The sequence below is a fragment of the Triturus cristatus genome, chromosome 2_2 (assembly GCF_964204655.1).
Source record: "Triturus cristatus chromosome 2_2, aTriCri1.1, whole genome shotgun sequence".
Taxonomy (NCBI): Eukaryota; Metazoa; Chordata; class Amphibia; order Caudata; family Salamandridae; genus Triturus; species Triturus cristatus.
The window spans coordinates 124,326,778-124,398,866 of NC_140582.1; the positions used below are offsets into that span (position 1 = coordinate 124,326,778).

The window sequence follows — 72,089 nt, forward strand, 5'->3', positions numbered from 1 at the left end:
ACAAGTCCGTTCATTCCTCAACCGCCAGACATCTACCAGTCCCCACTCCCCCATGGCCTCACGAACGCATTGAGCAACTCTAAGCGTGCGAGCACCCGCCGGGTTTGATTTATCAACCTGTGGATTGAGATGTGTGTTGAGGTCTCCCCCCCAGAGTATCGCAGCATCCGGCCAGGAGCGCACCGCAGCGAGCATCTGCGCAAAGGGGGAGGGGTCATCCACCACAGGGCCATACATATTGAGAATCGTAACGTAGGTCATGCCGAGTTTGCCCTGTACCGCCGCCCAGCGCCCCTCTGAGTCAGTAGACGTATGTACGGGTTGGAAAGGAACACCTTTTTTAATCAGTATGATTACCCCGCGCGCATAAGCTGAGTATGATGAAGCGAGCCGAAACCCCGCCCACCTACACGCCACCGCGGTCTCTGTGTGTTTGGTGAGGTGTGTCTCTTGCAGCAGCGCCACCTGAACATTGTGCCTGTCTAAGTAGTGTAGGACTTGCCTGATTTTCTTGGGGGTGTTAAGGCCGCGGACATTCCAGGTTAAACATCTGTAGTCTTCACCCATTGTCACCAAATAGGGGCCCCACTGCAATCTCAGCGACCATCTCCCCCATCACACTACCACTCGCACTGCGCGCCGTCATCCAAGCAAACGCTCCAGGTTCGCACTCCTCTAGCATCCGGAACTGTAGTAGACCCCGCCCTCCACCCACTTCAGCAGCCCAACTTTGCCAAAGATGATCCCTGCCCCTACACAACACAACATAAAAACAAAACCAAAAACAATCCCAATGCACATTGGTGAGATAGAAAAGTGGGGAGCACCCATTGGGGGAACGTAGCGACCGCAAACACCTCCCAGTCTTTTGGGGAGGGGGCCAACGCGTCGTGTCTAGTGCTCCCGGTGATTAGCCCACCACCCGGTGCGCCATGTGTCTGCCCATCGTGCGGCCATAGTCCCAGGTCGCCGTACAACAGTATCTCCACGGGTGCAGCCAACCAGGAGACCCAGCAGCCCACCCCGCACTATGACAGCCAGAGGCTGAAAGTACATGCAGAGGACAACCAGCAAACCCCCGGATCAGCCGCACACCCACGCCCCAGCAAAAGTACATGCATTAGCTAGCAGGGAGTCACAGGAGAGGTAGTGTGATCGCCACATGGCAGCGTAGCAAACAGTAAATAGAGGTCCGCAGACATGCGGCCCATGGCCTCCACAGAGCGTGCAAGTCGAGTGGGTCTCGGCACAGTTCCGGCATCGGAAAGGGGAAACCTAAGTCAATCATCAGTCTCGGGGGTAGGAGCAGAATGTTGGTGCGTTTTCCTCAATGATTTTGCATAGTCCATAGCTGACTTTGGGCTGGTGAATATTTTAGAGGCTTCGTCAGTGCCAATGCGGAGGCGCGCCGGGTACAGCATCACATAGGGGACGTGGTCTTTCATGAGCAGTTTTTTAACCCCTAAGAATTCTTTACGAGCCGACTGGACTGCGGCAGTGAAGTCAGGGAAAAAGGAAAGGACATTGCCTTGGTAGTTGATCGTGCCTTTCTGGCGAGTGATACGGAGCAGTGTGTCTCTGTCCCTGAAATTCAGCAACCTAGCTATGATAGGGCGCGGTGGAGCGCCCGGCGGCGGGCGCGCATTGAGGGATCTGTGAGCGCGTTCAATGGCAAACATGGCTGAAAGGTTCGTGGGCTCGCAGATGTCCCGAATCATGGTTTCTATGTAGTCCTCAAACCTGCCCACATTTGTGGATTCCGGCACACCCAAAATCCGTACGTTGTTGCGCCGAGAACGCGCCTCAATGTCCTCGTTCTTGGCCTGTATCACTGCCAGCAGCTTCGCCATGTCCGTGGTCTTGTCAGAAACCTGCCGGAGGCCATCTTCGTTGTCCGAAATGCGCTGCTCCGCCTCGCCCAAGCGCACCCCCTGCCTGTCCAACTTGGCGGAAATGGAGTCCATGCGACCACTGAGAGCCTCTATCTTGCCATCTATGGACTGCAGGCTGGGCTGAATTGCCGATAGTGTTTTCTCTAAGGCAGTGGGGGGCGGCGCGGCAGCCTCCAACTCCGAGTCCGAAGCCAGCGAGTTCGACGATTTGCCTCCCTTGCGCGTCTCGAACGTGAGGCGCGCCTGAGCCTTGTCCGGCTTGCCCATGATCGCCCCACCAGCCCCCACCGGCCCGGGCACTATGGAGGGCCACTAGGTGAAGGAGGCGCCCCCCAGGCCAGGAAGGAGCAGAACACCAGGTGGCTAAAGGATCCAGTCAGGGGGGGGGAGGAGAGCAGCATCTGCCGACAGTGATCACTCCAGGCGGGGGGGGGCCCACACGGCACACCCCACACAACGCCAGCAGATCCGCACCTCACCAGTTCACAGGAAAAGCACTGCCAGCAACGACCACACCGCCGGAGGTCCCACGACGATCTCGCACCGCTCTCCACCACACAGTCGTCCCGGTAGAAGTCCGCACCACGTGTGAGTGTGGCCAGTCGCCCAAATCTTGGCATCCAGACGCCAGGCAGTCGAAGAGGCACCCAGCGGGGGGGGGGGGAGGGGCTGAGCCGCCGCCGAGTCGACTGCCCGGCAGTCTCACGTCGTGGTACAGGCAGCAAGTCCAGGCCTCAAGCCACCCCTCCCTCGGCAGACCCCCGGGGCCCGCGGTGATCCGCAGCAAGCGTGAGCGTCCAGGCACCCACAGTCCAGCGCAGGGCAGTCCGATCAGACACAGGGGGGGGAGCGCGCCAGCCGGCCACAGGGCCCACTCACCCGTCCGAAGCCGGCGGCTTGCGTGGGCACCGCACCGCTCGCTCCTCGACCCCGCCCGCCGATCCACCACACTTCTCAGCTGGCGCGTGCAGCGACGGGCAGCTCCAGGGTCGGCCTCGCGTCCACCACTCCGCCCTCCGGACCTCCGCTACACAGGCTCCAGGCAAGCGGCTCGGGGGGGCTGTAGCGCGATGTCGCTCCTCGCCGCCTCGCGCACTCCGAACCCCTCAGGCGTCACAAGATGGCGGCTCCGCTCGGCGCCGCACCAAAGGCACGGCTACAGAGCACCGAGCCGCACCAGAATCACAGCCCCAGCGAGCGCCCGATCTGGGGGGGCTCGATCTCCCACTCTGGCGCTCGTGGGCAGGCAGTTAGGGAGCATGATAGTGCAGGATATTGGCGGTGGCCGGCGGAGCTACACTACCGTGCGGCCATCTTGCCTCGCGTCAAGCCACGCCCCCCCGATATTCAATCAGTTATTGAAGAAATCATTGGAGAGTTTGATCATGCCTGAAAGCTCAGTACTAGTGCAGTATATCGATGACCTACTTGTGGCATCGAAGACACGTGAAGCTTGTGAAGTAGATGCCATAGCTTTACTGAATCATCTGGCAGATGGAGGGTTAAAGGTATCTCCAGCCAAATTGCAATTTTGCAAGAAAGAGGTGCATTATCTTGGACAAAATATTGAAAAGGGTCTGAGAAAGGTGACCGATGAAAGGATCAAAATTATCAGAGGAATGAGAGCCCCAAATGACCCAGAGAGAAGTGAGGATGTTTCTGGGGATGATGGGTTATTGTCGTCAGTGGATAAGTAATTTCTCCCTGATAGCAAAGCCACTGATTAAGTTGACTAAAAGTGAGGTGAGGGACCCATTGGAACTGGATGGTGAACAAATGGCAGCATTTGAAGAGCTGAAGAGCAGAATGTGTGAAGCCCCTGCTTTGGGAATGCCAGACTATGAGTACGAGTTTGAGTTGTACTGCAGTGAGAGAAATGGGTGTGCACTTTCAGTGTTAATTCAGAAGCATGGACAACTGAGAAGGCCGATTGCGTACTTCTCATCGACACTTGACCCCGTAGCTGATGGGTTTGCCAGGTTGTCTGAAAGCAGTAGCTGCTACATGCAGAAGTTTGGAACAGAGTGAGGGTATAATAATGGGATATCCTGTAAGGGTATTCGTACCTCATGATGTGGCAATTCTTTTGACAAGAAGCAGGACTCAGTACATGTCACATAGTCGGCTGACTAAATATGAGAAAATCATTTTGGGAGTTTCAAATGTGACTCTTGAGAGATGTGTGAATGTGAATCCAGCGACACTTTTACCAGATGCTGAAAATGTGAATGTTGGGGATGATGTTGATCATGATTGTTTGGATGTGCTTGATTACTGCACAAAACCCAGACCAGACATAAGAGATTTACCATTGCCTGAGAGTGATCATGTGTTGTTTGTGGATGGATCATGTCTAAGGACGGATGATGGTGTGCTGAGTGCAGCATATGCAGTGTGCAAGGTTTCAGAAGTTATGGAAGCTTCGCCTTTGAAAGGAGTGAGATCTGCTCAAGTGGCTGAATTGGTGGCATTGACGAAAGCTTGTAAGATTGGGAGGAGTTTGAGAGTGACTGTGATGACTGATAGTCAGTACGGATTTGGAGTCGTTCATGACTTTGGTCAGCTTTGGCTACAGAGAGGTTTCTTGACGTCGAGTGGGACTCCAATAAAGAATGCTGAGGTGATTGGAAAATTGCTCGAGGCGATACAGCTGCCTAAAGAGTTAGCAGTTGTGAAATGTGCAGCTCATGGACAAGGAGATGATTTTGTTACACTTGGTAATAGATTTGCCAACGACATAGCACAGTATTGTGCGAAAACAAATCAATCGATCAATAGGGCACGAGAAAAGGAAATGTCTTTTTGTTCTGTGATGTTTACTAATGTCCTAGAAACGTGGGATGAAGTGAAACAGTTGCAGGATGAGGCAGGAGATGAATAAATGAGAGATTGGATCAAGGCAGGTTGTGCCCCAAGAGAGACAGATCATGTTTGGATCTATAGAGATGGTAGACCAGTTATGCCTAACTCAATGCTGTCGACAATGGCAAGAATGTATCATGGCCAGGGACATTTGGGAAGGGATGCGATGATAAGGTCTTTTAAACAGACCTGGTACAATGCAAAGTTCAGGTAGATTGCAGAGAGCATCTGTCAAAGATGTTTGATTTGTCAACAGTTCAATACTGGGAAGAAAACAGTGGTGAGTCTGGGAACAATAGGCAGAGAAGGAGGTCCTTTTACCAGAATGCAAATTGATTTCATTGAGATGCCACAAGTGAACAAATTGAGGTATGTTCTAGTGGTAGTCTGTTTGTTCTCAAGATGGGTGGAGGCCTATCCGACTAGGAGAAATGATGGAATAACAGTTGCAAAGTTACTGTTAAGAGAGTTGATTCCTAGGTACGGGTTCCCAGTGACAATTGAGTCTGATAGAGGTGGACACTTCTATAATGAGCTCATGGGTTTGATTTGTGAAGCATTAAGCATACAGCAGAAGCTACATTGTGCATACAGACCAGAGGCTTCTGGAGTCGTTGAACAGATGAACGGCACAATCAAAAACCGAATTGGTAAGATGTGTTTAGCCACTGGAATGAAATGGCCTGATGTCTTGCCTCTAGTGCTAATGACTATTAGGTCTACTCCAGATAGAACCACAGGTTTGAGTCCGCACGAAATCTTAATGGGACGTGCGATGAGACATGCATTTGTGCCTGTCAACAAGTTGATGACAATAACTGATGACATGATTTTGGATTATTGTAAAGGCCTGGCTGACGCAGTTCATTCTGTGTTTCACCAGGTTGGAGGAGACGCTACCACACTTGAGAAGAAGCAAGCCCATGATCTGAGTCCAGGGGACTGGGTGAGGATTAAGGTACACAGAAGAAGAAATTACTTGGTTCCAAGGTGGGGAAGGCCAAGACAAGTCATTCTGACTACGACAACTGCAGTGAAGTGTGCCGGTGTGAAAAACTGGGTGCATGCTAGTCATACTCTGAGAGTTCCTAATCCAAAAGAAGGGACTGGTAAAGAGTATTTTGAAGAGTCAGATTCGAGTGATGATGAAGAGACTGAGCCAGTGAGAAGAAGGAAAAATCCTGAAAGAGCTGAAGGAGAAAGAGAGTCAGGTGATTCTTTCTTTCCAAGAGAGGCTTCAGGGGAAACATTGAGAGTCTCAGAGGAGAGATCAGATTCTGTAAGAGTGCCTGAAGTTCCAAAGAGCAATTTCACAGAGACCACTCCTGAATCAGATGAGGAGGTTGAAATTCCACTTGAGATTACACCTGAAGAAGCAGGGGCAGAAGAAGATAGAGAGGGACAGATTGCGGAAAACCATCGAGGAGGTGTAGGGAACATTCCTGATAAGTTAGGTGAAGGGACAAGTAGACAGCAAGAAGATTGCGTGTTGGAGACCCGAGGAGGGACAGAAATAGGGAAATCTCAATCAGTGGTGGAAGAGACTGTGGAGCGAAAGAAAACTGTTGAGGAACAAGAGGCAAATGAGACAGAATCAGATGAGAGTGAAAATGAGAAATCAGAGGGTCGAGTTCTGAGAAAGAGAACTTGGATCGGAGAAAGGAATAATAAAGAAGTAAGACCGAAGAGAGTTGTAAGAGGAGATCTTTGGCCTAACAACAAGATAAAGAGACTGAGGTACAGACTGACACGAGTAAATTAATCGAAAGCTGAACAGGTGAACGAGGTGTCGAGTCAGAATCAAGCAAAAGGTGAAGAACAAAAGGTCTCAAAAGAACCAGAGGAGATCAAGAGAATCAGAAAACCTAACCAGAAGTATAGGTCACCGGAATGGACGTACGTGTCACTGTCTGAAGGTGAAGAGGCAGAAAGTCAAGGAAATCCAGAGGGGACCATACGTAAAGTGGTTGAGGAGAAAACTGTTGGAATCCTGAAAGTAATCTTGACTGAAATTGGAGAAGAGTCAGATGCACAGGATGTTGTTGATGATCTGATACAGTTCGATGTTGCTGAAGAAGAAGTGAAAAGTGATGAAAATCCAAATTGAGTGAACTAAAGAAGTCACTTGGAGAAGTGAAAGAGACAATCTGAGATTAGCTGTTTGAAATAATCTAGTGGTCTAGTGTTTCAGTAGTGGAGTAGAAGAGGCTAAGTCAAAAGACACTGCCAAAGTAGTAAAATGGCTAACACAGAAAATAATCAAAATAGATGTGCCTTTTTGAAAAGATGGTGTAGAATGTGCTGTTGCTGTACTGGATTATTAATGCTATTATGGGGTGTATTAGCTTTATTAGTTACTTTTAGAGTTACAATAGGTAATGTTATGGTCTCATTGACCTCATTGTAGATGCAGATTGGTTCTCCTATATTCGGTGTGGATAGAGTAATAGTGTGAATTTAGTGTGATGGGCCCTAGCGTATGATGTGTGTTTGTGCGTGTGACTGTAGATTTACTCTGTCCGTGGAAGCAGGGAGATTTTGTATGCGCCGATCTGCAGCAGTTTCCTGGCAGGGGTACCATGGAGCAGTATAGAAGTTTCCGTCTTTCTTTGTTCGTGCTCTGCGGTACATTCTACAGTGGCCAAAATCACGTCCCCAGCCTGGATGGCTACCATAGCCTCTACATCTAAGTTGTCAACCGGCGGTAGTCAATCATTCTGATCCAGGGTACTTAATGCCAGATACCTATTATTTGTATTGATCTGAAATGGTAAACATTGGTTGGAATTTTGGGACGTACTTGGAATATTGGCCTGGGGAACCCCAGCTAGATGGCTGTAGAAATATCCTAAGGGATGCGCACCCACACTATTCTCTCCCAGTACTAACGATGCTGCTCTAAGTAATACAGTCGCAACATGCTGGGGATGTTTAAAATTAACAATTATACAATCGCCTCTACAGGTTTTCCTGGCACTCCCAATCCAGGGAACCCGTCTAGTCGATAGTATCTGGTCTGAATAATTAACTGGGAACCCACAGTTTTTGTTCAGCCAGGACACTGTTTTTCGTTTAAGAGAGTTGTGTGATTCATTTCGTGCACTAGGCTGCGAGGAGTCTATGGGTGGGAGGTTTGAAAGGACAACAACGTATGGCTCACACTGTGGGGGTAGATTAATAGAGCGTGTTTTCCTTACTCGAGCCGACGTCCATACCTGACTGGTTAAAGCCGTTGAAGGTAGAATGGTTTTATCCATCAACCGGCTACCTACACTAGGATTGAGTGGAGGAGCACTCTCCATCGATGAGAACTGCACAATATTTCCATATTGTTCCACTGTCACACCTTGTGAATTATTCTGCGCATCAATTATTTTAGGTAAAGAGCCACCCAATCTATGCACTTCTGCTGATAATAAATCTATTTTTTCAACAAGTGGTTTGACAACAGCTTCCAGTTTATCCTCGAATGCCTTAATAATATGGGACAAACTTGCTGAGCTCATTTCTGTATTGGAACCACAATTACTGGTCATAGTTCCCTTATGGCCAATAGAACTTTTATGAGCTAGATCAGATGGTAACTTGTGCTGTACACCCCCCGCTTAGATAGCGTTTTTCTGCATTTCCTTACCGCTCTCTTTACAGGAGAGCGGACTATTGGAGTGACCCTAGGTTCATCTAGTGAATTCAAAGGTGATACATCTTGGTGTGCAGTCATCAATATAGAAGATCTGGTAGTATAGGGGATTCTGGTAATGAAAGGAACTCTGTTAATAAACAGTCAGTAGCAATAGGTACAACAACGTTTGGAGTGGTATTAACGTCATTATTCAGGGGAATTAATTCCGTGCTACTGTCACGTCCCAATGATTTTCTTCTATCGTTATTAATTTTGCTTACTACCCTTACAAGGTAATTGTCCATGGTTGATTTATTTTTAGCCATGGGTAAGTTTATGAGACACGTATTAACGTATCAACTCAAGGTTAAAATAAGACCAGCAGGGACCAAACTTCACTAAGGCCAATACTTGTTAATTAGTTACCCTATTGTTGTATGTACAATACACGGAAATGTTATTTATGCAATCAAGCACAGTAAAAAGAGAAAAAACACAATAAATCAAAACTTAGCTAACTAAAAATAAGGAGCGTTATCAACCCCAACCTTCTCCTTTCATCTAGCGTAAAGGGCATAAACAAGGCCACAAGGTTTGGTAGAAAGTCAGTCACTCAGTTGCGTGATGGTGCACAGGAGCTTAAAACAGAGCGCCGTCTTCAGATGTCCTCGAAGACTAGTCAAGATAATACAGATCACAGCACAGATAGGGGAATAGAGACCATGATATATAGTATACTTATTGGGCAATATGTCAGTATGCAAACAACATGATGTAAGTGAACATACTCAATCCCCAAAATAACTTACGAAAGGGGGTTGGCCCAGCCCGGCCTCTACCGGCCCCGGACGGCCACAGACGGTCCCGCCCTTGTCCCGGGCTTAACCCGGCGCCACCCGCGTGCGGTCCCGCGACGCAGGGGGAAGGGTCAGTTAAGTAGCGCCTTCGGGCGCGCAAATTGCGTTACTTCCGCTTCTGGTCCGCAAAGTATCCTGGGCTATGCAGTCCCGTCAAGCGCTCCCCCCACACAGCGGTCGCGATGCCAGGTGACGGCGGGAGGGAGACGCGAAAGGCAGCAGGGGAACCAGCAACCACGAAGGTGACAAGAGCAGACAGGTAAGCAGTAAGGAACGGGCAAAACGTGGTCAGAACTCTGCAAACAGCCCCCGCTCTGCCGGGGGCAGGGTCAGTTAAGTAGCGCCTTCGGGTGCGCAAATTGCATTACTTCCGCTTCTGGTCCGCAAAGTAACCTGGGCTATGCAGTCCCGTCAAGCGCTCCCCCCACACAGCGGTCGCGATGCCAGGCGACGGCGGGAGGGGGACGCGAAAGGCAGCAGGGGAACCAGCATCCACGAAGGTGACAAGAGCACACAGGTATGCAGTAAGGAACGGGCAAAACGTGGTCAGAACTCTGCAAACAGCCCCCGATCACAGTGGTCAAGATATGGCTACAGAGGGTGGACAGCGATTATTTGTGGACAAATTTGTATTTAATTTGCTTCCCGAGCTGTCACATAAATTGAAAGATTCTGAAAGTTCATGGGCTGTTTCCTCTTCTGCCCAGATATTGGCTACTGCACAATATTATGAAAACAGAGATAAGGAGCAATAAGAAAAACAAGAGAAAAAGACGAAAGAATTAAAAACGAAGGTTTTCTTGCAACAAGCCTATCCTCCTCGTTATGCTCAGCCTCAATTTCAACAGCCTCCGCCGTTTCAGAGGTTGTATCAAAAGCCTGAGCCATATATTCCGCGACCTTTGTTAGGACCTAATCAATGTGCCTATTGTAGAGAGGAAGGTCATTTTAAGAATAGTTGTCCGGTTTTATTGCAGCGCAATGGAGCATTATCTGCTCCACGAGGTCGTGCTGTCCTCCAGTCAGCAAACAGAGGTAGAGGTCTGGGTGTGTTGACTCAAGAACAGCGTGCCCTTCCTTCTCCCAATTCCACGAACTACTTCGATCAGCAGAATGTCAGGTCTACTCAGTACTACAATGAAGATCATTATATTGAAAACAGAAATGAAAGTCTTCATGCCAACTAGGACAGCCATGGACAAAGTAAGGGAGTTGTGTCGATTCCAGTAGATCAGAATGGACCTTATGTTAACGTCACTACAATGGGTGTTTTAGAGCCATTTCTTCTGGATACTGGGGCGATGAGAAGTTCTATCATTCATTCTAAACTCCCTGGGACACCTTTGTCTGGCTTAACAAATGTTTCTGTAGGATTTTCTGGCGCCCCTGTTCGTAATCCGGTTTCTTGCCCTTTGCCTATTTCAATTGGCCCTTATGATTTGGAAGCTCCACTTCTGTTGATGAATGGTTGTGGTGAGAATCTGTTGGGTTTGGGCCTATTGAAAAGAATGCATGCTATGATACATTGTTCTCCTACTGGTGTACATCTTACTTTAGGACAGAAATTGATTTTTCCAATGTATTTGTCCAAAGATCAGTTTCCACCTGAATTGCTTTCTCTTCCAGCAACGCTTTGGGCCACGGGTCCGAATAATGTGGGCTGTCTTGAGATTCCACCTTATGTTGTCACTCTCAAGCCCAATGTTGAATTGCCTCATATCCCGCAGTATAGAATTTCTACTGAAGGTGAAAAAGCGCTTTTGAAAACCATTCATGATTTAATTCAGAAGGGTGTGGTTGAAGAAACTAGAGGTAACATATGCAATAGTCCTATTCTTCCTGTTCTTAAACGCACTGATTCTTCTCAGCCTCCTGTATATCGTTTCGTAATTGATCTTCGGGAGGTAAACAAAATTGTTGTACCACAATTTCCTGTTGTTCCAGATATCAATGCTCTGTTGACAATGATACCTTCCACAGTGACTTGGTTCTCTGTTATCGATCTAAAGAATGCCTTCTTTAGTATTCCCATTGCAGAAGAGAGTAGGGACATTTTTGGCTTCTCTCTTGGAGGCCGAAGCTAGCGCGCATCTCAAGGCTATTGTGAAAGTCCCTCTATTTACAGCCAAGCTTTAAAATGTCATCTTGATACTTTTAATTTGCCGTCTGGTGCTGCTCTTATACAGTACATGGACGACTTGTTAGTTGCTGCTGATTCAGAAGATATTTGCAAAAATGTGACTGTTGCATTATTACGCTATTTGTTTAATCTGAATCATAAGGTTTCACCTTCCAAATTACAATATGTCTGTCGAGAGGTTACCTACTTGGGTCATCTCCTATCAAAGGAGGGACGACGATTAACACCAGAACGAATTCAGGCGATTACGCAAATGTCTGTGCCATCCACACAAAGGGAGGTACGTGCCTTTCTGGGTATCACCTCTTATTGTAGGCAGTGGATCCCTAACTTCTCTCTGATGGCCAAACCTTTGTTGGCACTCACTTTAAAAGATACGCCTCAGCCCCTTCCTTGGACTGATGAGTGCCAAAAGAGTTTTACTGACTTACGTACTGCTCTGTGTTCTGCTCCTGTATTGGGTACTCCTGATTACAGTAAGCCTTTTACGCTCTATGTTCACGAGAGAGAAGGTTGTGCGTTGTCAGTTTTAACACAGCAATTTGGAGACAAACAGCGGCCATCTGCCTATTTTTCGGCTACGTTAGACCCAGTAGCTAAAGCATTGCCCAGTTGTCTTAAAGCGACAGCAGCAATTTCTATTCGACAGTCTGCTGGAATAGTATTGGATAACAATCTCATTGTCATGGTACCACATGCAGTGGATACCTTACTAAACAGAACGAAAACGCAGCATCTTACGAGTGCTCGTCTAACTGGATACGAGCTGACGCTTTTGTCTAGTCACGTACACATCAAACGATGTAATACCCTAACTCCAGCCACTCTGTTGCCCCTTCCAGATGAGAAAAGTGTTGCGGAGCAACATGATTGTTTCTTTCGTACTGAGGAAGAGACAAAAGGAAGAATTGACTTGAAAGACACACCGCTAGAGAATCCGAATGGAACTCTATGGGTAGATGGTTCTTGCTTTAAAATGCCTAATGGAGATACAGTTTCAGCCTATGCTGTAACTACTTTGCATACAATTGTGGAAACTGCACGTATCAGACACAATTCAGATCAAGCAGCAGAATTGATAGCATTAACGAGAGCATGTGTGTTGTCAAAAGGGAAGAGAGTGAACGTGTACACCGACAGTCAGTATGCCTTCGGTGTAGCGTTTAATTTTGGGCGTATCTGGAAGGAAAGGTTTTTTTTTACTTCACATGGCACCAAAATACAACATGGTCAGTTAGTGACTGATCTTCTTGAATCACTTGCCTTACCCACCCAAATAGCGATTGTGAAGTGTAGTGCACACAAAAAGATTACAGATGATGTTGGCCGAGGAAATGCATTTGCAGATTAAATAGCGAAAAAGACAGCGAAAGATGTTACAAGTCGAATGTATGTGGCGGGTCCTGCGAATTGGGTCAGAAAGAGAGGAATGTATGAGGATACAGTGGAAAGTGTAAGAGCGATTCAGAAGGAGGCTTCAGAGAAACAGTTGAGCAAGTGGAAAGAAAGTACAGGAATGTTGGATGAGATGGGTTGTTGGGTGGAATTATCTGAACATCAACGTTGGCTGTTACCGGATGCTCCCAGTGGTTACTATGGCGCATGGTCCAGCCCACTTAAGTGCAAAAGGTATATGCAAACTTCTGGCACCAGTATGGCAAAATGAACAAATCCCAAAATGTGCAGACAATATAGTGAAACATTGTATTGTTTGTTTAATGTACAACCCAGGAAAGGGAACCCCAACTCCAACAGGCCACTTTGCTCCTCCAACATATCCATTTGAGGTGTTGCAGATCGATTATATTCATATGGAGCCATGCAACAACCTTAAATACGTTCTGGTGGTAGTATGCGCCTTTTCAAGATGGATAGAAGCATACCCTTTAAAAGACAACACAGCCTTATCCACAGCTAAAGCTTTACTAAAAGAATTCTTCCCCAGGTTTGGTTTGCCGCGCATTGTCTGGAGTGACAATGGGAGTGAATTTGTGGGCCAAGTCATGCAAAAAGTTTGTACGGGTCTTGGTATCAAGCAAAAGTTCCATGCGGCAAATCATCCACAGTCAGCGGGTTTAGTAGAATGCTACAACGGAACCTTAAAGTTAAAACTAGCAAAAGTTCAGGTTAGTACAGGACTCTATTGGCCCGATGCTTTACCATTGGCTCTGCTGTCCACCAGAACTGCAGTACACTCTCGTTTGGGACTTAGCCCTTACGAAGTGGTTTTTGGACGCCCGGCTAACGTATGGGGAGTCCCTCGCCCTAAGAAATACTCAGACTTGCCATATCCAATGTTGATTGACTACTTGCATGATCTTACGACTAAATTGCGTGTTCTCCATCAACAGGTTCAGAGTGCTTTACCAGAGGCTTCCACAGACCCAGGTCATTCCATTCGACCAGGTGACTGGGTCTGCACCAAGAATTTCCAAAGGACGAGAAATTTGGAGCCCAGATGGAGGGAGCCTCGTTTAGTGCTCTTGACCACGAGAACAGCAGTTAAAGTCGAAGGAAAGAAAAATTGGATTCACGGTGTGCATTGTAAGAAAGTGCCTTTGCCTTTACCCTACGATCAATGGGCGCGCAGGGGTATTGGTGACTCTGAAAGTGAAAAAGTTCCACGATTCGTACCTTTTAGCGATGCACGTCTGAATGGAACATTGTCCGAAAAAGAGGACGACGACATTCTTCAAGAAGCAATACCATCACATTGTCGCTTGAATACGACCAATCCACGAACATTGTTCCAAGATGAAACCACACCTGGAAAAGAACAATATAATTTGAGACCTAGACCAAAGAACACTTAAGATTTTTCTCTCTTGTGTAGTATTCTGTCCCGGTTGCAGGGTCACGGTAGGAGTCTTAGTTGCGACCTGAGTAGTGGCAATAGGCCTGCAGGACTTGCACTGTCATAGGACGGCAGACAATCGTGATTGAGTTGAAGTACTGGGTATTTTAAGCCCAGCGGTGCAGTTGAACACACCCTATGACTTCGGGGTTCTTCCTGTTTCAGACCTACAGAAACACAGAGTCTTCTGGGTGAAGTCAAAGATCAGTTTATTGGCTGCAGACCAATTACAGGCGTCCTAGAAGTACAACAGCGTGTATGTTCTCAGGAGACTGCTGCAAATCACAGAAACGGGCTTCTTCTTAAATACAGAATATCCTGCCTCAGGCATACATTCCTTAGTTTACGATATGGCCATTACATGTATACATTTCAAACGAAAAGGCAGAGTCATGATGACCATCCCACATTCCAGTTAAGCCAGCCCGCAATTATTTACACAGCAAGACTCAGATCCCACATCAGATATCGATAGGCCCCAATAAACATGAGCATCTCCTGTTTGGGAAACAAGCCATAAAGCAGGAACAGTCAGGTGAGAAAGAGATTAGCTGGAGGCTCGTGTAGGATGAAAAGACTTTATAGTGTGTCAAGCCCTGATGCTAATCACAGGTGGCCAGAGGACGGGAACTCGTGAGACCAGTTTGACCTGGGGCAGCGGAGCCAAGCTGCCCATACGACAGTATCACAAGTGGCGGCCTCGCGGTCCCATACGAACCCAGACCTCTCTACCCAGACGGCAGTCTCAGCACAATCGGCGGCCTCGCGATCCCATACGGATCCAGACCTCTCTGCCCATACGACAGTATCACAAGTGGCGGCCTCGCGGTCCCATACGAACCCAGACCTCTCTACCCAGACGGCAGTCTCAGCACAATCGGCGGCCTCGCGATCCCCTACGAATCCAGACCTCTCTGCCCATACGACAGTATCACAAGTGGCGGCCTCGCGGTCCCATACGAACCCAGACCTCTCTACCCAGACGGCAGTCTCAGCACAATCGGCGGCCTCACGATCCCATACGGATCCAGACCTCTCTGCCCATACGACAGTATCACAAGTGGCGGCCTCGCGGTCCCGTACGAACCCAGACCTCTCTACCCAGACGGCAGTCTCAGCACAATCGGCGGCCTCGCGATCCCCTACGAATCCAGACCTCTCTGCCCATACAACAGTATCACAAGTGGCGGCCTCGCGGTCCCATACGAACCCAGACCTCTCTGCCCATACGACAGTATCACAAGTGGCGGCCTCGCGGTCCCATACGAACCCAGACCTCTCTACCTAGACGGCAGTCTCATACGACAGTTCATCCTATGATCACCATAACATACAAAAAGGGAATCAGTCTCACTATTCATCAGATCACACAAGGATTGCCAGTTCGAGCATAGCCTGTTCTGAGGTTCGAGGGGCTCCTCTTTCCCTTATTCAGTTACCACTTACCTGATCAGGGTTAACATCTGTTCATGTAGCCGCAGCTGACTAGAAGAATAGGCTACCCTCTTATACAAGAACACGCAGCACATGTTGGTTCACTACAAACTGGATACTTTATTACTCATTACATACACAATCACATAACATTTCGATATAACACATAACCTGCAAAGAAAAGTGAAAGATTAAGTTGTACACTCTAATAAGAAAGGGTCGACATCACCTTAGTAGTATGTAGCCTGCACTCAGTGGTCATCTAGGTTCCCTTCTCGTCTGTGCCTCGGCTCGCCTGGAATCACCCTTCTCCGAGTCACTGGGACCTCTTCCTTATCGGCTACTCTCTCCTCTCTGGCTATTCTGCTAGGAAAGCATCTGTCTCTCGGTTCTTCTCCGCCTTCAAGATGGCGTCTGTCTTCCCTGGAATAAGTAGTAGCTTTACTGCTAACGGCTAGATGCCGCCTACGGACTGAACATGTAACTGCCTCAGACTTTCACTAATATAGAGGTGCGTTTCCTCATGGAAAATTCCGGCCCGTAACCTGCCGCCCACCAAATTCTTGTACCTCCCCGTACCAAGGACACGTTCCCAGCCGGCCGGCCTGATGTAGTGTCTTCGGCATGAAGAAAAATACAATCCTTCGATAAGGGCCGGCCTGAACCGGTTCTCTCCAAGCGAATAACACCTCATAACTAAAACATTACGTTTGACCTAGAAGCATCCCAAGCTGCCGGAGCAGAAAGAAAGATGGAGTCTCTCCCGTTTGAGGCCTACCAGGCCTGAATTCAGCACAGCTCCGTGAAATACCCTCACTACAGGACAGGTTATCCCTAATACTAACGAATCTATCCCCTAGGCTATGTGTGCGAGCCCTGATCTATGGGGAAGAGCACAGAATCATGTCGAAGTGCCTAGTAAATAGGCTCCATTCACTACTCTAACCCTTAGACTTGAATGGTAAGAGACTGAAGTCACATTTAATCATCTTTTCCTCACAAGAAGGCCGGGAAAATCGAGCAGAACACCGTCTTATGACATTACAAAATTGAGTTGCCTTAGATTTTGTTCTTGCAGATCGTGGTGGAGTGTGCAAATTGATCGGGTCAAGTTGCTGTATTTTCATACCTAATGACGCTCCGACAGTATACCAAGCTATCTCCAAGTTGCACATAAATTCTGAGTCTATTCATCAGGACGAAGGAGATTGCTCCTTTTCGGAATGGTTTTGGGGACTACTGTCCAAATGGGGTTGGAAAGTATTGACATTCCTTGGAATAATTTTGACCATTATCTTTTCTTTTTTTTTAAAAGTTTTTATTGAACAATAATTCGATTACAAGCACGGGCCTACAACCACCAGGGCCGGCCGCTAAGTACAGAATGAAATATACATTTATCAAAGCTGCAGTCGGTTCCCGGGGGTCGGCCCCGTAGTGAGTCCGGATAGTTCTAGAGGCACAGGAGACTTAGATCAAACAAACACAGAAAACTAAAAGAAAAACAAAAGGCGAGGCATAAAGACAAACGGCGCAGGTCAGGCTTCCTCCGGGGAACTCCAGGTCAGACCATTAAGCAGCACACGAAAGGAAGGAGTACCGGGAGGCTGGGGACGGGGGGGGGGGCCAAGGGAACTGAACGTCCATATGTAGTCATTCCAAAAGGTGCCCGGAACCGTCAAGGGTCAGGGGGACATGGCGATATCGGTGTCCACCAGGGGGGGCGTACAGATACCCCCGCGATAAGCATTCCATTGCCCCCAGATTCTGCCCCATGCCCCCGGCTTACCACGGGCAACATACACAGTCTTCTCCCTGAACATACACCAGTCCATATTCTCCTTCCATACTGACACGGTGGGCGGCCGCTGGGCACCCCAAAGCTGCGCTATATCTCTCTTGGCAATCATGTTCCCCAGGGCCGCCCACCGAGTCTGAGCCGCGCTATAATCATTGGGCTCCCACACATTCAGGACACAGCGACGCACCTCCGGCAGCAGCACAACCCCAGTGACCTGTCCCATAACCGTATGTACCCGGCGCCAGTAGTCCGCCACCTCGCGGCACTCCCACAGGATATGGAGAAAGGTGGCACTGAGCCCACAACCCCGCTTACAGAGCCCATCGTCGGAATATCCCATCGAGACCAAGCGAGGACCCGTCACATACACCCGGTGAAGAATCTTAAGCTGTACCAACCGGAGACGGGCTGGAATGGCGACCTCTTTGGGGGACGACAGTGCAGACTGCCAGTCCTCGTCGTCCAGTTCCACCCCATCCCCCGTCCAAGCCTCCCGAAGGCGCACCAAGAGGTCAGCCCGATGATTAATCAGTTTCTTATAAATTAAAGAAATAGTGCTGTCCGGGACATGTCCGTCAAGTATGCGGTCCTCGAGGGGCGAGGAAACCGGGATCGTGGTCCCCTCTCCAAAGACCGAGAGCAGGGCGTGTCGAACCTGGGCATAGCGGAAGAACTCCCTGTCCGTAAGCTCATATTCGGCCTGAAGAGCCGCGAAAGTCTTAACCGCGCCCTTATGCCACAGGTCTCCCACTTTGCTGATACCAATCGTGTCCCACTGGTCAAACCCCTTCGTAGTCCAGAGGCTCCCCAGGCGATCGGAGGCAAACAAAGGAGTAGCACATGTCAGTCGCTCACCCCAGCCCGTGGCCGCAGTGGCGGCCCTCCAGGTCCGCACAGCGATCTTAGTAGGACCCGTAAGGGTCCGGCCAGCCGAGCGGGAGTACAGCGCCCTGTTATAGTCCCCGCCGGGAAGCAGGAACTTGTCCATCTCATACGCCGGGTTCAGGCCAGGCGCATACGTGGCATGGTTGATGGCCGAAAGCTGCGCGGCCCAATAATACCTGCGAATGTCGGGAAGCGCGATGCCCCCGTCATACCAGGGGCGAGTAAGCTTAGCAAGAGCAATACGCGCCCGCCCGTCCCACACCAGTCTCCTCTGCAGGCTCTCTACCTCCCGAAAGTAGGCCACTGGGATGACGTCGAAGGAATTCTGGAGTGCATAGAGGAACCTGGGAAGGGACATCATTTTGAACAGCGCGGCCCGACCCAGCGGGGACAGGGGCAGCCTGCACCACCGGGCCGTATCCTCTCGCAATCGCCGAAGCGGACGCAGGAGATTCAGCTCATAGCGAGCCACCGGGTCCAGCGAAACGTATATCCCCAGGTACTTAAAGCCGCTCAGTGATACCTGGATCGGAAGCCGAGGCGGTAGGAGTGGAGGACCACCGGAGATCGGATAGACGCAGGATTTAGACCAATTGATCGTGAGACCCGAATTACTCCCAAAGGAAGTCAGAACGTCAAAGAGGACGTTGAGCGACTGCCGCGGTGAGGTGAGATATAGGAGAATATCGTCCGCATACAGCGAAACCCGATCTTCAAAGCCCGGGGCCCACCGGATCCCTCGAAGCGAGGGCTCCCAGCGGAGCCAAGCCGCGAGTGGCTCCAGGGCGAGAGCGAAGAGCAAAGGGGACAACGGGCATCCCTGCCTCGTGCCCCTGCCGAGGGCAAAGGGCCGAGAGACCCGCCCGTTCACCACCACCTGAGCCATGGGTCCCGTATACAGAAGCTTCACCCAGCCAATAAATCCTTCCCCAAAGCCAAATTTAGCCAAGACAGCCCAGAGGAATGGCCACTCGATGGTGTCAAAAGCCATCGTGGCATCCAAAGAAACCAGCACGGCCGGTTCGGAGAGGAGCTCCGCCCTGGCAAGGGCGCCATGAAGACGCCGCAAGTTAAGAGCGGTGTTACGATGCGGGATGAATCCGCATTGGTCCGGATGAATCAGATCGCACACTACGCTCAACAGACGATTAGCAAGGACTTTCGCCAGGATCTTAGGCTCCGCATTTAGCAGTGAAATAGGCCGGTAAGAAGTACAGCGATCTCGCGGCTTGTCCTCCTTGGGGATAACGACTATCGTGGCCAAACGCTGATCGGCCGGGAGGGAACCCGCCGCCAGAGACTCACGGAACATGCGACTGAGGAAGGGCGCAAGCTTGTCAGGGCGCAATTTATATAGCTCAATGGGCAGACCGTTGGGACCCATAGCCTTGCCCGAGCGAAGGGAGCGGATCGCGGTCGCTATTTCATCCACCGACAAGGGGGCGTCCAGCCGCTCACGGTCCTCAACGGACAGGCAGGGCACGGCGATATCCCTCAGTAGAAGGCGAGAGTCGTCCTCATCCCTGTCAGTCACTGGGGAGTACACAGCCCGGAGGTGGTCGGCAAAACATTCCACAATCTCGTCAGGCTCCGTCACACACACACCATCCGCAGCACGCAACTCCGGGACCACACGATTCACTCTCTCCTTCCTGTCCAGCCACGCGATCAACTTTCCCGCCTTGTCCCCGGCATCGTACAGTCGACCCTGCTGCTCCCTATACATAGTTTTGGCCGCGTCAGTGACCAGGGACCTATATTCACACTGTTTCAGGCTGAGGGCATGGAGCCCGTCCGGAGTAACATTCGCCTCCAAGGCCGACTCCAGCCCCAAGATGTCAGTCTCCAGCCTCACCACTGCCTCACTCTTGACCCTCTTAGCCACCACTATCTGGGAAAGGGCGTGTCCGCGGATCACGGTTTTAAAGGCTTCCCACAGGGACATTGCAGAAGACACCGACCCCTCGTTATCCAGGAAGTATTGGTCCATAGCCTTAACCAGGCTGTCACGAGTCGTAGGGTCTCGCAGGTACCATGGGTTAATGGGGGCGATCCGCCCTGCAGACCGCGGCCCGGTGTCAAAAACAAGCCACAGCGGAGAATGGTCGGAGATACCCCGCGCCAGGTGCCTAACCTCTCGAATCCGACCAGTCTGCGCCGCGGGCATAAGGAAGTAGTCTAACCTAGAGAGACTCCCATGCGCCCCCGAGTGAAAGGTGAATTGACATTGGGTCGGATGCATTAATCTCCAACTATCCACCAGGCCGAAGGTCTCCAGCATCCCACCCAGCCATGCCTGGGCAGCGGGGAGGGTCCTTGGTGGGTGACGATCCAGTTCACCCGAAACCACAGAATTAAAGTCCCCGCCCATGAGCAGGAGGCTGTCCGGAAGGTCAAGCAGCATTCGACCCAAGTCGGTGAAGGTGGAGTTCTGGAGGCCCGGGGGGACGTAAACTGAAACCAGGGCAAGGGGCTGCCCCTCCCACCTCCCAATCAAACACACATAGCGCCCTCTGTCATCCGAGACTATCTTAGTGATCTCCACCGGAAGTGAGGTTCGCAGCAGAATGCCCACCCCCCTGGAACCAGTTGTGAAACCAGAATGGGCCACGAGGCGGTATCCTCCCCTGTTCATTGCATGACAAACATTGCCCACCAGATGCGTCTCCTGGAGAAACACCACATCAGGAGTCAAACGACGCAAATATTGCAGTACTACACCCCGCTTGATACGGTCCCCCAACCCATTGACGTTCCATGACATAAGCCTCAACCCGTCCCCCCCCATCCCCCCCAATAGATCAAGGGTCCCCCAGCCTGCAGCACAGTTCCCAAATGAGGACAAAAATCAGTACCTCGCCCTGTAAACAAAAAACACACAGCAAAACAAACCCTCCTCCCCCCAACCCCACCCCAGGACCAACTCCCCCCACCCTGCACCCCTGCGGGCCAAAAAACCCCCCCAACTTGCAGTGTGCCTGTCGCCCCACTAACCCCATTCTACGAAAAGAACCCAGAGGAGGTAAGGGACCCGTCCCCGCCCGCCCCCCTCACTGGTCCTGGTAAAACACAATATGCAAATGAAATAAGACCCGACTGTACAGTGCAAAAAAAGGGGCAAAATCAAGGACCAAAAGTCATTCTAAAGGGGACCCATCACCTGCGGTGCCCGCAGAGGGTCCGGGACGGCCACCTCCGTCCGGCAGAGAGTCCAGCCAGTCACTTGCAGCCACAGGAGAGTCAAAAAAGGCTGTCCGATCCCCATGTTCCACTCGGAGTTTTGCAGGGTAGAGCATCGAATACTTTAGGCCCAGCTCACGGAGACGACGCTTCACCCCTTGGAATCCCATCCGTTGTTTCTGGACCAGTTGCGTGAAGTCCGGGTAAAAATTGATGGTCGAGTTCTCATGACGAACCGGGCCGTGGGTCCGTGAGGCCTGCAGAATAGCGTCGCGGTCCCTGTAGTAGAACAGTTTGGCCACGATAGGCCTCGGGGGGGCCCCCGGCCGTGGCCGACCGCCCGGAACTCGATGGGCCCGCTCCACGGCAAAGAACTTACTTAGGCCAGCCGAGGACAACTGTTTCAGGATAAGTTCCTCGACCACGAGGTCAACCGGGCGGCCGTCAGAGGACTCCGGTACACCTATGACGCGGATGTTATTGCGTCGGGCCCGTCCCTCGAAGTCCTCAAGCCGCCGGGCCATATGGTCGTTAACCACCCTGATGTCTCCAAGCGCGGCCCGCAGATCCGACACATCCGCACCGAGGGTGGAGGTCCGTGCGTCGAGAGCCTGGACCTTCTCGTTAGTTTTGGAGAGGTCGGCCCGGATCAGGGTGACATCGATCGCGACAGTGTCAATCTTACGGGCCAGGGCCTCATATTGCGTCGCGATGGTTTCCCTGATGCCATCAATGGCGCCCATAATGTCCTGCAAGGATAGTTCCGTCGTGGCGGTCGCGCCTCCTTCCGCAGTATCCGAGGGGAGGCCAGCAGCGCCAGAGGGCCCCCTGCCCTGGGTGTAGCGGTCCATGTTATTGCTCTGGACTGCCCCCCCGCGGAGGGAAGCCTTGGTCTTGCGGCCCTCGGGACCCCCTTTGCCCCCCATGTGAACACGGTCACCCGAGGGGACCTCCAATCAAGAGGTGTAAGGCACCAGCAACAAGACCACAAAATGTCGGTATAGGGGGTCCGAGGCGATAGGCGCTCTAGTGGCAGCTGAAAGAAAACCTCATGCAGAGGCCCAGGAAGCACCTCTCCACCCCGAGCGCACCCCCCTGCCGGTCTCCTGAAGTGCAAAACCGAAACCGAAAGTGGTGGATCGGCAGCTGGCACCGCGCTGAAGCTGCTGTTGTTCAATTGCAGCCCGGTCCCTCGGGTCACCTTCACCCCGGTCACCTCCGTCGGGTGGGTCCCAAAAGTTCCGACGACGACAACTCAGGATTCCCAGGTCCGATTTGAGTTTTGAAAAGAGATATACGCTCAGCTGGTCTTTATCTCCCAGATTCCATAAGCCACGTCAGGATATTCTCAGGATAAATTCCGAGGAGCAGAGAGGGTCCGGGGAGCCCTGTGCTCACGCGGCCATCTTGTTGCCTTTGTATACACTGTGGTCCCGCCATCTGTGACCTATGTGCTACTATGTGCATCCCCAAACCCAAATCACCAAGAACAGAAAACATAAGAATGATGTTACAGCAACAACTCGATGACCTCATGGCTATCGACATTGACTCAGATTAACATGAGTCTATCTTGCCTGAGTTCTGGCAAAAGGAGGGTCTGAGGAACTTCGATTTTCGATCGTGATCGAATCAACCCGCCATTTTTTGCTCCGCCGCCATTTTATGTTGCCATCACTCAGGCAGCACGGCGAACAAAGTCTATTCTGCTTTTTCTGCAGCCTGGTGTCGAAATACGCCTTCTGCCCCTGTTTACAAAGCTGATGTTAGGACTGGCCGAGTACACTAATCCCCGTCTGGTTTTTCTAATCCCCGTCTCAACTATATGTTGGTTCACACTATTCTTTTCTGACTTTATCTTATCGTCTGGCCTTCACTGTCTTCTGCTAGCATTCTCTCGTTTCACAACTGTCCTCCAACACAAATAAACGTGGTGCTTAGTCTAAATATCGAGTTTTAAATTTCGACCTACAAGTATATCGAGTTGTTAATATCGTAGGTAAAGAATATCGAAGTAAAGAATATCGATGGACAGAATATCGACCCCAAGGTAAGTATTATCGAAGTTAATAATAGCGAAGTCATTAATATAGATGTAAGTAATATCGTAATCAAAAATTTCGATGTCAATAATATCGATATTTTATTAGTGTAATGTATTTTAATATGTATTTTATTTGTATGTTAAAGATTATTGTAATGTATTTTAATACATTTAAAAATAAATGTTTAGAGATTAATAATTATTTAAAATATAATTTAGCGTTTTAGTATCAGAGCGGGTTGTGGGTTTATAGGGGAATAGGGTGGGAAGTAATTTAATTATAATTAATTAATTAATATGTATTGTTTAATTGGTATTTATGATTAATTAATTGTTAATTAATTACTAATTGTAAATTAAATATATTAAGTGATTAATTAATTGTTAATTAATTATTAATTGTAAATTAATTTTATTAATTTGTTAATTATATAAGTTATAATTAGTTTAATATTAATATTTATTTATTGGCATTGTTAAATAATTAATTGTTAATTACTAATTAATTGGTGATTTAATTGTATTAAGTGATTAATTGATGATTAAATTAATTATGTGAATTTTTATGTGTAGTGGGTTGTGGGTTTATAGGGGAATAGGGTGGGATGTAATTAAATTCAAATAATTACTGATATTTTTTATTTATTTGTAATTAATAATAATTAATTGTTAATTAATTAATAATTGGTAATTAATTGTTATTAGTACGTTAAATATAGTAAATATAAATAATTTTATTATTTCATGTTATTTGTTGTTATTGCTAATTAATGTATTGTTAATTAAGAATTAATTTGTGAATAATTGTAATTTGGTAGTTAATATGTATAAATTAGTAAATAATAAGTATATTAATTATAAAGAATGTATTATTAATTGTAAATAATAGATAAACTGATATTTAAATGTATTGTGTATTTTGTATGTGTAGTGTGTTGTGTGTTAAAGGGGGAATAGTGTGGGATGTAATTTAACGTTATTTATATAAATATTTATTTTAAATAATTGGTATTTAATAATAATTATTTTGTAAATTAATTATTAATATGCTATTTTTTATAACTAATTATGTAATTGGTTATTATGTTTATAGAATCCCTATGCTATCCAGTGCTTTCCCAACTGTTTTACTATCTGGAGTGGGAATAGTAATTTTTACCCCTACGCTATCCAGCGCTTTTCCTACTGTTGCACTCTCTGGAGTTGGAATAGTAATTTTTACCCCTACGCTATCCAGCGCTTTCCCTACTGTTTTACTTACTGGAGTGGGAATAGTAATTTGTACCCCTACGCTATCCAGCGTTTTCACTACTGTTGCACTCTCTGGAGTTGGAATAGTAATTTGTACCCCTACATTATCCAACACTTTCCCTACTGTTGCACTCTCTGGAGTTGGAATAGTAATTTGTACCCCTACGCTATCCAACACTTTCCCTACTGTTGCACTCACTGGAGTGGGAATAGTAATTTTTACCCCTACGCTATCCAGCGTTTTCACTACTGTTGCACTCTCTGGAGTGGGAATAGTAATATTTACCCCTACGCTATCCACCGCTTTCCCTACTATTGCACTCTCTGGAGTTGGAATAGTAATTTTTACCCCTACGCTATCCAACGCTTTCCCTACTGTTGCGCTATTTGGAGTTGGAATAGTAATTTGTACCCCTACGCTATCCAGCGTTTTCACTGCTGTTGCACTCTCTGGAGTGGGAATAGTAATTTTTACCCCTACGCTATCCAACGCTTTCCCTACTATTGCACTCTCTGGAGTTGGAATAGTAATTTTTACCCCCACGCTATCCAACGCTTTCCCTACTGTTGCACTCTTTGGAGTTGGAATAGTAATTTTTACCCCTACGCTATCCAGCGCTTTCCCTACTGTTTCACTTACTGGAGTGGGAATAGTAATTTGTACCCCTACGCTATCCAGCTTTTTCACTGCTGTTGCACTCTCTGGTGTGGGAATAGTAATTTTTACCCCTACGCTATGCAGTGTTTTCCCTACTGTTGCACTCATTGGAGTGGGAATAGTAATTTTTACTCCTAAGCTATCCATCGTTTTCACTACTGTTGTACTGTCTGGAGTGGGAATAGTAATTTTTACCCCTACGCTATCCAACGCTTTCCCTACTGTTGTACTCACTGGAGTGGGAATAGTAATTTTTACCACTATGCTATCCAGTGGTTTCCCTACTGTTGCATTCTCTGTAGTTGGAATAGTAATTTTTTTCCCTACGCTATCCAACACTTTCCCTACTGTTGCACTCTCTGGAGTTGGAATAGTAATTTTTACCCCTACGCTATCCAACGCTTTCCCTACTATTGCACTCTCTGGAGTTGGAATAGTAATTTTTACCCTTACGCTATCCAACGCTTTCCCTACTATTGCACTCTCTGGAGTTGGAATAGTAATTTTTACCCTTACCCTATCCAACGCTTTCCCTACTGTTGCACTCTTTGGAGTTGGAATAGTAATTTTTACCCCTACTCTATCCAACGTTTTCCCTACTGTTGCACTCTCTGGAGTGGGAATACGCTATCCAACAGTTTCCCTACTATTGCACTCTCTGGAGTTGGAATAGTAATTTTAACCCTACGCTATCCAACATTTTCCTTACTGTTGTTTTTGTTGGAGTTGGACTAGTAGTTTTATTGTGTGTGATATTTAATATGTTTTGTATTATTTTAGCTATTGTAATATATCATTAATAATAAAAATTATTCACATTAAAAATATTGATTATTATTTGCTATATGTAATTATTAAATATGTATTAATGTTATTGTTTTATGTGTATAGATGTATTGGTAATTTTTAAAAACATTAATTTATACGTTACAGAAATTATTATTAAAATTAATTATTAAGTAAGTATATATATTATATATTATATTTATATGTTTAATGAAAGTTTTATTAAATTATATATATTAATTATACATTTTAAATATTATACAATATATTTAATTATGTTTATTTAATTTCTAAGTATAATTTGGTTTATTTTACATATATTTTTAAAGTAAAAGAAAAACGATATTTTTAATAATGATATTTTTGACATTGATATTTAATTTTCGATATTTTTGTACTTACCATGTTGTAGATAGGATGTCGATAGTCTTGACATCGATATTTTTGTTGCAATATATTTGTAGGTCGATTTTCTGTCTGTTGAAATTATGTCATACAACCCATAAACGTATCTCGCCACCTGCAAGTTAGTTACGAATCCGTTAATGAATTAGTTTGAGGGAGGGGTGACAAACATAGTTGGAGGAGAGGTTTCTTCGAGTCATCTGACACTTTTGTTTTCAAATCTCTCCTATTGGTTCTGTCCTGTTTTCCAACTTTTCTCATTGGCTCTTTCCTGTATGTTCTGGGCGTATATTTGGTTAATGTATATGTTACCTATAGGGTATATAAGTTTGTGCGCCACAGAGTGAAGTGGCAGTCTCCTGAGAACCTACCTTGTGTACTTCTGGGATAACTGTACTAGCTGCAGCTAATAAAACTGATCTTCTAACGCCTAACAGAGTGTCCCGTGTCTCTGTGTAGCTGAGCAGGAGAATCCAGGAGATTAAGGCGTACCCTGCGCCGCCAGGCCCAAAAGGTTCTGGTTCTTCATGTCTACCATTCACTCTGTGGACTCTTGCATAGACACATTTGCCGTTTTTGAGGAGAGATGTATCTTGTACATTGGACTCCAAACAATTTGTGCTCAGTTAATATAGTTTCATCCACCATGATGGACTTTTGTTTTTTATTACGGCCCTATTTTCTTTCTGGTTTCAAAGCTATTGCACTCATCTTTTTGTTCACAATAAATGCACATAAAACAAAGTGAAAAATGGGTACTTGTTACCTAGATATGTATGACACCAATGCATTCAGATTTCATTGTATCTTTTTCCATCTTATTTAAACATGGGAAACACATTACCAAGTTGCTATCTGTGATTTGTTTTAGTATCACATTGTTTGTTAGATTTAAAAAAAATGATGATGCACAGGAGACATAGAAAATGTTTTATCACAATATCCACTGGATTCAAGCAAGCTGGCTGAAGACGGCTGAAATGCCAGAAACCAGTCCTAGGAAGCTTGTTTCCGGTCCAGGGAAGATATGGCTTGGCAGTTTGGGCTGGACTGTTCCCATGAGGCACAGGGTCAGACTGATTTGCATATGGCCATGTCTGAACTGGGGTGGCAGAGTGGGCTAAAGAAAGGTGATGGATTAAACCCAGATCAGTTGACTGGGGGTGAGTGCTTGCAATGTTCAACACTCCGTCCATCATTTCCTTTGGTTTTGCTTTGTTCGCCATAAGTTGGCAGGGTATGCTCAGACGTGAGTCCCTTGCTCACTTTGCCACTGGATTCAAGCAAGCCTGGCTGAAGACGGCTGAAATGCCAGAAACCGGTCCTAGGAAGCTTGTTTCCGGTCCATGGAAGATATGGCTTGGCAGTTCGGGCTGGACTGTTCCCATGAGGCACAGGGTCAGACTGATTTGCATATGGCCATGTCTGAACTGGGGTGGCAGAGTGGGCTAAAGAACGGTGATGGATTAAACCCAGATCAGTTGACTGGGGGTGAGTGCTTGCAATGTTCAACACTCCGTCCATCATTTCCTTTGGTTTTGCTTTGTTCGCCATAAGTTGGCAGGGTATGCTCAGACGTGAGTCCCTTGCTCACTTTGCCACTGGATTCAAGCAAGCCTGGCTGAAGACGGCTGAAAGGCCAGAAACCGGTCCTAGGAAGCTTGTTTCCGGTCCAGGGAAGACACAGCTTGGCAGTTCGGGCTGGACTGTTCCCATGAGGCACAGGGTCAGACTGATTTGCATATGGCCATGTCTGAACTGGGGTGGCAGAGTGGGCTAAAGAACGGTGATGGATTAAACCCAGATCAGTTGACTGGGGGTGAGTGCTTGCAATGTTCAACACTCCGTCCATCATTTCCTTTGGTTTTGCAGCTGTATGGGAACCCAGAGGAACAGGTACATGCTTAAATGGGAAATGTTTGCCAAAGTAACTTGTTCCCTCCTTGTCCACAGGCCATTTCATGAGTGAAGTGTTGTCATTGGAGTGTAGTGAACTGAATTATTTAGCTAGGTGCAGGGTGTTGTTTGAGGATGTCAGAAATGTCTACGCATTGAAATGAAACTGTAAGCACCTTACTTCCAGTGGCTAGTAGGAACTGTGCCACTAGTTTAAGTGGAAACATACAAGCTAGGTTGCATTGAGGGAAATGTAAAGTCCAAGTAAAATCTCTAAAATGATAGATTTGTCTGATGCTGCCATGTCAAGTGCATGTACAGCCTGTATTTTGGAATTTGTGTATCTTCATGTGTTAAGCAGGGCATGGTACCACATATGGGCTAAGGTATTCCTGTGCTGCCAGTCTAAATTACCCAGCCTCTAAATCAGCCAACTGTATCCCATTAAAACACACACTTGCTTATACATCACCCTAAACCATTCTGTCATAGACACACTGCAGCCCTCCCTCACTGCCCTTAGTCACTGTATGTGGTGCACACCAAATTATCTGTTTTTTTGATGGTTAGGCATGATGAAATTTTAGCTGTGCGTGAAATTATGCGCAAATAATGTACAGATTGTTTTGCCTTTAGTAGGTCGTCATGAGCTGGTCTAATCTTGAGTGGTTCTCACTACATGAAATGTGTCCTAATCCTGGCTTTGATGATGTTTGTTCCTTGGACTGGAAAATTGAGGAGAAGGAAAATGTTGAGGCTACTCCACAGATGACTGCATATTAGTTTTTCTGAAATGTTTGTAAATAATCTGTACTGACTGTTCTAGGAAAGCATGTGAGAGATGGCAAAAAATTGTCACTGAAGTACAGACAACTAAATTCACTCAAATCATCTTTTGCTGTATTTTTACTATTTTGTTCTCATTCATACAGGTCAGCAGCCATCAGAAGCAGGATTTGTGGAAGGCCGTCGCAAAGAAGGTGCAGACTGTGGCGGTCTTAAGAGGTGTAGCCTGCATTGACGGAAGAGGTGGGAGGACCTCCGATGCTGGACCAGGAAGTCAGCAGAAGTTTAGCCCGGCCAGGCCTGCCAACAAGGCAACCTTGTGCACCGCACCCTGACCCCTCTACTGGCCCACATCCCTGTGGTGGCCTGCCCGGAGTTTGATGGGCCATTGAGGGCCCAATAGCAGTATCAAGGAGGTGAGTCACTGTAAGTAGCTAACCTTTTGAATTTGCAACAATGTTGTTTGACATCAACATGGCGGTTGTCAAATATCCAACGCAGATGAGGATTTCTGGAGCTATAAGTTTTTCAGACGGTGTCTGAGGCTGTGTTTGGTGTATTTTTTGTGCTAATGGTTTTTACTAGATTCCTCATCACAAGCCAAGTACTATTTTGAGCAGACACGTGGCTGTATGCAAAAAAAGAGGTACCTCGATATTCTCCATGTTATGAGGGGCAATTGTAGCAAACATGCCGCATTTGAGGATTGGGTCAGGTGTGATGCTCCATCACAAATGGTAATATAGGCCCTATTCCTGCTGACATGGCATATTAAGCACTTATGAGACAGTTCATGTTTCAGACTTTACATGGGCAAGTTGGTACAATGAAAATATGACCATGAACATCTGCACCAAAAGGACTGGAAACGTGCAAAATGTCATCATTTCTTATCTAAAATGTGTTTCAATAGCAAAACACAATTCATTTTGTGTAGATAGTAGCAGATTGTCATGAAACCTCAATCCTTCCCTAATGTGCATCTGAACAATTTTGTGTCAACCAGCATGAATGTTCAAGCCAGACGGTATTAATTGAAACAAACAGGAATTTTCCCACATTGGTGACAGATTTAAACAAACCCCAAATTATATTTACATGTCCTTAGTTATGTCCAGATGACAAAGCAATGATTCTGAGAAAAGTGATATATAAAAGTACAGTTGTAGATGGAAAGTTCCATCACATAGATGTCGGTATAGCCCATCTTGATGAGTCAAGATCAAGCCCAAAACATGTCTCTTTAAGATATGTGGAAATGTTTGTGCTCTTTACCGGAGTGGTTTAGGAATGTTTCCAGGCCTATGTATTTACTAATACTGTCAAAGCCATATGTCATGCAGAGAAATAAAAGTGGATAAGAGAAAAAAGGCACAAATGATATATAAGTTTGCTTGGGGATTTTCTACACTGTGAGCAAATGGTTCATGTCATGAGATACTGATTATTAAGAAGCCAGGTTTGAGTGCCTTGAAGGTGGTGTACCATGTAGACTTGACAAATGTTTGTGAGCAAAGTTCATGTTCAAATCTCTTTACCCAGATACCCTTAAACTGTTGCATCTGTCTTTACAGCATCATCTGGGCAAGGCGAAGGTGACAGAGCTCAAGTCAACAAGAGAAGAAGCTGGGCACTCTGCTGTTAATGCAGACATGACTGACACTGAGGGAGCCAGTGCCAGTGAGGATGAAGGGACTGAGCGACTCAACATCATCTTTAGACACCTCCACAGATGACCATTCCCTAGTGGTGGCGGACCCTACTGCTACACAGGCATCGTCGTTCACCAATCACATTTCCATCTCCACCCTCCGTCTTCCCCTATTGGCCGTTGCGGCTCCTTTAAAAAGGGTGGCATCCCCTTTGCTGGACACACCTTTCCCACATATCTGTCTCATAGGCTGCACTTAATGAGGAGGCTATTTATCTGTTGCGGACTATGGCTATAGGCCTGACGGCATTACTGAATGCCATCCAGGGCCTTAGTGGTCAGAAGACACAGATGCTGACTTACCAGGATGACATTCACACTTCCATGTCTGACCTAAAGCTGTCATTCCACGGTCTGGCCTCCTCCTTCACTGCAGACTCCCACCCACCCCAACTTTGTGCCCCAAATCCCACCCCTTCCCCATTTAAAATCTCTCTTCCCAGCCCTATCCAGAACACCCGCATACCTTTACATGCACCCACTCGGACACACAAAAGCTGCACATTGTCACATAAGCACAAACATGGCATGGACACCACACACCCCACAACCAACACAACCACAAGCATACCCACATACACCACACCTACCATAATACAAACATACACACTCACCACCATCACACCCATAGACACCACCCCCACCACAACACAAACATCCACACCCATCACTAGCAAATCCACATGTACCGCACTCACCACAACACAGACAGCTACATACACCACCACCACACCCACAGACACCACCTCCTACAGCACCACAGACATTCCCACTCACCATAACCATACCCACAGAGACCACACCCACCACAAAGCAAACACCCACAGTCGCACACAGCACCTCCACAGCAGATACATTTTCACACACACACGTAATGTACACAAATGCACACACTCACCCACACAACAGAAACCCATTAAAAAACAAACCATAACATGCACCACATACACCAGACCCTCAGGTACTACACCATCAACAGAGAAATGCACAACAGAGAGTGCCACTCCCTCTACCTCCCAACCCCAAGTCCCTCCTGAAAACCCTTCCCTTTTACTGAAAGAAAGTTATGATGTTTGCCCTGGCCCTGACCCCTTCCTCATCCCAGACCACCCCTCACAAATGCAAGTTGACCCCACACAAAGGTCTTGCCACTCTTCCACCATCCAACCCACCCCTCCCAAATCCAATCCCACCTCACCCAAATCCAAACCTACCACACCAAAATCCAACCCACCTCTCCTAATTCCAAACACTCCCCTCCCAAACCCAAACTCACCTCCCCCCCACAAGTCAGATTATTGAGGTGCCTGCTCTCTGTCCCATAGATGCCCCTTTCAGAGGAAGTAAAATGTTGGCAGTGTAAATAGGTGGCAAGTTATTGCAGAATATATGAGAGAGTCATTGTGTACTTATAAATATAATTTGAATTGAGAATATTTTTGTCCTGGACATTTTTTGGGATTGTTTTAAAAAAAAAAAATGTTTATTGGGATTTTGCACAAAGCAACAAATAAACAAAAAGAGAAAAAAACAGAGACATATTTCAAGTGACATTATCTGCATGCAACAGTCAAGTGAAGATACCGCGCAGCACTATTCTGAAATGAGAAGACAGTACAGGGGAAATTGGGGAAGTCCTACCCACTGAATGACAAAGGGCTCCCTATAATCTACGCTTTACTGAGAGGGCATAAATTGGGGGGGGGCTGCTCAGATAGTATCGAGGAGTAGGGGATGGTACTAGGCGGGGTCTCTGTCCGGGAGGTCAACAGTCGTGGGAAGTGGGGCGTTGTCAGGGTCAGCAGTAGTCAGGGGATTTCATCTCGTCATATACAGTGCCCAAAAGTTTTTCGGCCTATTGCGATGTGGCATCAGTTCGCTATAATTTTCTGTTTGGGTGCAGCAGAACATCATGTCCCTGGACCACTGTGCTAACGTGGGTGTAGGGCCGCAAAGCCAGCAGAGCGCAACACATCTCATAGGCAGTAAAAATGCCATGTCCACTAGTCGTCGGTGTGCCTTGGGAAGAGGCCTGGAATACCCCAGTAGGGCCAGGAACGGATCAATAGTCAGTGTCAAGTCCGTGATGCGATTAATTTCAGCGAATATGTCTCCACAGAAGCGGGCAACCCCCGGGCACACCCAGGCCATGTGATAGAAATCCGCAATTTGCTCCCCACAACGTTCACACCGAGGCTCCTCACGCAACCCATAGCAATGTAATCGCTCCGTGGTGTAATAGACTCTGTTTAAGAATTTAAAATGCACCAGTCTGTGAAGTTCATTAAGCGAGATTCGTTTAGTGCTCGTACAACAGTAGAGCCACTTTTCATCTGTCAGGCCCTTCTGCAGGTCTCGCTGCCATGCCAGTCGTGGTTTGGTGTAGCCATCTCCCTTAGTAGTTAAAACAATGCAATACAGTCTGGACACTAGTTTAGCAGGATTATTGTGCTTTGATAACTGCAGTGAGTGCCAAGAATTCAGGGGGTTCCTCCATATCCTCCCCTAGGATGTCACGGAGAGCATGTCTAAGTCTGTGGTATTGGAATTGTGCAAGGGGAGTCGACCCTGCCTCGTCGCCAGATTCATCGTCCCATGTGCGGGCTGTACCGTTCGTGAAGAGGTCTCCCACGGTGCGTATGTTTAGTGTCTGCAATGCAGTGGTAACCCCCCTGTCTTTGCATGGAGCAAGCCAGTGGCACCAATCAAGGGGGGCCAGCGGAGAATATAGTGTATTTCCGGCCTGAGCGTCTAATAAAGAATGGCAAGCGTGTGCGACCGATTTGATAGAGTCCATTATGCCCGTGCGTATGTCATGGGGCACGAACAGCAAAGCGGGGAGAGGCCTGGGGGCGGCAACTATGGTTTCAATCTGTATGTGTGGGATGTCAGGAGTGCCATGTATCCAATAATATGCATGAGAACACTGGGCTGATCTATAATATAATTCCAAGTCAGGGGCTCCCAGGCTCCCCATCTCATAAGGCAGTGTCAATATTTTCCAAGCTACACGCACCTGCTTGCCCGCCCACGCCAGGCGCACCATTAGGGATTGGAGGTGCTGAAAGAATATCCTGGACAAGACCATGGGTATGTTCGTAAACAGGAAGAGGAAGCACGGCAGGACTATCATTTTCTTAATAGAGACTCTGCCCATCAGCGACAAGGGGAGACGCACCCATCTATCAACATCGTCTTCCAACTTGGAGACAGCCACTCCATAATTCTCCCTTAGAACAACCTCCGAGTCAGTGTGCAGCTTGATCCCCAAGTATCGCACTGCCTCTGTGGTCCACTGGAGAGGGTATTCCGGTTCAAAGCAAGCCGTAACCGGGGTAAGTGGGAACATGATGGATTTGCTCCAATTGACCCTTATGCCGGACAGGGAATCATAGTGGACAACCTCGCGCAAGACTGGAGAGAGGTTGGTCTCAGGGTCTCTAACATATAGAAGCGTATCGTCCGCATATGTGGAGACAATTAAACGGTTGTTCGGGAAGCAGATGCCTCTCTGACCATGATACTCACGGAGGGCGCAGGCCCGGGGTTCCGCCATAAGTGCGTACAGGATTGGTGATAGGGGGCAACCCTGTCTCGTGCCCCTGCAAACTTGTATGGGGTCAGTGACCAGGGAGCCAATACGAATACGCGCTCTGGGAGCGGAGTATAGTGCCACAAGGAGTTGCAGGAAAACCTCGCCCACCTCCATGCAGCCAAGGATATGTCTCATGAAGGGCCACTTGACCGAGTCAAAGGCCTTTTCCATGTCCAAAAAGACCGCGATAGCCAGAACGTTAGGTCGTGTGTGCTGTAGGGCAGCAAAAACAGTTCGCAGATTATACGTTAGGTATCGACTAGGCACGAATCCAGCCTGCTCCTGTGCCAGCAGGGTTGGAACCTGCGGGACTAAACGATTAGCGAGTAGTTTTGCAAAAATCTTCGCTCATGAGGGACAAAGGTCGGTATGAAGCGCATTCCTCCGGTGGTTTCCCTGGCTTGGGGATTGCCACAAGAATCGCCTCTTGCATAGTCGGGGGCATCGTTCCTGAGGTGCATATGTCCTCAAACAACGTAAGCAAGTGTGGCAGTAATAGATCCAGGTATGCCTTATAAAAGCCGACAATGAGACCATCGCTTTATGGTGCGCTCCCCGCCCTCATATCGGAGAGGGCTAAAATTATCTCATCCTGCTCGATCGGCCGCATTAGGATCTCACGGTGCCAATTGGATAGCCACGGGAGCTTTATATGAGTCAAATAGTCCAGTATATAATCATCAGGGCTGCAGCTGCAAGAGGAGTAGAGTTCCTCATAGTATTTCTGGAATTGTTCCGCTACTTGGGTCTCAGATAACGGGGGATCCCCCGCTTGTGGTCTGATGTCTGGTATTGCCGTTCTGTCCCTGCGTTGCCAAAAGAGTTGTGGAAGAACCGTCCCTGGTCGTTCGCCCTCCCCATAAGATTGGAATATGGCGTATTTGCCAAGATGCTTTATTTCCGCATTCACCTCCTCATGAAAATCCCTGAGTGTCTGCACCAATTCTAGGACGAGGTCGTCGTTCTGGGTGTCCCTACAAGCTGCTTCTGGATCTTTTAACTTACGTTCCAAAGCAGACAACCTATTCCGAATCGCCTTAAGAACCCCCGCATGTTTAGAAATTGTGCCCCCCTGATATACACCTTAAAAGCTTCCCAAATAGTTTGGAAGGAGTCCACTGATCCCACATTAGTCTCAAAGAATGTTTCAATGGCCGTAGCAATCTCTTCCTTAAAAATGGTGTCAAGGAGAGCGTAGGGCGGAAGCGCCACAGGAAGGGAGCAATGCGCCTCTTGTTGGATTTGTGAGTGTCAATAGCAATGGCGAGTGATCAGAGTAGGTGCGTGGCAGGATCGTGCCAGAGAGAATGTGCTGCGATAAGTGTCTCGAAACAAACCAGTAGTCAATTCTGCTGTGAATGTTATGGTACGCGGAATAATGTGTGTACCCACCCTGGCCCACATGGCGGTGGCGCCACACATCGCACATGTCCAACCTTAACAAGGATGTCTCCATCTCCCTAGCAGAGGCTGAGGGGCATCTATCTGGTCCGTCAGACCTATCTAAGGCCGGGTTCCTGACAAAATTAAAATCCTCTCCCCATAAGATCTGTTCCTGGGCATAAGGTTGCGTCAGTGTTGTCAAGTTAACATAGAAATCCGGATGATCATAATTGGGACCGTAAACATTTAAAATAACCAGTTCCAATCCCTTCCCGAGGCACTTAGAGGGAACAAATCTACCCTCCCTGTCAGCTTCCAGAGGCGTCAGCTTAAACGATGATTTTGGGTTAACCCACATCAGTACCGCCCTAGCATGAGTAGTATAGCCAGCAGCATGTACATTGCCAAGCAGCCCCTTAGCATGTAAAATGGGGCTATCCGAGTGAAGGTGTGTCTCTTGTAGGGGGGCCACGTCAATCTTATGTCTGTATAGATAGTTAAAAAAAGTTCGGACCTCCCTATAGTCGTTAAGACCGCTTACATTACAAGTAAGCAGGACTATCGATTCAGATGAGGTGTCAGGGCTAGTCATCGGTGTATCTGTCATTTTACAGTATGCAACTAGTAGTTCTCAATGTCGATCTCGTCAGGGCTACATAGCAGTAGTGTTGGGTACCATGTACTGTCACGTCAGGGAATATATCTATGAACAGGGTCTGTATACCTCACCCCCGCCCCCCAACAGGCTCAACTCAAAGGGGCCTATCCCTTGGAACTCCCAACCGCAAACAGTGCAGTGCATGAAAACAATCTGTAAAGTGAAACAGTGCAGCAATCCACAGTGTAAATCTCCCCCAACCCCCTCCCACGCCTGCCCAACCCCAACTGAGCTGTGACCCACCCACACCCTGCATACCCCAACTCTGCAGAGGCAAGCCATCACCCACCCAACCTTCACTAAGAAGGAAATCAAATGTGAGGGAGTCCCACCCATCTCTCCCATGAAACACCTGCCAACAAAAAGTAGAACAGCGGTTAACGCAGTGGGGCGGATGTTGGCCAGGTACACTAACTGAGCCAACCCCCGCTCAAACACCGCATGTAAGTACCAATCCTACAACAGCTTATCTGTGTTTAGTTAAGTGCAAGGAGCGTGCAGAACAACTCTGTTTCAGGAAAGCAAGATATCAGCAGGGAGGCAAGTCCCCAATGAAAAGGCTGATGTCAGGCCACACACTGCGAGTAGCCAGAGGGGCATGTTAAGAAGAAACACCAAATTGGAGAAAATAACGTATACTAGGGTAACCTATGGTCATGATCATCCCAATTGCCACATGGCTCCAGTGGGCCTTTAGGGAGTACTGCAACCAGACAAGAAACCATTGGCTATAAGAGCAGGATAAAAGCATTACAAACAAAGGAGATATCACCAGGCACTCAGTCATTGTCATCCATAGTTCCGACGTCAGCATCCGGTGCTGGGGATGCTTGTTGAGTGTTTGAACGCTTGTTGGCCCGCTCCCATTCTAGGAAGGCCTTCTGAAGGGATTGCGAGTCTTGGTATATACGCGGCTTCCCGTTGAAGAGGACTTTCAATCTGGCGGGATCCAACATAGCATATTCGTTGTGGTGGTCCCGCAGTTTACGTTTCATTAAGGTGAACTGCCGCCGCGCCTCCTGTACCTTTTGGGTGAAGTCGGGGAACAGAGAGATGTCCGATCCTTCATACCGCAGGGGACCCGGCTCCCTTGCCTTCCGCAGCGCAGCATCCCTATCCCGATAATTCAAGAGTTTTGCGAGGATGGGGCGGGGCGGGGCGGGGCTCCTGGCTGGGGTCGAGGGCCAAGCGACCGGTGCGCCCTCTCAACCGCAAATAGATGAGAGAAGGTTTCTGCACCTAGGAGGGAGGTAAGAAGGCACTCCACGAATTGCTCCATGTTTCCTGTGGCAGTGGACTCTGCCAGGCCCGTGATGCACAGATTAATGCGACGCGACCGGGCCTCAAGATCCTCAGCCTTGTCTCGTAGGGCCTCGAGGGCGCGTTCCATCTGCTTCCACGTGTCTCCCGCGTCTGTCTGGGCCTCCTCCACCTCGGTTATGCGGCGCTCCGCCATGTCAGGGCGCTCAGAGTGTTTGTCGACGCGCTCGGAGACCCGGTCCATTCTGTAAGCCAGCGAGTCTGTATTGGTGTCAATAGCAGTCAGGCCCCGTTGCATGGAGACAATGATCCGTTTAATGTCTCCAACCGGGTCATCCGTCGAAGTGTCTGTTTCTGACGGGGAGGGCCCCCCCTCTACCCCCTCCTCATTGCGCCTGGATTTGCGGTGTTCGAATTTGGAGCTTAGGCTGGTTCCTATCAACCTTCCCCATGTCGTCAAGAGGAGCAGGTAAGTACTTGCCGCAGCAGAGATACCAGGGTCCCCAAGGCACAAGGGAAGCTCTCCACACCGTTTCCAGGTGCCCAGGCCCGAAGTGAGGGGAGCAGCACAGCGTCCTAGTGTCTCCTGAGGCAAAGGTGACAGAGGGCAGCCTGTGGGGGGAGAGCACTCCCCGAGTCAGCAGCAGCCACAAGGGGCCCAGAGCCAGTATTGTCCGCCTATTATGCCCCAGTCTGCCCAATCAGCGTTATTTCTAGGCTACAGAAGTGCCCCCAGGTGGGCAGTAGGTGAGGGGAGTCACCAGGAAGGCCCCGAATCTGCCTCAAAGCCAGGGGAGCGACCCGCATCAAAGCGCGAGGGTCACGTACCTTCCTGCAGGTATTCCAAGCTGGGAGTCAATATGGCCGCTCCACCACCTCCGGAGGCAACTACAAGCCAGGAAGTCCCAGATCGAGCAGAGCCAGGTCTCAGGGAGTTCCAGCGGGCAGTGAGGAGCCGCCGCGGCCCCCCGCTGTGTGCCCCTTTGAAGCGCCACCGCTGCTGCCACAGATGAAGTCACAGCCGCAGTGGCGCCCAGCGTGGCGTCAGGGAGCGCGGCCCAGGGGACAGGAGCACCGGGCAGCTCCAAACTCCAGCCCGGAGAAGTGCAGGCCGCACCACGCCATGACCGGCAGGCCCGCACAGGTCTCTGGATATGGGTGCTCGGGCGCAGGCAGGCGCTAATTTCAGGATCGCCTACGTCCAGGGGACCAGCCCTTAGTTCAGGCAAGTTGCTGCTGTAGGATTTTGCACGGATCTTGAAGGTATAGTGGTGGCGTAGAGCGAAGCTCTAGCGGGATGCGGCCATCTCTCAGCCGGGCAAGCTCCGCCCCCCATTTTTTTGGATTGTTACCAATTGTTTTCTGATGATATTTCTGCTAATGTGTGTGCCATGCATTCATTCATTTGTGACAGTGACAAGCAGAGGTTGTATATTTGATATGTTTTTTAAAATACCTGCATTAGTGTTGTTCTTTTGTGATGAACATGTTAATTTTTGTGCAAGCATTCCTCATCTTACTGGACACTTATATAAAATGTATATGTGTTTCTATTATTGTACCTGGATAATGCTAGTTTTAGCCTTTCTCCAGATTACTAGGGACAGGGTACTCTGAACCCCCTTGTGGTTCAGTGCTTTCTTAGTCGGGTGCTGCCTGGGCTGGCCTGCCTCGTCCCCCAGGGGCTTGGGTCCAGGCCTGCCTCCCAGCCTTGCCTGGGGGGCCTTTCCTCTGAGCCAGCCTTTCCGAGAGTAGCTAGGGACACAACGCCAATATCCCAGCGCAGTGTGGCCTGCCCGGGGAGGGTTAGGCCAGTGCTCTATTCTCTGATCGATTGGCCACGCTTGGTCTGGTTTGAGATGGACTGCTTAGCCGGCCTCGGCTGTTGTTTCAAGCAAAGAGCTTCCATCCTGCTAGGGACCGTGCAACTTTAGGGCCTGCAATTTGTGGGGACCCTACCCAGCAAAGCATAGGCTTAGCAGCATTAGCAGGTTGCGCCCCCCCAGTGTTCTGACCACAGTGAAAGGGGGATGGCTGGTGAAGGCCCCAGATGCAGCCTGACAGTCAGGGCCCCGTGCACCATGCCGTTGTCATCTTCTGCCTAGCAGATTTCCGCAGCAGCTCCGGCTGATTTCCGACTGTGTCTCACTCAGGCTGCACCTTGGCCTGCCTCTCCCTTCCGTAGAGATGGATGGACCTGCTGGTGCCTGTATGACTGCACCTGTCCACCCAGCAAACTACCCCAGGTGGGTGGGCTTCCCCAGCAGTCTCCTGAAGATGGAGAAGGTTGGTCAAGGACTCTTTAATTGGAATGAGTACGCTTGAAATCCTTTACCAAGGATTCTTTGGAGGGCAAGTCTAGTGCTAAAAGCAGCAGTAATTCCAGCTCCAATGGTGCATATGAAAGTTGCTGCAGTTAAAAAGCTTATAGATAGATGTTGGGATCGAGCTGGCGGTCCGGCGCAAGGAGAGATACCGCCTGTCCCGGCCCCTGCCTCTCAGTGCCCCCTTGATGCTGGTTACTGAGTGTCCTGGGGGTGCGAAGCATTTACCTAGAAAAAACTAGAGTGTTCAAAGCAGGCCATCCATCTCAATACTTCAGATCGGAAAAATGGAATGGCCGGGGGCATTCATATTGTGCTGCTAGAGAAGAAATTCTTAGGCAGGCAGGAGATGAACCAAAATGAAAGCATTTGCCAAAAATGTTTTCATTAATCAAGAATGAAAGTCAGAGGTTCAAAGACGATCAGATACTATCATAGTTCTGACCATAAATGATGACAACTAGCAATCCAGTGGCATAATTCCAATGACCCATTGTGCAGCTTCCTGGAAATCAAAGTCTTTGGGATTCGAGGGGAGTATGGTTGCAAATCTGAAACTTAGAGAAATTGATGGAAGGGCACCAACAGGAGTGGAGCGTGCAGCTTAATTTGACTCAACACTGGAAATTTTGCCCGTACAGTGAAATGATTGACAAATTAATAGCTCCTTCTGGAATCTCTGGGTGGTGGTGGATGGCCATTCTTAGTTGGTGGAGTGATTTGTCTGGTTAATTCTCATAAAGAATGAGACCACTCCATGCTAACTAGTTATGCGACCCCCAGCGGTCGGCATTGATCTTCTTAGAAGAACAAGTGCCGTTTACCCACACAAGATTGAGCAGTAACAGGTTTGTAATGCCCTTAGATGTCTGGGGTTGCACAAGCACTACACTGGACGGATCAGCACATGTCTACTCTATGCCAACAGGTGCAGGTAACCTGCTGAACCCTGTTCGTGATAGAGACTGGGGATTGCAATTATTTCCCATGAGCAAGGAATTCCCAGTAGGCGTTGGTTATAAGCTCGTGTTGATTAAGTCCCTGCCCTTTGGATACACTGCCCGTTGCAACCACTGATTGGCCCTGGCAGAGTGCAGAGAAGATGATCAAATTTGTTTATCTAGAGGAAGTGAAAGTCGTAACAAGGTTTCAGTAGGTGAATCTGTGGAAGGATCATTAATGGCGGAGCGGCCTGAAACCCTCTGCCGGCCTCCCAGGCGGAACACGCACCTGCCCTTGCATGCCCCGGCTGGTGGATCGGTTTGTGGCCGATGAGTTACTTGGGCCAGGACCGGGCATCGGGTTGGGCTCCTCCACCAGGGGAGGAGCTCACCGAGGTACCTGTGTCTGACTGGTGGATGGGGGCGTTCCCACCCACACTGGCCCTTCCCAGGGTAGCAGGGATGTAAAGCCCTCCTGAGAGGAAATCCACGCTCACCCAGCATGAAACCGAATCGCAGTGCCTCCCCAGACTGGCACAATTTCGGAAGGCCTGAATGAGAAGGAGCTGGGACCACCAGAGATCCCCGGCTCTTCTCAGAGAGGGTGTGTTGGAGAGGGAACCTCCTAGCTCTTCCCTTCCAGTGCCACTGAGCAGGGCAAGGGGTGGGCCAACCCCAGCCCATCGGCACAGCTCATACCACCACCTAAGCCTGGAATGAGCCTGGTGGTAGATGGCTGATGTGCAGGTGGGGCAATTCGCCCTAGTTGCCACCTGCCTGGTTTGTCCTGGTTCTGTGTGGTTGAGATAAGGGTTTGAAGACTTGCGTGGTCCCTCATGGTCCTCTAGGAAGGGCCAGTGGTAGGGCTACCCCTCTGCTGCTCTGGGAGCCCTCCTTGCCTGTGGGGAAGGTAAGCTCATGGCTGAGCACCTGGAAACCCTCCGTCCATGGATACCTGCAGACCCTCTCCACCACACCTGGGGGGGTGGGTCCTTCTGCCACCAGGCTGGCAGGAAGAATGAAGAGGGGGAATGTGGGCATGTGGGAGGCTACCAAGGACATGGATGGGGGCCCCATCCCTTGCAGGGTAACCAGATGATGTGACTGGGATCCCCCTACTCCCGCATTAGTTGCTGGGAGGCAAGTAGCCTAGGGAAGGAGCCTCCTGAGCACTGTCCTCAGAGTGCATGGCCACTCTTGTCATCATCGGGCTCCTTGGATCTGTTACTCCCGGATCATCTGGTCACTGGGTTGTCCTGGGACATCTAGTCATGATGCTGTCTGACCAGATGGCCTGACGGGCTGGGCGGCCAGATGGCCTGGCTAACTCCAACATTTGTCCCACCCTAGGGTTCTGTAAACCCCACTTTGTGGGGACTTAATTGTAGGAAAGAATGATCTTTCTGACCTAGTTACCCCCACTTTTTGCCTGGTGTCAGTGTGTTTTGACTATAGTTCACTGGGAGCCTGATAACTAGGGTCCCAGTGGCAGTGCTCTCACCTCCTAATTAACTGGTAAGTACTTTGCACATCCCACAAATGGAACACTGGTGTACCCCTGTAAGTCTCTAGCACATTGGCAACAATACACCAAGGGTCTCCCACGGCCTTGAGATGCAAAACTACATAATGGCTTCTCCGAACCTGCTCATGTTTGGTAGCAAACATGTTGGAATCATGCAACTACACCGATTCCAGTGCTAGTTGCATGATACCTCTTTAGAAGACCCCACCACACCTACATGTGTAGCCTTGCAGGGTCTGCCTGCTAGCTCCTGCTGACCGCAGACTCTGTTCTGCCCCCCTGCCTATGAGCCTAACTCAGGCAGGGGAAGGCAGAACAAAGGATGACCTGTAGAGGAGAGGTGTGACCTCCTCTCCTTTAGAATTAAGTAGGGTGAGGGTACTTGAAAGTGCCTCAAGACTGCATTGAAGGGCATATTTAGCGCCCTGCTTGTGTAAACCAGTTTCCAGCATTACAGGATCACTTGTCTCCTGCTCTTTTGTGCAAACTACACAAAAAACAGTGGAGTGATTTCCCCCCTACACGTGCCCAGAGCTACTCCAGGTGGCCCCTTGATTCTGCCATCTTGAATCTTGGCATCTGGGAGAATGTGACTGGTTAGGTCCTCAGAGTAGCGTCATTGACAACTTCTGACAGGTGGGTCACCACAGAAGATGCCCTTCTCCTTTGTAGGGTTACTTAAGGGGGTCCTCTGATGCTGGGTCCTTAGACTCGTACGGACTACATCTTGAAGAACCAACTGGGTTTTGTGTTAAGGTCGTCTGCAGACTTTTCTGCTGTTAGACACTGGACCTCTGCTGCTGGATTGATCAAGGGACCAAGACAAGACTGCTTCCGGTAGGAAGAGTCCTACTGCAACTTTGTCCAAGTTTCTGAAACTCCATGACCATGCATCTCCAGAGTCTTTCACAACTCTGAATGCATCATAAGCAAGAAGGAATCTCCCTTGGAGTGAAGGAATCACAACGCTGCATCCGCAGGCAACTCAAGATTGGCAACCAGTTTTCTGATCCTTCTGTCACACATACACCTCTTGGCTTGGCAACACAAGTGGTAGTTTATTGGCTTCCCAGAGGCCTGACCAGTCTTCCCTGCAAAGTGGGAGAGTGTAATCCCTCTCAGTTTACTGGAACTGCATCCCTGTTCACTGCATCTGCCTGAAGATTTGCAAGCTCCAAGAAGCCCCAGCCTCAAGCATTGCACACCTCAGAGAGTGTTGTCCTCCCTGCATCCCTTGTGGCGTGATCTTCCATATTCTGTTTGCTGCTGAGGGTCCCTTGCAACTCCCTGTGCCTGGAGCCAGAGGGTCCTCCTGGGGTCTCCATCAATTCCTGCTGGGTCTCCTGCGTGCTGAGGGCTGGACCTGACTTACCCTTGTGTTGTTAGTCCCAAAGACCTTTCTGGTCTGCAACCAAGCATTGTTTACTGCAACCCGGATGTTGCATTTGCCAAGGCTTTTTGGTGGTCATGGAGGCCACTGGCCCTCCTGAATTCCTCGACCTTCATGGGACAGCTCATAGATGGCTCCTTTGCTCCTGCATCATCGCCTGGGCTCCACAGCTGCTTCATCAAGACCTTCAAACTACAGAATGGGCATCCGACAAGGGTTGCACCTGCTCCTCCTGGACACCTCCGAGGGGTTTGGACTCTGTCTCCTCTGCTTTCAGGTACGCCTTGTCCAGAATCCACATTTGGGTCCCACCAGCGTGGTCCAGGAGACACTGTAGGTGCTGGACTTCCAAGACATCCACGAGTCGTTTTGACACCAGTTTGCACCTATGCATCTGGGCTCCGTGGTGTAAGTATTGTAGTTCTGTAGTGGGTAGTGTCCTTAAATAGTAAAATTCTAACCTTGACTTCCCAGTGTTATGCTATGGACGTTTGACCCGGTGTGTCACCTCTGCACCGGGGCACCTTGGGGACTCTAGGGGCCCGATTCACAGAACAAACTTAAGACTAAATCCTAAACTTAGTACCAATCTGGTATTCACAGAATGCACCTAGTACTGCTGGTATTCACAGAATGAACTTACTACTTTAGCGATTCACAAAATGAACTTAGGACTTTTGCTATTCACAGAATCCATTTACGACCACTAAACTTACGTCCACACCCGGGCCGGATTTTCCGCCCTCGGAGCGGAGTTTCCGGGCCCGGAGCGGGAAGTCCGCATGCGGGCCGGAAAGTCCAATTCGAGGGCGGAATACCCGCTCCCGGGCCGGAAACTCCGAACTCGGGCCGGAAATTCCGAATTCGGGCCGGAACATCAGAATTGGGACCAGACTACATTACTGTTGGCATTGATCATTTGAGCCAAGGGGAAACACCTGTTCAAGTCCCTACCATCCCCCACCATGCATCAGCTGACGCACTCCAGCCAATCCCAGCCAACAGCTCCAGTTAGCCATCATGTTGCTAGTGCCTACCATCCCCCACCATGATCCAGCTGAAGCCAATTAACACAGATTGACCAGCAGCAAAAAACATTTAAAAGCAGCACACAGTGAAGGAACCGGTTTGGCCACACGCAGTTTGTATTTCCAAGCAGAGACCGGCCAAGAAAATGGAGCTCATGAAGAGAAAGAGGAACTTTACAGCAGAGGAGACCACCATGCTTGTGGAGTTCATAGTCAGGCACCACAAACGCCTCTATGGACTCTCACCCTACTGCACCAGTGGGAGCCAGAAGGCAGCCCTGTGGCAGCAATTAGCCACTGCTGTCACAGCATTGGGGGAGGACAGGCGCACTGTCCAGGACTTTAAAAAAAAATGGCAGGATGAGCGGCTGAGGGTAAAGGATAAATACTCCAGGATGGAATTACAACGGATCCTCCCAGCCGCACACTCTGGACCACGCATCCGCCTCACCACACAGGAGGAGGACATCCTGACGACCATACACCCCCACTTGGTCCATGGGCTGCCTGTCAGTGACGTCCGCTACGTGGTACCAGGTAAGTGGGATGAAAAGTGAAAGTGCATGAATAGAAGGTCTGTGTTGCACTGTCAGTGTGAATAAGGAAGTAGTCCAAAGTGTATTAATTAATCCGTAAGTCAGAGACTCCTGTGTCACCCTCTGTATGTAGCACTACAAGTCCCACAATCCTTAGGGATGGAAATGGCAAATCCCTCCTCCACTTCTGAAAACATGGCCACTGTCCAGTTGCATTAATACACCAGCCTGCTAAGTAGCAATTGACAAATAACAGCAGAGATGCGCCAGTAACAATGCCACACCCAATCCAACTCTTGTGCAACCGCGGATGCGTCACATTGACAATGCGGTGCACTGTGGCGCTGGGATAGACAGATGGGTGGCGCAACTGATGGCATTAGGGGGATGCTCTGCTGGAGTAGTGTCGCAAGTGTGACGCAACTCCAACTATGTCCATGGACCGCCTACACCTAACGCTCAGGGCAACTCATTACAGGTGCCTCAAGCTGGTTTAAGTTTGCATGGCAACACCCTATGAAAAGTGACTACGTGAAATGCCGTCGATTACAATGCATCACTTGTACGAGGCATAACCAAATAAACACACACCCTGCCTACATCACAGCTGATGCATGTTTAATGTTGCGCAGGCCCGCACACCGTGAGGCATCAACATAGATGCATAACATTGGGAATAAGTCTAAATGTGTCACCTGTATTACCCCACCGCTGTGTCACAGAAGTGACGCAACTGCGGTGTTAATGTATTACAAGGGGCGTGGAAACATGCCACTAAATCTCTAAGAAGTAAATCACCCCGTGCAAGCTGAAAGCACAAAGCAGAAGGTGAGAGAACCATCTGGTCCAAAAGTCAGACACCTATTCTGTTGTAAATTTCCCACCCTGCCACGCCACTACGACCCCAATGCACCACTGCTCCTACCTGCCCAGTCAGCAGCAGTACTGCAAAACACTGTTAGCATGCAGAAGAAATGGGGAAATCACAGAAATGTTCCACCAGCACATATTCCAGATGTTTAGTTTTCTCTCTTCTCACCCATTGACACATTCAGCCAGAGCACAGACAACTGCCGTAGCGGAGGTCCCTGCATCTACTGGGAGGCATCGCCACCGTACACCCTCACCGACTGGTAAGTCAAAGTGGCCAGGAGATGGTCAAAATGCATACATTGCCAGGAGTGACCGAGGGACATGTAGTGCCCACATATGAAAGTCAACCAGAGATGTACTAATAGCTGCATTACTATTGGAGTAGTCAATGGACATCCACCTTTAGATAATTATAATTGTGAACAGCTGAAGACAATATATTACATGTCTTGGCTCATCAAACCTTCGTAATTACGGAACATGACATGTTTTACAGCAACAGGCCCAGACCTGGGAATCCAATCCTGTTATCGAGTGCCACAACTACTCAAAAGGGTGTCCCCACTATGTTGTAATGGTCTCTGTAGACGTAATCAATCAAAGTAATTGACTGAAATATGGCAATGATGAACAAGTGAGATCCCAGGGTCATTAGTATTGACAATGCATACACTGTCCAACTTTGAATGTTTCCAATATAGATCAAATGCCCAGTCCACACAGCTGGTCATGTACTACTTACATTGTCTGGCCTCTGTGTTGCCCATCAACAAAACACGATAGTGGACCGCACATCAGGATCCGTAGACATGTCATTGTGATATAGGTTGCATCCAGGTAGTGGGCCCATTCGAAGTAATGTGGGAGCAATCATGATATTACGTATAACAAACTAATGCAACGCTGGTGCCCACAACTGCTTGTGCTCATCCTTTGTGCCAGAAATCTAGTGCATCACATGTGGCTGCCGGAATGTGAAGTAGCAAAACACACTTATCATTGTAGGTACAACGAGGTCCTCCCAGAATCAAAGACACATACTGACATCTGCTACAAGGTTGGCTGTGACATCTGTTCAGGGCCCACACACTGTTCCGGTGCTGGGCCAAGGGAGGGGAACCCAAGAATATATCAGGCTGACTGCTCAAGAAATGTGCCTTTCACGTCCGCCGTATGTTGCATGTGTATTACAACACTGTTGTCCTGCATCACAATATGCTCACATATGGCATTTGTACCCATGCAAGATCAGACCCTGGTGGCTAATGAAAGGATGACACAAAATGTATGCCAAGTGAGTGCAAAATGGACATTCAATAGTACCATGAGTCATATGAAGTGACCAAAACACAACCGGCTTGCAATTCAATGATAGGAAACACCACGATGAAAATAGCATGGCTGAGGCCAACACTGATGCCAGTAGTGTACCTTTGAGATGAATTTAGGGGCTGCTAAGGTGAATCTTCATGTAGTTACACCTGCTAAATGACTAGGCTGAAGAGCAACACGCTAATCCAGTGCAGGCAGAAGGCATCAAAGCCGCTCAGCCTATCCGCAATGTTACATTCTGCTTGCCTCCTCTCCTACTGTATTCACATGTATAGGTTAGTGTTTGACAAAAGAGGTTTGGATGTCTGCTGTACAAGACACCAATCGCCGTCAGCTAAGTAGTACCATGATCTGGGAAATAGAGTACGCAAAGAGAGGACACTCAGAGGACGGACGTAAGACATCTGTGTTCTCTCATACAAATATGTGTGACTTCATGCGTGGGGAAGCACAAATGAGCAACATCATGTCCCTGACAATTGTAAATCTCACACATGAAACCCTTTATGACTTGACAACAAACAACATGAGACTCTGGAAATATGTAAGTCTGAATGGCAAAGGTGATAGCAGTGTAATGGGGAGGAATCCGGGTCATTTATCCCTTCCTATCAGTAATCTTCTCATACATGTGTGTCTGTTGATGTGTCATCTGATTGATGTCACTGCTGTGTGGAGGGAACGGCTGGCAACTGCTGCATGTGAGCAGGTGCCCAAATGGAAAGTTCAGGAGCTAAACATGCTGCACATAGTTCTGGATTACCCACAAATGGTCATTGAGAATGACATGTTGGCTCAGAGCTACCATCTCTTGTTGCAAAATATAGACCTGTATGTCTTATCACAGATGGTGACCGGATTACACCCCAGCAGCATGCACCATCCCGGGGACTGCATGACATCCAACCCTCGCGCAGCCGTCCTTCAGGTAATTCTAGCATGAGGTGTCTGTTGATGTGTCATCTGATTGATGTCACTGCTGTGTGGAGGGAACGGCTGGCAACTGCTGCATGTGAGCAGGTGCCCAAATGTAACGTTCAGGAGCTAAACATGCTGCACATAGTTCTGGATTACCCACAAATGGTCATTGAGAATGACATGTTGGCTCAGAGCTACCATCTCTTGTTGCAAAATATAGACCTGTATGTCTCATCACAGATGCTGACCGGATTACACCCCAGCAGCGTGCACCATCCCGGGCACTCAATGACATCCTGGCTGCAGCTGTTCACCCCTCGCGCAGCCATCCTTCAGGTAATTCTAGCATGAGGTGTCTGTTGATGTGTCATCTGATTGATGTCACTGCTGTGTGGAGGGAACGGCTGGCAACTGCTGCATGTGAGCAGGTGCCTAAATGTAAAGTTCAGGAGCTAAACATGCTGCACATAGTTCTGGATTACCCACAAATGGTCATTGAGAATGACATGTTGGCTCAGAGCTACCATCTCTTGTTGCAAAATATAGACCTGTATGTCTTATCACAGATGCTGACCGGATTACACCCCAGCAGCATGCACCATCCCGGGGACTGTATGACATCCAACCCTCGTGCAGCCGTCCTCCAGGTAATTCTAGCATGAGGTGTCTGTTGATGTGTCATCTGATTGATGTCACTGCTGTGTGGAGGGAACGGCTGGCAACTGCTGCATGTGAGCAGGTGCCCAAATGTAAAGTTCAGGAGCTAAACATGCTGCACATAGTTCTGGATTACCCACAAATGGTTATTGAGAATGACATGTTGGCTCAGAGCTACCATCTCTTGTTGCAAAATATAGACCTGTATGTCTTATCACAGCTGCTGACCAGATTACACCCCAGCAGCATGCACCATCCCGGGGACTGTATGACATCCAACCCTCGCGCAGCCGTCCTTCAGGTAATTCTAGCATGAGGTGTCTGTTGATGTGTCATCTGATTGATGTCACTGCTGTGTGGAGGGAACGGCTGGCAACTGCTGCATGTGAGCAGGGGCCTAAATGTTAAGTTCAGGAGCTAAACATGCTGCACATAGTTCTGGATTACCCACAAATGGTCATTGAGAATGACATGTTGGCTCAGAGCTACCATCTCTTGTTGCAAAATATAGACCTGTATGTCTTATCACAGATGCTGACCGGATTACACCCCAGCAGCATGCACCATCCCGGGGACTGTATGACATCCAACCCTCGCGCAGCCGTCCTCCAGGTAATTCTAGCATGAGGTGTCTGTTGATGTGTCATCTGATTGATGTCACAGCTGTGTGGAGGGAACGGCTGGCAACTGCTGCATGTGAGCAGGTGCCCAAATGTAAAGTTCAGGAGCTAAACATGCTGCACATAGTTCTGGATTACCCACAAATGGTCATTGAGAATGACATGTTGGCTCAGAGCTACCATCTCTTGTTGCAAAATATAGACCTGTATGTCTTATCACAGCTGCTGACCGGATTACACCCCAGCAGCATGCACCATCCCGGGGACTGTATGACATCCAACCCTCGCGCAGCCGTCCTCCAGGTAATTCTAGCATGAGGTGTCTGTTGATGTGTCATCTGATTGATGTCACTGCTGTGTGGAGGGAACGGCTGGCAACTGCTGCATGTGAGCAGGTGCCCAAATGTAAAGTTCAGGAGCTAAACATGCTGCACATAGTTCTGGATTACCCACAAATGGTCATTGAGAATGACATGTTAGCTCAGAGCTACCATCTCTTGTTGCAAAATATAGACCTGTATGTCTTATCACAGCTGCTGACCGGATTACACCCCAGCAGCATGCACCATCCCGGGGACTGTATGACATCCAACCCTCGCGCAGCCGTCCTCCAGGTAATTCTAGCATGAGGTGTGTCACTGGCTTCGACTCCAAAGCCATGACAGAGATCCTGATTCCCCTGTGCATGTAATCAGCAGTTGTGTACAAAGTGAAATACAAATCAGGAGTGTCATGTGCCTGTCTGACAATTGGTGATGCAGATAATTGAGAATGTTGTCACTTCCCTCTACAGCTGATGGTTCAGGGACAGCTAGGCCCGTGAGGAGACAGGTCCAGCAGGTGACATTAGGGGGGAACACCAAGGGACAGAGAGTTGTGGCTGGAGCTGGTGAGTTTGCCTGTATCTGTGTAACACCTCAGTGCTATGGTGTGAGCTGTACTTTGTGGTGGTACCCTACACAGGTCACATGATCCTCATCTGTTGATGCAAAGTATAGTTGATACAAACCCTTGTTTTGCACCACATGTCATACCAGGTCAATCCCTAATACGGTTGCAACCTCTGTTCCAGGGGATGCTGATGACGAGGATGACAGGCCTATGACCAGTGCGGGCCGACGTGGAATCAGAGGGGAGAATCCCCTGATCCTCCAAGCTGTCATGTCGGCTGCAAGCACTGCTCAGGAGGAGGAGGAAGAATATCCTGAGGACCTCTGCTTGGTGGATGATGAGGACTACATGTCTGACGATGAAGATGCCAATGCGCGATATCGTGCCAGACTGGCTAAATCGGTCAGGGCATCAACTCCTCTGCCAAGCAACGTCCCTCCGCCTCCTCCCAGGCATACCATGGCCTGTCCCCAGACTCTAGCAAACCAGCCACAGCACACACGCATCACAACACAGACATCACTCCCTCACAGTCCTCACGTCCAGGAGCAACATGGTGGTTCCCCTACCCACTCTTCCCTAGACAGTGTATCCCTGCCAGCCTCTCCACCATCTGGGGGTAGTACCAGCCCTGTTGTGCTGCTGGAATCCCCTGGGCACCATTCACCTGCCCACAGGCTCCCACCTCCCACCCCACCCCCTGCCGTAGGACCTGCACATCCCATCCATGGCAGACAGCTGCAGAGAGGGCCTGCACCTGGCTGTGATGACCAGTGGGAGCAGGACTTCTTCCAACAGCAGAGCGATGTGAGGCAGGACATTAGTGCCATAGGGGCTACCCTGTCCACCATGTCGGACTCCCTGCAGGACATGGTCCACTTCCCTCAGGCGGTGGAGAGGCTGAGCCAAGTGTTGGATAGGATGGATAGGACTTGGCAGGACATGTCCAGAAATATGCGAGACATGCTATCCATCCAGAGGGAAGAGAGTGCAAGACACCATGCCTTGGCCATGAAGATGATGGAGGGCATTTTGAGAGTGAGCCAACCTTTCCCTTCACGGTCAACGCAGGGAGGGGAGCCATCATATCTGCCCACAGGACAGCACATCCCCACACCTGTACCAACTGAACACCAACACAGCAAAGGGAGACATCCACACCAGCGGGCTGAACTGGCACTCCCAACACCACCCCCTGTACAGTCACTCCTGCCACCTGCACAACCACCACCACCTGTACAGTCACTCCCGCCACCTGCACAACCACCACCCCCTGTACAGTCACTCCCGCCACCTGCACAACCACCACCACCTGTACAGTCACTCCCGCCACCTGCACAACCACCACCACCTGTACAGTCACTCCCGCCACCTGCACAACCACCACCACCACCACCTGTACAGTCACTCCCGCCACCTGCCCAACCACCACCACCTGTACAGTCACTCCCGCCACCTGCCCAACCACCACCACCTGTACAGTCACTCCCGCCACCTGCCCAACCACCACCACCTGTACAGTCACACCCGCCACCTGCACAACCACCACCACCTGTACAGTCACTCCCGCCACCTGCACAACCACCACCACCACCACCTGTACAGTCATCAAGTGTGCAAACACCATCTGCCACAGCACATGTGGATGACCCTGGACAGTCCCTTGGACAGTACCCACCTCCACGTAGGCGGCGAGCCAGACCTGAGCACTCAGAGCGGTCATCCCCCCCCAAATTGCGGCGTCGCACTCACCAGTGACAGGAACCCGGGACAATGTGATCACGTGTTTGTGTGTGCACCAAATAAACACCTACCAAAACTAATAATCTGTTGTGTATCATGTTCTGTGTAACGTTGCAGGTGGCCTGGAGATGTGAGAAGGTATGTGTGTGTGTGACACAGTTACAAGTGTGACCCATCGTTGCAACCAGCCATTATGTGCATAGCAGATGACCCACCAAATATGTGTCCATATTCAGAACCAGACATTCAGAATGAAGTAAAACAAGTGGAAGTTATGAGTATTCCGAATTGTATTTTGAGAAGGTACAAAAGAACAACCGTCCGTTTGGAAGGGAGAAAGGAAAACAAATGATGATCTTAATGCAGAGGGAGATGGGAACCTGGATTGGGGTGGGGCAAAAAAAATATAACACGTCAGGGAGCGTCAGGGAAAACAGTCTATTTACAAGGGGAAAATGAAATAGTTGTTCACGTCTAAAGTCAAGTGTCCTTCTGGTCATCCTCTAGGACCACAATGTCCAGATCCTCAGAGTCCGATGCAGGCACACGTCTGGTGGGTGCAGGAACAGGCACCACTTGGGTTCGTGCCACACGAGGAGTACGGGGGGAAACAGTGTGGGGCAACGGACAGGGGGAGACATTGACTGTGGTATGGGAAGGGATTGGGGAGACAACAGACGACATGGCTGCGGGCAGTGAATTGATGGCGGTGGTGAGGGTGGCCATACATCGGAGCATGTCCTCTCGCATCATGCGTACCTCCATACACACTTGTAGCTGGATGCGAGCGGACATGTCTGGCTGACCCTCACACATCCACATCAAGTCCACTGGCACAGCCACAGGAGGAACAACACCGGGAGGGGCCTGGGGGGAAAAGGAGGGATGTGGTGCCTGAGGTCCGGAGCCAATGATGTTGGGGAGCTGGCGGCTACGATGAGGGGGACTGGTTGCAGGGGATGCAGCTGGGTCCCCCGATGGAATGGGGAACTCTAGAGGTAGGGAGGGGCTGATGGCAGGCCCAGATTGTTTGTTGGCCTGCCCCGAGGACACCTTTTCAGGGACCACAGGTGAAGAATCCTGAGGAGAGTAGCTCTCCAACACCTCATGGTCCGAGGTGTCGTGTTCACCCCCCCCCCCGATTCAATGTCTGCAGCCTCCACCCGGGATGTGGCACCAGCATCAGGGTGTCCCTTGTCAGTCTGGGTGGGCGCAATCCCCTTGCCTCTTGATGTTGAGGGTCCCTCCTCATCCTCCTCTTCCTCGCTGGTGGAAAGTGGGTGTAGCCGACGCCGCACTGGTGGCCTCTTGCTCCGGACCAGGTCCTGCTGCCCTTCTGTTTCGCCAGCTGTGCCTGCTGAAATGTAAGCAAAATCCGAATGTTATGTTTGTGTCATGCAGGACGAGACACATTCATAGGAGCCAAGGTCAGACTTATTTTCCTCTGATCACACTCAATAGTTGTCAGTGTCTATGAGCTGACATTACGTGTATGTTCACCGTCAGTTCCTGGATTGAGTCTGACATGGCCATCTCACGTGGATGTGTGTGGCTTACACGACTGTATTGGCCAACCCTCAACCTGGCATTCTGGGGATCTGTGTGTCCTGCCACAGCTACATGTGCAGGTTCCACAAGCAGTCCACCAATGGAGAACATGAAGTCCCGAATCTCAGATTATGGCCATTCATAGGGAGTCGCAGCTGTTGAAGGTCTGGACAAGTGTCATCTGCTTTGTAGCATTGTATGGGACACGACAATTGGCGAATGTGGGTCTTACATGCACTGAGGCTCTGGCCTATTTCTGTAGCTAAATTGTGAGTCTAGCCTTTGGCTGTCCCCACACATGTACTGACAATCCAGTGGCACATTTTGGCTTTGGTGACTGATATGGTAATGCTGTACACCGCTGAACACTGGGGGAATTTAGTGACAGCTACCTGTACATGTGAAATGTGAAACAGGCCACTGAGACGTCTGTCAGTGAACACCCCTTGTAAATTTAGAAGCGCTTAAGAGTGATGAAAGGATGTCAAAGTCTGTCTTGACTCCATGGCACATGATGTTTTGTCACAATTGGAACCCACACTCTAAAAATGCTATGCAAGTCATAGCATCCAATACCCTTTGGCCTGCCATGCGCACACAGGACAGTGTCTGTACCATTGCTCATCCAATGCACACATGATTTCCTAGTGCCAATTGTAGTGGTGCGGGAAGAGCTGATTTCAGTACAAATGCACAAATATGGCTCATTTAGCCAGTTGTCATGGCGAGACTCCAACTCCCAAAATGCACTCTGCCCTGTACAGTCCATATGCCACAGTGTGCCTTTTTAAGCTTGGTTACTGCTGCATGGACACGGAATCTGTGAATGGAGGCATCGGACACACAATGGTACAGCACTGTTTCACTCACATCATACTCCCAGACACATTTAGCATATGATGCACTTACCATGTCCCTGCTGCTCATGCTCCTCCAGCTGAGCATGGAGGGTCGGCCAAGCTGATCGCAGGACCCTCCTGTACAGTGGGGATAGGCGAGGACGATGCACATGGTGCTGGGAAGACTGGCCCACCAGCTCCTCAGCCTTGTGCCGGGCCCACCGTTTTAGGTCCTCCCAGCGCTTGCGGCATGCCCTCGCACTCCTGGTGTGGACTCCCACTGCACTGCAGCGCTCGGCGATGTTGGCCCACAGCCTGGCCCGGGCTGCATTGCTCAGCTGGTGTTCAGGGTCCCCATATAGCTGAGAAAATTTGGCCAGCACCCCCTCAGCCAAGATGTCCAACTCACTTTCAGTGAAAGGGGGTGCCTTCTCTTCGTAACCCTCAGCCATTATGGGGATAATAAGAAGGATGAGAGCAGCAGGATGTCAGAGGATCTGTCTGTGATAGAGGATGACTCAGAATGAACACAAAATGGCAGCAAACTATTTCCTGTGATGTATTTCCTGCCTCCCACTTCCTGTAAAACATTTCCTGAATGAAATTATGTGTTCCGGGTCATTTTCGGAGTTTACGGCCCGTAAACGCAGTTCCCGGTTCCGGAGCGGGAGGTCCGCACACGGGCCGTACGCTCCGCAATCGGCGTTTCCGCACACGGGCCGTACGCTCCGTAATCGGAGCTTCCGCTTTTTGGCCGCAAATTCCGAAAATGACCCGGAACATATAATTCCATACAGGAAATGTTTGACAGGGAGTGGGAGGCAGCAAATACATCACAGGAAGTACTTGCCTGCCATTTTGTAGTCATCCAGATCCATCCACAATCTGGAATCACATCTACTGCCATCCTGCTGTTCTGTTGTGGATAAAAAAGAAAAGACAGTGCATGTGAGAATTAATTAAATGTGACAAGAGGGTGAAGTGACCATTTCAAGACATGTCTGCAGTTTCTGTTTCAGTTTCTCATGCTTTGCATTATGGTACATGTAGTCCATATTAGGTGCTCATTGGCAGAGTTGTGTGATGTGTTCCGGAACATTGTGTTTGAGAAGTGTGGACATATCACAGACACAGGGGGGCAGAGTTACGGCTTCGGACGCATCTCTGCTAATCAGCAGAGATGCGTCAGAAGAGTTGCGAGGCATCTGCCCACCCGTGCGCCAACACAGATGCGCGGCATTGAAATTTCGGTGCACCGTGCAGCTCGGATGTGCAGATGCGTGACGCATCCCCCGTTGGAAAGGCGGCGCATTGCTGGAGTTGCGTCACATGCACAACGCAGCTCCAGCAAGGCTCGGGGGTGCCCTATCCCTATGATGCTGCGTCAATCCTTACGCCTGCTTCAAGCAGGCGCAGGGTTTTGACGCAGCATGGCCTTAAAAGTGACTGAGTGAAATATTGTAGATTTTTAGGAGGCGTTTCTGCGCATGGAAGGCCCCCCCCTGCACCAGAACGCCTACATGTGGCGCAGGCCTTTACAACGTGACGCATCTCCCAGATGCGTCATATAGTACATTCCCCGCAGCATGGGGCTGGCTTTGCACCACCGCAGCGTCACAAAAGTGACGCAACGGCAGCGTGAAAGGGCCGCAAGTCCCACATTATTCTGCCCCATGGTGTCTGATTGACCCATTGCATCACTCACGTCGTGGGCGCATCATTTGTGGGGAGTCACATCTGTTGATGGCAAAGGGCCGACAATGCTATGGTTATGGCCTTTTCTGATTAAGAGACCCATCCTCATGAGGTCCGGCTGTGTCTCTCAGTACATGTATCATCTTGCATCTGTGGCTATAGATTCTTTCGGGACATCCACTACACTGATCGCTGACATGGGCACATGTGCTGATGCAGGCTCAACGTTTTGACTACTGTCAAGAGCTGTGATTAACATGCAGTTAGTGTGGCTTGCAAAGTAGCCTCAGGAAGGAATTTATTGACACAGTCGTGTATATCCAAGTTTCATCATTGGCAACAGACAGCAATCCACATTTGGTCCATTCCACTACAGGTTGCTCATGTGAAGAACGTGACAACAAGCTGCTCACGGACTTGCATGCCCTGACCTCGGTTATGTGCCATGGCCCGGTTTCCCAGATTCATAGGTAGCCGAGGTTCCAGCGGTATCTGTAAGCCATGCGTTAAGGCAATGTTGTGCAAGACACAACAGGCTAAAATGATCTTGCACACTTCTTCTGGGGAGTACTGCAGCACCCCCCCTGTACGGTCGAGACATCTGAATCGCGACTTCAACAGACCAAAAGTGCGCAATATGATGGCTCGAGTCCGTATGTGTGCCCTATTGTACCTACGCTGTGGTACAGTGTCTGCACGCCTGTAAGGGGTGAGGAGATGTGGGGTGAGTGCATACCCAGCGTCACCTGAGTAGAGGGGAAAGGGCAGTTGGTTAGATTTCCCTCTTTGACTTGCACAGGACATGATCTATACTGTATTACATGCATTGTCAGGTGGGCCCTGTATCTAGCTTTATGATTCTTAAAGTACTATGTTTAATTTTGGGGGGCATTCAGACATTTCAAAAACACATAATCCTCCTTTCTAACGCTTGGTACTTACCCAGTAGCCACATGTTGCCAAATTCTCCCGCAGCTATCCGCCGGGCAAGAGGTGACATGCGGAATATGAAGCTGTCATGGGTACTGCCGGGGAACACCGCATGCACATCAATGAACCTCCCTCTGGCATCACAGACAGCTTGCACGTTGATGGAATGCCATCGGTGTCTATTGCAGAAGATGTGTGCAATGTGGCGGGGTGGCTGAAGGGCCACATGGGTACAGTCGATTGCACCCAGCACACGTGGAAATTGTGCAATGCGAAAGAAATCTCGTACTGCCCTTTGTCTCAGGGCCAGTGTCGGTGGCATATGTATGTGGAGGTGGGATCTTGCAGTGATGCATCGCAGTACCTGATGCAGGCACCGCGACTGGCTTGCCTGGGATATGCCCACATGGTCACTGGAGACCCTTTGGAATGAGCCAGTGGCGAAGAAATGGAGCGCTGATAGGATCTTTAGGTATGCTGGTATTGCATGTGAGCAGCAGGTCACGGAGTCAAGTTCCTGCTCCCACTCACATACCATATCCAAGATGATTTCTGGAGGGAAACGGTACCTGGCCCTTATATCTTGACTGGACATTCCAAATAAGTTGATCCTCTGTCTGAAGATCCTCTCTGCTCTGGCTCTCCTCCTCCTCCTCCTCAAGTGGTTTTGCTGCATGGCAAGGGGCAGTGCAACAAACACATTCAGTGACATGTTGAAAGGGTTTGTGTGTGTCTGCTCTGCAGTTATACGTGCTGCCGAGCTGGGATTGGCTGGAGTGTGTCAGCTGATGCATGGTGGGGGATGGTAGGGACTTGGACAGGTGTTTCCCCTTGGCTCAAATGATCAATGGCAACAGTAATGTAGTCTGGTCCCAATTCTGATGTTCCGGCCCGAAATCGGAATTTCCGGCCCGAGTTCGGAGTTTCCGGCCCGGGAGCGGGTATTCCGCCCTCGAATCGGACTTTCCGGCCCGCATGCGGACTTCCCGCTCCGGGCCCGGAAACTCCGCTCCGAGGGCGGAAAATCCGGCCCGGGTGCGGACGTAAGTTTAGTGGTCGTAAATGGATTCTGTGAATAGCAAAAGTCCTAAGTTCATTTTGTGAATCGCTAAAGTAGTAAGTTCATTCTGTGAATACCAGAAGTACTAGGTGCATTCTGTGAATACCAGATTGGTACTAAGTTTAGGATTTAGTCTTAAGTTTGTTCTGTGAATCGGGCCCTAGCTACTTATCTTTGGTGGTTCCGTGCTTTCCCTGGCTTCTTCATCCTTGAATAGCTGTCTTGTTTGGGTACTCACCTCATATTTCATGTTTTTAGTAATTGGTTTGGCCACACATAGTGGTGCATGTATTTTCCTGTGCTTACCTGTTTTCAAGTATATCTTTATGCATATTGATATCTCCAGGTAGGAGATATACCACATAGTTCTTAGTGTTGTGTTTAATAAATACAAATGCATTTTTCAAACACTGGTGTGATTCTTTCTTGTGTGGAAACTCATTAACTGACTATTGTGGTAAATGCACCCACTTTAAGCCCTCATGGATAAACCTTAGCTGCTCTCCACAGCGACACCTTTGTAGCTTTGGTTATCAGGGACCACTACAGCTATCACTAAGAGTTTCCTGGATTCAACGCATGGTACCTCACCAATAGCTGTACACCATATAATGAGCCAGCCTCCTACATTAATAGTCGAGGAAAATAGGCTTCCCAGGCAGGGCCATGGGCCGTATATGGCCTGGACTTAAACCTCCTTCACACCCCAAGCTCCAGGAAGGTGGAAGGCACCCACCCAAGTCAGCACCCTGAGCCCACAGTAAGGCGGTGAGTCACTAACCAGGGCAGTGTGGCTGCAGACCAGAGAGGACTCTCTTGCTCCCCCACTGAGTTCAGGTAAAGAGTGGGGACCAGCCCTGCATGAAGACCAAGCCCCCTGGGCACCAAGCTGAAATACAATCCTGAGAGAGCTCCAGGAAGCCCTCAGCAGATGCCTGGGCCCGGTCTTGAATGGGAGCAACTGTCGATGTCCCGCGCCACCCAGGAGGTGCCGTCAGCAGGCCTGGCGCAAGGCTTACTGTTCTCCTAAGAATGAGTGGAGCCTGTCAAAGGGGAAGCAACCGGCCCAGGAAGCCCTCTTCCCCCTTCTTTGACAGAGAGGGAGGTCGATGTCGCACCGTTGGTCAGAGCTCCGGTGGGGCCTGGGTTGCATACTCTGGCCCTTTGTGCTGCCAAGCACGTGGCCAGGGGAAATGGGCTCTTTTGTCACGGACATGGCAGCCTGCCTGGGAAAGGTCCAGACTGGTCTCCGGTCAATTGGGCATAGTTGGGCTTATTTAGCAACTGTGAGTTGCTGGGTTTGAAACACTTGACAGTGCCCCAGGTCAGGGCTTCAGAGCCACAGAGCAGACAGGACTGAGCTCTGCACGGTCAGGGAGCTGGCAGCCTGAGTATGCAAGCACACAAGGGTCCTGGATTCCCTTCTTCAGCCCACTGTGCCATAAAGGGGATGCTGCCCCTGTGTGGCCTGGTTTAGAGGATCTGAAAGGGAACCCCACTGAGCCATGGGGTTGACCCCCAGTCTGGGGCACTGTTCCACAGCCTGCTGCATCACAAAGGGGACGGGACAGGGGTCCCATGGCCCAGGAGAGACTTTCCCTGCTTGGCTGGGTTCAGAAGAATGGAATGGGGCCATGGCCCCGGTGGGTCCCGAGGTGGGATGCCCCCATCCTGCAGCCCTTTGTGTGTCCGAACACCCCAGATCGGGTTCCCACTGAACCGCTTAAACCTCTCCGGTAATCCTGGGCACAGGAGCTCTGACCAGGTGCGGGGCCCAGCCAGTCCCCAGGTAGACCCTCTCACCTTGGGCTCCATCCTCCGGCCTACTGAACCACTAAAGGCACAAGTGGGTCCCCAGGAGGGAGCTCCATCCTGGGCCCCATCGCTGGGCCCACTGTGTGGCAAAACACCCAGGGCAGCGTCCTGCAGGCCCAGAGAGGCCTCCCTGGAATGGCCGGGCCCAGGAACTGTGACCTGGCCCTGGGGCCCCACTGGGCCCTTGGGTGGGGGGTCCCATGCCAGTCTCCATCCCATGGCCTCCTCCCCTGGTCTGCTGCACCGCCAAGGGCCAGAGACGGTGGTCCATCAGGCACAGGGAGGCTTTTCCTGCTCGGCCAGGTTCAGAACTTTAGACTGGGGCCCCAGCAGGCCCTGGGGTGGAGGCCCCCATCCTGGGCTCTCTCTTCCCACCCACTGCATGGCCAAGCCCCTGGGATGGGCTCCAGCGGGTCAAGGGAGGCTTCCCCTGTGCGGCTGGGTCCTGGAGCTCTGACCAGCCCTGGGGCCCTTTCGGGCATGAGGGCGGGTGCTCCTACCCTGGGTCCGCCTGCTGCACCACCAAGAGCCTGGGACAGGGGTCCTTCGGTCCAGGGGAGGCTTCCCCTGCTTGTATGGGTTCACAAGCACTGACCAGGGTCCCGGTGGGCCCCCGGGTTGGAGCACCATCCTGGAGTTCCCACCATGGTCTCTGTTCCCTGGCCTCCCTTCCCTGGCATGCTGCACTGCCAAGGGCCTGGAACATGGGTCTATCATGCCTGGGGAGGCTACCCTTGCTTGGATGGGTTCAGAAGCTCAGATCGGGGCCCCAGCAGGTCCTAGGTTGTGAGCCCCCCATCCTGAGCTCCGTCTTCCAGCCAACCGCATTGCCAAGCCCCTGGGATGGTCTTCCATAGGCCCAGGGAAGCGTCCCCTACGCAGCTGGGTCCAGGAGCTCTGACCAGTCCCGGGGCCCCTTTAGGCATGAGGGCAGGAGCTCCCCCGTTCTCTGTACCCTGGCTTGCCGCACCATGAGGGCTCTGAGTTGAGGGTCCTTCATGCCCAAGGAGGCTTACCCTGCTTTTCTGGGTTCAGAAGCCCAGACAGGGGACCGGTGGCTCCTGTGGTAGGAGCCCCCATCCTGGTCCCCGTCCTTGGGTCCGCCATGTGGCAAAGCACCCGGGATGGGGTCCCGCTGGATCAGGAAGGCCTCCCCGGCATGCTGAGGCCCAGGAGCTCTGGCTTGGCCCCAGGGCAGGTGCACCCACCCTGGGCACTGTCTTTTGGCCTGCTGCACAAGAAAAGGCTTGTGATTAGGCCTGGGCAAAAATTTCGTTCCGGTCGCGGAAATTGCGATAATTTGACATTTTTGCGTTCCGCGGAGAGCGCGAAAATGTCAAAAATTCCGGTTTCCGCAGCTTGGCGATAATTTGTTTCTTGCTCGCGCTGTAAAATGATACATTCTCGCGCGCGCGCGATCGCCTTACCTGAATCCCTGCGTTCGCCGACAAGTTTTCTTGATCCGGTCGCGTTCTCCATGAGATGTTGTATTGTTTTTAGCCATTTGCGCTGTCTCGCGACAGTTCGCGCCCGCAGTGACGTCATGCGTCGCGCGATCACGTCTTTCTTCTCGCGATCATGCACCGCGAGAACAACTCAAAACAAGATGGCCGCGCCCGCAAGCAGCCACATGGGTAAGTTGGCGACCCGCAACCATGCAGAAAATCGCGCGAACATGCCGGAAAAAAACTTCCGCATCTTCGCGATATTTCTGCTTGTTTGCGATAATTTTAAACATTCTCGCGATAATTTGCGAAGGTTAATTCCGCAAATTCCGCCCACCCCTACTTGTGATGGGGTCCTTTGGGCCGGTAGAGGCCTCCCTCTCTTTGTTGGCATGTTAAGGTGCCTGCGAGCCCAGGTCGGCGGTCCGTCAGGGGCCCCCTCATAGCCCCATGCCTGAGGCCCAGGTGGGGCTACAAGCACCTGGATGCCAGAGTTCCTGCCCCCTCCCAGGACAAGTAGAAGTCCTTTCGTTAAGGCACAGCATGACAAGATGCCCATCCTTTGAGCCCATGATGGCCAAGCTGCCCTAGAAGTACTGATGAGGGCTCATTTGCTTCCCCGAGCCCAGCCAGGGCTCCAGGAGGTCAAGTGCATTCACGCCTTTGGTCCCCTCTGTCACTCAGTGTGCACAGATTACACAGGACTGGGTCCTGCAGGCCCATGGAGGCCTCCCCTGTGCGGTCCGGTCCAGAAGCTCTAACTGGGCCCCGGGCCTATTTATCAATATGCCATGCAGTACAGCAAGCCACCTTGCTGCACTGTGTGACAAGGAAAGGGCAAGAGGGCCCTGCATTTAACATAATACGGTACATTCCTCACTTTTTCCAGCACTAGTGCACAATGTGGTGCTTAGCGCCAACGCGTTGCAAGCAGTATTGGTTTTGTGTTGAAAAGGGCACCTTCACAAATAGATAGAGGAGAAAACAAGGAGAAATAGGCATACTTCTCCTCGTTATGCCTCACGTGAAGAGGCCTAGCAGTTTTGCCGTATTCCCAAGTCTACCACATATGATAAATCTGAGAATGTGCTAAAATCAAAGGGTTTTGTGTGGGAACAAGCATGCACCACTCATGAAATGCTTCTCTGGTGCATAGTAATGCAACAAAGCAACTTGCGGTGTGTTGCTTTACTCTGGATTAATCAAGCCACTCAAGACCATGTAAGATGGCCTTGCATGGCTTGATTAACGCATTTCAGGGTCGCAATAGCACTAAGTTGCATCGTGCAACAGCGAAGTAGCCCTTTCAGAAATATGGCCCCTGATTTTGATTCTGATTCTGGCTGATTCTGTCACATGTTAAAGCTTTATCTGATTTTGAGCTTTTGCCTCAAACAGTAAGTGTCTTATAAATATGATATTAAATTTTAAAGAAAAGAAACAACCACATCATGCCTTTATGTGCTATAGGAACCTTCCTCTTTTCATAGTTTGTTCCAAGATCGTTTGCTCTTGAAATATAGTTGTTTTGTTTTAAGTGGTGCCTCTAGTGAGCTGAACAAACATCTTTCTTTGTAAACTCATTAAATATTCCTTTATCTTTTACTCCTTTGCACCTCTGTTGACAGGGCACTGGCTTGAGATTTGGATGGCAAAGGGAATATAACTATTAGATTTGAAATATTGAAAAATTAATTATTGTTATGCATCTCCGGAGCATGTATCATGTTCTCACTATTGGATAACATTGTATGTTTTGTTGTCCATCTCGGTTACTGTAGCATATGACCACGCTGTACTCTCTAGCTCTGCTAGCTATGGGTGTTTAATGCCTGGGGCCGTACGATGTCACCTTTCAGTGGGGAGCTAAGATGTAGAATGGGTTTATGTGTTGGTTTTTCCTGAAATTCCACTGTTTACAGCACACACATCAACTCAGAACATCTCTAATATGTTCCCTGGTGTTCTGGAGGCAGAAAATAACTTCAAGGATATATAATTTGGAGACCGAACTAGGTTGAGCTTTTTATCTCCTTCATTGTGACAGGATGTTTTGCTTATTTCGTACTGTAGTAATGCAGCGCGCAGACCAGGAAGGTGCTTAAATCTCTCTGTTCATCATGATTTCATCTCGGGACAGGCAAAACCACTCAATATGTAACACACTATTTACGCCAATTGATCAACATCCAGGATTGTAGTGCGAAGTTATTCGAATGCAGTAATGGAATTTAGAAGGACTCTTGACTAGCCCCTAGAATTACGCCTTCAATCACCTCAACCCAGACCGCGCCGCATGCCCCACGGATGATAAGAACCGATCTCTTCAGGGGTGAGAACATCCTCCAAAAACCCGAACTCCAGTCTGCCCATAGAACTAACTCTAGATGGTAATAGCATAATTGTGACGCCGTCTGGAGATCACCCCGTTGATCCAGACAACTTGAACGCCTTTAGTACATTCGATATACGCTCATAAGAAGCTGTCTGACTGGAAACAGCACCATAACATCATTCATTGAACCTCTAATTTACTATACGCTCAGAGAACTCATGCTACCTGACTGGAAGCAGAACCATTGTGTCACCACTTGAATCACCCTTCCCAGGCATGAGGTTGAACGACATTGCTTAAGTGACTAGGGTTCACCTTTCTCTCCCCTCCCCCTACTGTGATTTCGCATTGCTCACTATATGTCCTGAAGATGATCTTAATTAACTAAAAGATCGAAACGCCGTCGACCCTCACAAAAGGAACCCCTTCCATTGTACATACTCATTTGGAGTTCCTTTTCTGTTGTCATTGTGATGTTATGTTTTTTAGTTCACCCTCACTCTGTCACAATACAAACTTTTTCACTCATGTGAGCACCTGACAATACTTTGAAATACCAATGTAAACCAATGGAAAATAAATCATATATGTTTCCCTACAATCTTGCTCCCAATATGATTAATTGTCTAGTCTAAATTGACTATACATTGCCCCCCCCCCCCGGGTTTTTTTTACTCTGGACCTAGTGAGGCCAACCCTGAACCATTGTACTCTTCAATCAACGTAGTAAAAGGTGGCATTATGTAATACATTAGTGCCAGTTAGGTTTTAGTGTCTCGACATGTTGCAATATCATGTTGCTCTGCTTGAAACTGAGAGGAACCCACAAGTCCTAGGAAACCATATCAAATAATAATGTATGTGAACATCACATTTCGAAAGCATATATTTACACACTTGTGTAATGGGCCATCTTGCAGGGTGCAAATTTTCTTTTATTGGAATTTGCACATCCGATGCCCCAGCATTGGAATAGTCATATAGATGCAATCATTCAGTAAATCATGGGTTAGTTTGTTCTTCCCAAAGAAAATAATTACCTTAAACACTAGGGTATAATCATTTAACCAAACATTTCAAGCTTGCAATGCTACAAAAAAGTCAAAACGTGTTGGTAGCCAGATGCATACAGCTGATATTGTTGCCAATATACCATATATTTACTGTATTATTTGATGTGCAGGAAAGTGTTTCAACTTTTAGGCACTTTACTCATGTAGTTGTACATTTAAACAATATTTCTATCACACATCATACAAAATAAATAAATGTAATTAAAGAAGAGCAATGTGTGCCAATTAAATTTCAATTATTCAGCCTCATGCCAATATCCGCAAGCACCTTGCATTAACGTCATACGATTTTTTTCACGTCCCAACAAGTGTATATATAAGTGCACCTTTCAAAGCCAGTGACCCTCAAGCTTCAACTGAAAATAATATATCTATCAGGTCAGGCAGTTAAAGTGGCTCATCTTGCACACCAAACACAAAGGTCCTGAAAGCAGAACAGAAACAGACTGAGCCTTAGGGACAGATTCAGCCAGATGCATTCATACTCAAGAAAGGGATGATGAACAGATGTACTTTCTTCTTTGGTTCACTAGCTCTGAGGCTGACGTAGGCAGACGTATAGGAGGAAAGAGGACTTTCAGGGCTCACAAAAGAAAATATTCAGGTAGGCAGACTTCCAGGATACAGAGGTTCAGGGTTGGAATGTGTGCGCCATCACCTTGGCCTGTCACAACACTATGCATTCTGGTTAGATTGGCAGGGGCCACCAAGCTCCCGAGGAAGACGTTTTCATAGACCACTTGAAGTCGTCATCTTAAAATGTCACAGAATGCTGTGCATGAGGCTTAGGGCGGGGGTGGAGTTAAGTGATGATGTGAAATCCTAGGATTGGCCAGGAGTGTTTGGCTTCTAGAACTTTCCACCCACACTTTAAAACCCTCACACAAAGGAAAGAGTGTTGAGGAGATACTGGACCTGGGGCTGCAATATCAAAAGAATGCCTATGTGGAAGGAAGATGTCTCCTGAATCTTGCAGGGATGGACTTTGGGATCTGGATGTGAGCTGCCACAGAGGTCTAGGAAGGGTCACTCACGGCCTGTGAGGTTTAACCCCTTATGCCAACGAGGAACCGCTTTGGGAGTTTATTTGCTGGGTCACCGTGGATGGTCATAGCACCACAAACCCTGTAGTGCTCTGTAACCTGAAGGAAGAATTCCCCCGAAGAGGAACAATCCTGCAGGTGTTGACAAAATCCCATTTTTTTCCTTTTTGAATTGGAAAGGGTGTGCATGGGGTTGGCCCCTCCAGATTCCATTTGGCCCCATAGACCACAACTCCTGGTGCTAGATAGTGCTAGATGGAAGAAAGAACTGTCCCGGGGGACCCCATTTCTCAAGGGCTGGAGAAAAGATCAGAGCACCATTGCACTAAAACAGCTTCACTGTGCTGCCCACCGCCAGCTGTGTTCATGACTGTGGGGAGTATGTGAGATGTAGTCCTGGGGTAACCCCTCCAAAAAGATGCAGGCATGTGAAGAAAGCACAGCTGGCCAATGAAGACAGCTGGGTGGGAGGGAGCTGGCAGTTGCTGTGGGGGCATTGGTGCTGCCCACAGACCCAATGGGAAAACATTTCATGTGGGTACCCGAGGTTGGACCTGGGCACCTGTACACAAAAAAAACAATGCAGAATGAGGCCATGAAATTGGCAGAGAACGTGCCCTCTGCAAGCTCCACCAAAGCTTCTAAGAAAATCAAGGCTTCAGGAAGGAGCACCCCATAATCCTCAGGGGTGCTCAAATGTGTAGCTTAATTTTGCATGTGGAGACCCTAGGTGATTGGGTGTTTAGTGGGCTGCAGCATCTCCCTTTTTTAAATCTCCTTAAGACTCCTAGGGGATTGATTCCCTGGACCTTGGAGTGGGCAGTTACCTTGTGCTCTAGGAGCAGGAATGTTTGCTCATAAGTTCAGGAGATTGGGGACCCCTGTTGGTTGTTAGCAGCATAGTAAAAGAAGAACTAAGACTCAGGAACAAGTTATTCAAGTCAATGTTTTATTGGCAATGGTAATGGTTGACAATAAAAATGATGAGAAGCATTGAATGCTGGCACTGTCCCCATTGATTTCAATGGCGTGGCAATGGTGGCTTATAACTAGGCCTGGGCCAAAATTCCGTTCCGTTCGCGGAAATTGCGATAATTTGGGATTTTCGCGTTCCGCGGAAAGCGCGAATATGTCAAAATTTCCGCATTCCGCAGCTTAGCGATAATTTGTTTCTTGCTCGCTCTGTAAAATAATACATTCTCGCGTGCACGCGATCGCCTTACCTGAATCCCCGCATTCGCCGACAAGTTTTCCCGATCCGGTCGCATTCTCCACGAGATGTTGGATTGTTGGTAGCCATTTGCGCTGTCTCACGACAGTTCACGCCCGCAGTAACGTCATGCGTCGCGCGATCACTTCTTTCTTCTTGAGATCATGCACCACGAGACAAGTGAAAACAAGATGGCCGCGCCCGCGAGCAACCGCATGGGTAAGTTGGCGAGCCGCGACCACGCAGAAAATACCGCGAACGGGCGGGAAAAAAACATCCGCATCTTCGCGATATTTCCGCGTGTTTGCGGAGATTTTTAACATTTTTGCGATAATTTGCGAAAGTGAATTTCGAAAATTCCGCCCACCCCTACTTATAACATGTTGCTGCTTTTACTAATATGAGAACAATTTTTCAGAACCAGTAGGTCTTCCTTATTGAAAATGACACCCCTTATCTTGTGATATTGCATCTAGATTAGGTGGGGATATTGTGGGTATAGGGTTCAGGACCCACTAGAGGTGTAACATGGTATGAGGGTATCACCAAAGGGATTTCTCTACTAGACTGTACGTATTTGTAATCAATGCATAGCATTTAGTAGTGTGTGTAATAAAAGTACTTTCCTTTTTACAAGAAAAAAGCATTGACTGAACAATGAGTTATTGAGTGCTGTTAATGAGCTTCGAAACACGAGTTGGCTGTTACTGTATCAGAGTATCAAGAACTATTCTTGGGACTTGTACCTTGTTTTAAATGTGGTTACAAAGTTATCACTGTAAATACATTTGAATGAAATGTATTGATATAACAAGTACAAAGGTTTTTTGGAAGAGGATTTTAGTTTTTTTTTAATGCATGAAAAAGGAAAAAAACGTAAAGGTGTATGGGTTTATTAATATGCAGCAAGTTTATAATTGTTCCCCGCTGATGTTTATGGAAATTTCTTACATTACCTTAATAGACCTGCTGGGCTAAGGGAAAGAAAAGAAGTTGTGGTACACCCACACTCAATGTTCTCCCAAAACACTGCTCTTATTGTGGCCTTGGCGCTCACACATTTCCTCAAGGTATGCCTTCCTTCTTTCCATTACACAAATTTAAAAACCTATGGTTCTGAAACCACACCACCACCTTCAATTTTGCTTCTTTCCTTTCAATCTACTGTTAAATTGTTACCATCCTTCTCCACCCCACCTCATCTTTTCACCTATGTCCTTCCTTAGTGCACTGATGCCTGCTCTCACATAGTGATGGACAAAGCAGGAAGTGTGCTTGAAGTGATTTTGTTATAGCTAATGCCGAGCACAGCAGATATCAGTTGCTCCCTTTGGGGTCTTGTAAAACCCTAGTGAGGTGAAGGAGAGAAGTCATGCGGCTGCGCCAACTACAGCCTCTGTCTCTTTGAGGGAGATCCAAAGAGGCTTAAAATGGGGAAGAATTTGGCTAGTCAACACTGACCATTTTATGTCTGTTTTTGAAGGGTTCATAATGGTGTGAAAGCTCCATGTTGGACTTGGCCCTTTTTGCAGGGTCATCCCTAAACTTTTTGCCTTCCTCCTGTATTTTTTCTGACCTTTTGTTGACTGTTTTATGACTCTGGGCACTTTACCACTGCTGATCAGTGCTAAAGTGCATATGGTCTCCCTATTGTAAATTGATGTATGGATTAGTGACTCCATGATTGGCTTGTTTCGTTTACCTGTCAGACCCTGGTACAGTGCACCAGGAGTGCCTAGGGCTTGTAAATCCAAATGCTGCTGGTGGGCTTGCAGCACTGGTTGTGCCACCCACAGACGCAGCCTGTAAAAGTGTGTCTAAGGTCTGCCATTGCAGAGCCTGCGTGCAGTCTGGTACTGTCATGCTGACTGGGCAAGTGCACCCACTTGACAGTCCCTAAATCTTACCTTTTCTTCATATCAGACACCCCTATTGTAGTCCCAAGGGCAGGGTGCATTGTAAGTATAAGGTAGGACATGCCCTGGTGTGTGTGGCATGTTCTAATAGTGAATTACAGCCATTTTCTTTTTTCACTATTGCAAGGCTACCTGTTCTCCATAGGCCAGAATGGGCAGTTTGATTATTACATTTTATAATCCTAACTGACTCAGGGAACATGGTAGAAATTCGAATTTAGAATGCCTGAAATCAGAATGAAAAAATACATCTTTTAGTGAAGTTGGTTTTAACATTCTGTGTTTGAAAATACAACTTTTAGAAAGTAGGTATTTTCTTGTCTAACCATTCAAACCTGCCTCTGCTAGGCTGTGTATTCCTTGTCTTCAGTTTGAGTGACAGGGCTGGGGAATTCCAGGAGACAGGGTGAGGTAGCCCTGTGGTGAATAGAGAGATCTGCATCTAGATGGGAGGGAGGAGTTGCACCTGGGACCTGAATAGGGCTGTGGCTTCCCTCCACAATGCTGGCTCCACCCCCTGTGGTGGGTCTGATGTCTAAGCCCTGCACTCTGAAAGGAAAGAAGGAGTCAGGTAAACAAAGTGCACCAGGACTGACCAGAACTGGTTTGAACAGGGCAAAGGCCCCTCTGCCCTCAGAGGACAAGGGATTTTGGGGTATAAGTATTGGGACCCTGATCCCAAGAATTTAGATCACTTTGGGAAAACAATAAGAAACCTCTGCTGAGGAGAGGAACCAAGAAGACACTGAGGAGAGACTATCCCTGAAACTGGGTGATGGGCCTGCCGGGGTTGCCTACTGCCAAAGAGAGGAGAATGGAACTTTGTGTGTACTTTTGCTCAACTTGTGAAGGATCTCCAAGGTCTTGGAAAAGAGCTTGCCTCCTGCTGAAGTCTCAGGAACAACAGACTTCAACCCCCAACTCCCCAGAGTTATTTGGAAGTGCCTGCTGCTGTTTTGGGCCTTCTGAGGGACTGCGTGTTGCAAGGAGCTGAAAGCGCGACTCAAGAAGGAGAAGCGTGCCGCCATCGGAGCTGTTGTCGTCGCATTACGGAAAGGGGTGTCGCCGCTGCAGTTGTCGCATCGAGCGGGAGCATCTCGCATCATCGAAGAAGTGTCTCGCAATGCCGAAGAAGCGTGTCGCCATCGCAGCCATCGTAGCTGACGCATTGCACCGCATCAAGAGAAGAGTCTTGCATCGAGGAAGATGCGTGTTGCCATCGCAGCCGCTGCCGATGCCGTCGTATCTTCGATGACGCTGCTGTAGCTGTCGCATTGCACCGCATCAAGAAAAGCGCCTCGCATCCACGGAGAAGCATGCCGCCGTCGTAGCTGTTGTCGTTGCATCGCGTAAAGGGGTGTCGCCGCTGCAGTTGTCGAATCGAGCGGAAGTGTCTCGCAACGTCGGAGAAGAGTGCTGCCGCCACATCCGCTGTTGTTGCATCACATAAAAGGGGTGTCGCCGCTGCAGCTAACGCATCGAATCGAGTCTTCTCACAACATCAGAGAAGCGTGCCCCATCTGGAAGATCTTCATGTCTTTATTTCTTTGCACCAAACTTTCATCGCATCAACATTGTTGCAACACTTTTGTTGCCCTGCGTGTCGCATCTAAAAGGTGCATTGACTTAAAGTGTCGCATTTAAGAACTAAAGAGAACTAAGCTAAATTCTACCATCTTTAAGTAACAATATCGAGGATTTTTCTCGTTTAATGGTCTTGTGGTAAATCTATATAAAGAATACTTATTTTTGATATAAAACCTGTGTGGTGTCCATCTGTAGTGTTGTCACTTGATTACTGTATGTGTTCACAAATGCTTTACACACTGCCTCTGAGATAAGCCTGTCTGCTCGTGCCAAGCTACCAAGGGGGTGAGCAGGGGTTATTTTCGGAGTGTACCCCTTTACCCTGACTAGAGGCAAGGGTCCCTATTTGTCACAAGTGCATACCTGTGCCAACTAGAGACCCCCAAGTCTAACACTCCACCATTGTAATACCTGTATGTTGGACAGTATTTGGTCCACTCAGGTGACCATTAACCTGAATATTCATGTGTTTCTCTATCTGTCTGTTGAGGACCAAAAATCTTATTGTGTCCAAAGAGTGTATTGGTAATAGATAATAGTTTATTTGACATTTTTGTCATTGTATCTATAGATTTTTCTTTTTTCCATTTTAAGGATAGCAATTATGTTTTGCATTCGGACGTTTTTAAGGCTGTAATGGTCTTTTTACAGAGACAACGTTAAATATGGTGAATCGCCCACTGTCGGTGGGCACGTGTGAGTTGGAACTGCAAATGTGTAGATCCTTTCATGAGAGGGTGACTTCAACCCCCCAATAACTATGTCAAGTATTACTCATTAGAATGTTTGCCTGTTTGTGTATTCCATTTCTTCTATCTTTATCTATCCTATAATCCATAATACCAATACACAACA

At 48.9% G+C, this 72,089-nt stretch overlaps 1 pseudogene; it reads left to right on the forward strand.

Moving 5' to 3' along the window:
* Positions 1-40,157: 40,157 nt before the first annotated feature.
* On the forward strand, positions 40,158-41,463 carry LOC146861971 (18S ribosomal RNA; annotated as a pseudogene).
* The last annotated feature ends 30,626 nt before the right edge of the window (positions 41,464-72,089 follow it).